Genomic DNA, 72089 nt, shown 5'->3' on the forward strand with positions numbered 1-72089 from the left:
CTCCAGTTGCCACGCAGTACGCCTTGACTAGCAGAAGTCGCAGGCATTCTCCAGAGCCGCAGCTCGTACCTTTGTCCCGCGACGTGAGCCTGTTGGAGAACGGCCGGTATATTTAGACGCGCACCACACCCGACTCCTACCATCCGTCTGCGTCTACCGGCGCATTAGCTGCCACAGTTCGTTTCCATTTGCCGGTCTCCACGACTCGGAAATGACCCCAAGACACATCACCTCTCACCGTTTCGCTTCGTAGATGTGTGATCAGCTGGGTGGTGCCTGGAAAACTGCCACATGTCATCGTGCGTTTGTCTCTAGTATGTAAAATACGTCTGCGAGAAACGGAGCCACGTGTTGCTTCACCATGTGGAGCTGTCGTGTGTAGTAATCACTCTAGGCTGATTTTCTTTGCATTTTATGATTCTCAGCGCACTTTACCTATGTTGTAAACAAACTGGTGTAAATAAATAAATGAATCAGCCGTCTCCAAGCTGAAAGTAACTGCCATACCTCTCCACTAGGCAACCTGAGATCTTGTATGTACCAGAATACTCTTAATGGTATGGGCAGCAGCAGTTTTCTCCTTAATACGAGGGTCATTCAATAGGTAATGCATCACATTTTTTGTCGGCCAATTTAGACTGAAGAAAATGCGGTATTTCTTGTGGGACATCGTGGAATATTCCCGCTCCAGCCACCATAGTTTCATGAAGACTCAAGGAATTCTGCTACCTTGTATGCACAACAACGCTTGACAGACGAAACAAGAAGTACATGTAAAACAGATAAGCAAAGGCAAAGATGGCATTCCTGAAGAGAAGATGTCTACTAGTATCAAAGACAGGTGTTAAATTGAGGAAGAACTCCCTGAGAACGTACGTTTGGAGCTCGGCATTGTGTGGTAGTGAATCATGGAGTCTATGGGAGCCTGAAAAGAAAAGAATCGAAACGCTTTGCGGATTTGGTGTTGTAGTGGGATGTTGGATGGACTGATAAGGAATGATGACTTCCTCCGCACTGGGAATGAAGGAACAGGCTGACAGCACGTGTATTAAGACGTCGGGGTATAATTTCAGTAGCACTAGATGGAGTTAGAGACTGAAAAACTATCGGGGGAAAAAAACTGGAATAAATCGAATATGTAATTGAGGATGTAGGATGAGAGTCCTGTACTGCAGTGAAGAGGTTGGCGCAAGACAGGAATTCATCACAGGCCGCTCCAAACTAGTGAAAGGACTAATGAGAACAAAAGAGAAAAAAAATGGTCTAGTACTCTTCTACTTCAAATTTCGCTCTCTTTTCCACATGTATGGCAAGCGAGTACATATTATAAATCATACCATAAGTTCTGTCAACCACACTTAGTTGGTAGTTTTCATTTTTCAAAGTAGGAAACGACGTCAGTTTTAAAGTTACTGATATGCTGAGCGGGAAGAAGTTATCTACACATGACGCATAGTCGTGAGGGTACCTGCAGATTCTGTGCCCGGTGCAGCCTACGCCGCTCTTTTAAGTGAGAACAATATTATCAGGCTTATTCTCGTATAGGGGAGAGGTGATCGATAATATCGGAAATAATTAATAGCAATGAAAAAGTTTTAATTAAAATTATCGATATACAGGGTGATTCAAAAAGAATACCACAACTTTAGGAATTTAAAACTCTGCAACGACAAAAGGCAGAGCTAAGCACTATCTGTCGGCGAATTAAGGGAGCTATAAAGTTTCATCTAGTTGTACATTTGTTCGCTTGAGGCGCTGTTGACTAGGCGTCAGCGTCAGTTGATGCTAAGATGGCGACCGCTCAACAGAAAGCTTTTGTGTTATTGAGTACGGCAGAAGTGAATCGACGACAGTTGTTCAGCGTGCATTTCGAACGAAGTATGGTGTTAAACCTCCTGATAGGTGGTGTATTAAACGTTGGTATAAACAGTTTACAGAGAATGGGTGTTTGTGCAAAGGGAAAAGTTCTGGACGGCCGAGAACGAGTGATGAAAATGTAGCACGCATCCAGCAAGCATTTGTTCGCAGCCCAGGAAAATCGACTCGCAGAGCTAGCAGAGAGCTGCAAATTCCACAATCAACCACATTGGCACTTATCTGTCCGTAACTACCTGAACGTCAACTACCCGAGGCGATGAATCGGCCGCCAGGCAGCCCGTGACAGAGCACTTCATCACTGGCCTCCAAGAAGCCCTGATCTTACCCCTGCGATTTTTTCTTATGGGGGTATGTTAAGGATATGGTGTTTCGGCCACCTCTCCCAGCCACCACTGATGATTTGAGACGAGAAATAACAGCAGCTATCCAAACTGTTACGCCTGATATGCTACAGAGAGTGTGGAACGAGTTGGAGTATCGGGTTGATATTGCTCAAGTGTCTGGAGGGGGCCATATTGAACACTCTGAACTTGTTTTTGAGTGAAAAAAAACTTTTTAAATACTCTTTGTAATGATGTATAACAGAAAGTTATATTATGTTTCTTTCATTAAATACACATTTTTAAAGTTGTGGTATTCTTTTTGAATCACCCTGTATAATCTCTCATCAGAATAACGCCCGCACCAAAGTAGCGCCTCAGGGAAATCAAAGAGAGTTCAACGCGGCTACTTTTCTTTCTAAATTCTACTATACAAACCATGCGCGGTTTTCTGCGCTCTGAATAAGTATACGCAGCTGCGGCGTGCGATATAGCTGGCATTTTCGAGTATACGCTACGGAAGGGAGCAGGGCGCATCCGTTAAACTGCAAGAAAAGTGACTATAGTTAATTTATACGGGACAGTCTTACGTTGAAACTCATACTGAGGTCTAGGTAGATCTTTGCCGTAAGGTCACGGACTAAAAATATCTGAGGAACTGGGTGCACGAGGGAAAGTAGCACTCAGTGTTAGACTCTATTACATGGCGAATAATCGATAATAGGATCTCGCAAACAAAATCGATTAAAGAATGAAATTTATAGTCCGGAATTTTACAATACTAAAAATGACACTTTACGAAAATACGTTGAAAAGTATATCAGTAAAACTCGATACTGTGACAATCCTATTAGTCATACAGAGATTACTAGAATTCTCAAAAGGAAAATTACCTATTTGTTTACGCGAGAAATTAATAAAATACCGGATTACTATGTTGATCAATTTTTGTCAGTTATTGATTCACTGGACGTAATTCAGGAGGACGCTAAGAGCATGGGCAATCAATTTCACTGTACTAATTGTAACAACTCTCAGCAAAATAAGCGTTGTAGTGGCAACAACAGTAATAGTAAAACGAAAGGCAATGGAAAGGGTCATTATGTTAACCGAAATCAGAATAGTAAGTGTAATAATCAAGATAATCGTAAGTAGTCTGGAGGTATAAATTATAAACAGAATATTTCTAGTAACAATTACGGAAGTAACGGACAAAATCGACGTAATAACGCTGAATATAGCAACGGAAATCAACAGAATCATAATCGACACAATAAATCAGCGGAATCAGAATGGACGCAATTCAAACGGTTTTAATAGAAAACGAAACTACGAAGTGCAATCGAGTCAGCAAGCACAAGAGCAAATCAGGCGTGTTACGAGGGATAATGGACCGAACATGCAGTGGGAAGCTCCCACTAATTTTATTACAGGTAACGGACAATTTATGCAGTCGCCCTTAATGTCTATGCCTGAGAATATCTCTACTAACAGGAACAATGAACGGAATGGTCAGAATTCTGGGCTTCGAGTGGTGGTACTCGATGAAACGGGTAGCCACGAAACAGATGCGACAAACTAAAACCAGCTGTCCTGACCCTTCCCAGTGTAGCTGTTGAGGAGGCGAGAGGCAATAAAATCTTAAAGGTGCGTGTGCTGAGGTATAATGACGGTATGGATATTAAAGAAGAAATCTTACATAATGCAGGAAAATAAGATAATAATCCTATAGTAGTGGTGGAAACCGTGGTTAAAGTTAAAATGTTAGCTTCCTGTTCGACCTTGGCGCAACTTTTAATGCAATGAATATGGGACTTTATAAATATTTGAATAGCAAACAGAAGTTGCCAGTATAACCACTGGCCAACTGTACTTTGTATGGAGCATTAGGAATCCATTCTCTACCCACAAAGACCCAAGTACAGGCAGAAGTAGTAACTGACGCTTTATCTCGATTACCTCAAGGCAGTACGCCCCCGGTAGCTGAGTGGTTGCCGGCAGAGCAGATACAACGAACGGAAACGAACAAAATGAGATTTTTTTTAAAAAAAAGGTAGTCATCGCGACAGAATTCCAATCCTAAGGGCCCGGGTTCGATTCCCGGCTGGGTCGGGGATTTTTTTCGCTCAGGGACTGGGTGTTGTGTTGTCCTTATCATCATCATTTCATCCCCATCGACGCGCAAGTCGCCGTAGTGGCGCCAGATCGAAAGACTTGCAGCCGGCGAATGGCGTACCCGACGGGAGGCCCTAGTCACACGACATTTAAATTTTTTTACCTCAAGGCAGTGGTGATGAGGGTCAGCTAATCCAACGGAAACAGAATTTCAAAATAATGGTTACACAAAACGTACCTTTTAAGAAAGAGGTAGAATATTTATCTAAAAGTATGTCCAAGTTACAGAAACGGGAGTCATACCGGAATAAGATTATCTGTAATCTACGGAAAAAATGGCTCCTAGCACTATGGGAGTTAACATCTGAGATCATTAAGTCCCCAAGACTTAGAACTACTTTAACGTAACTAACCTAAGGACATAACACACATCCATGCCCGAGGCAGGATTCGAATCTGCGACGGCAGCAGCGTGATTCTCGACTGAAGTGCCTAGAACCGCTCGGCTACAGCGGCCGGCTGTAATCTACGGAATAACATTAGTAATTCACGTATGCTAATGTATATGTTACATCTAAATCTACTATTTCGTAAGATTATGGATGGGGAAGAAAGACTGTGAGTGTGTATGCCAATGGTAATGTTTCCACAGCTTTTATGGTACACCCATTACTCGTGGCGACACTTCAGTGATAGTAAGTGTTCGAAGAAACTGAAACAATACTGTTCTGTTCTCAAAATGACAAGGAAAGTCTTTGAAATCTTACGTAAATGTAGGTTAAACCTATAAACTATTGTAATAAACTATGGTTATAGCCCATAATACCATCAAAACCACTTAAACTTGTGTCATGTGACGTCATAGGGCCAATATCAACGGCGAAAGGAAAATTTAATTAATAGCATTTTACGGTGTTTTTCCGAAGTTTCTACGAATGCATCCTCTTTTTTTTTTTTTCTCGGCTACTCTTCATTGTATTAGATTTCTTCAGTTTCCAAATTTCCTTCATCCTTTGAGAGTGTTGTTCCCTTTCTTCTTGAGTCCACTTTCGTCTAGTTATTTTCTTTCTCTCCTGAAATTCTGCCTTTTGAACTGCCTTTCTGAAATGTGTTCTGTTTTCTATTGTGTCTATTGTAACTCCAGCATTTTCAATGTCCTTTTCAGTCTCTATGAACCATGCTGGCTTGGATTTGTAGCTACTGAGTAATGTGAATATCCGCTTGGTTAGTCTGTTGCTATCCATTCTGAATATATGTCCAAAAAACTGTAGTCTCCTCTTCCTCATTACATCAGTTAGTTTCTCCGTTTTCAGATATAGCTCTCTGTTTGGTCTTAACCTGTATTCAGCATTATCGTTTCTTTTAACTCCCAGTATTTTCCTTAAAATTCTTCTTTCGACCTTCTCTAGTTTCTCAAGATCTCCATTTCTTGTTAGTTTAAGTGTTTCTGCGGCATAGAGAGCTTCAGGTCTGGCCATTGTCTGGTAGTGTCTTAATTATTGTTCCAGGACAAGGATTTTTTATTATAAACGTTTTTGGTCATATGAAACACTCTTTCCATTTTGTGCACTCTAGTTTCTATAGCTATCTTTTCTTTGGTATTGTATGTAATCCACTCTCCTAGGTATTTAAAGGAATCTGTTTTGTGTATTGTGTTGTTGTCAACTGCAATATTTTGAAGAGCATCACAGATGTTTGTCATAAACTTTGTTTTTTCGTAGGATATTTGTAGCCCTACTTTGGCTGCTTGTTTTTGTAGTTCTCTTATTTGTTCTTGAGCATTGTCTAGTGAATCTGTAATCAATGCCATGTCATCTGCGAAGGCTAAACAGTCGACAGTGATCTTGTTTGGATTTCTCCCTAGTTGAATCCCTTTAGTATTGATGGCCTTCCTCCATTCTCGAACTACCTTCTCCAAGACACAATTGAAAAGCAGAGGTGACAGACCATCTCCCTGTCGAACACCTGACTTTATTTCAAACGATTTTGAGAGCTCTCCCCTAAATTTTACTTTAGATTTTGTATTTGTCAGAGTACCTTTAATTATTGCAGTTGTTTTAGCATCGAGTCCCAATTCTTTTAAGATATCAAGCAGTGTATTTCTGTCAATTGAATCATAGGCTTTTTTAAAATCCACTAAAGCAATTACATATTTTAAGTTCCTGATTTTCCTCATTTCTATTATGTTCTTTAAATTTAGTATTTGTTCTGCACATGACCTTCCCCAGCATCCTTTACGATCTATTAACGCCAAACCTATGTTATGTAAAATGACTACATTCCGAATGTAGGCAAACCCACTGCTATATTGACTGACAATGCTTCGTATTATGCTAGTAAAGCCTGGCATGAATGTATGGATAATTTAAATATAAGGCACATCTTTGTATCTCATTACCACGTCGAGGCATCGCCTGTGGAGCATGTATTCCCGTACTTCAATAGGTTTCTTAGAACATAAATAGAGAAAAACCAGTATAGATGGATAGAACACGTAGATATGTTTGAAAAGATCCATAACGAACTGCTGCAATTCATCCACCCAGTGTGGTCCTGCTGAAATAATGTTCCACAAGGAAACATCCTGAGAGTGGATCAAGAACATACCCAGAAGTAACTTTCAGCTAGCCTTCCAGAAAATTGCGATGTCAGGGAAGCAAAAGTATGATGGGAAACTAATTAAAGTTAATACATAATTTGAATGATAAAGTACTGTTACGGAAACACGCAAAGTCATCTGCGGTGAGGCAGATGAATAAAAAATGGCTACATCTACACTCCTGGAAATTGAAATAAGAACACCGTGAATTCATTGTCCCAGGAAGGGGAAACTTTATTGACACATTCCTGGGGTCAGATACATCACATGATCACACTGACAGAACCACAGCCACATAGACACAGGCAACAGAGCATGCACAATGTCGGCACTAGTACAGTGTATATCCACCTTTCGCAGCAATGCAGGCTGCTATTCTCCCATGGAGACGATCGTAGAGATGCTGGATGTAGTCCTGTGGAACGGCTTGCCATGCCATTTCCATCTGGCGCCTCAGTTGGACCAGCGTTCGTGCTGGACGTGCAGACCGCGTGAGACGACGCTTCATCCAGTCCCAAACATGCTCAATGGGGGACAGATCCGGAGATCTTGCTGGCCAGGGTAGTTGACTTACACCTCCTAGAGCACGTTGGGTGGCACGGGATACATGCGGACGTGCATTGTCCTGTTGGAACAGCAAGTTCCCTTGCCGGTCTAGGAATGGTAGAACGATGGGTTCGATGACGGTCTGGATGTACCGTGCACTATTCAGTGTCCCCTCGACGATCACCAGTGGTGTACGGCCAGTGTAGGAGATCGCTCCCCACACCATGATGCCGGGTGTTGACCCTGTGTGCCTCGGTCGTATGCAGTCCTGATTGTGGCGCTCACCTGCACGGCGCCAAACACGCATACGACCATCATTGGCACCAAGGCAGAAGCGACTCTCATCGCTGAAGACGACACGTCTCCATTCGTCCCTCCATTCACGCCTGTCGCGACACCACTGGAGGCGGGCTGCACGATGTTGGGGCGTGAGCGGAAGACGGCCTAACGGTGTGCGGGACCGTAGCCCAGCTTCATGGAGACGGTTGCGAATGGTCCTCGCCGATACCCCAGGAGCAACAGTGTCCCTAATTTGCTGGGAAGTGGCGGTGCGGTCCCCTACGGCACTGCGTAGGATCCTACGGTCTTGGCGTGCATCCGTGCGTCGCTGCGGTCCGGTCCCAGGTCGACGGGCACGTGCACCTTCCGCCGACCACTGGCGACAACATCGATCTACTGTGGAGACCTCACGCCCCACGTGTTGAGCAATTCTGCGGTACGTCCACCCGGCCTCCCGCATGCCCACTATACGCCATCGCTCAAAGTCCGTCAACTGCACATACGGTTCACGTCCACGCTGTCGCGGCATGCTACCAGTGTTAAAGACTGCGATGGAGCTCCGTATGCCACGGCAAACTGGCTGACACTGACGGCGGCGGTGCACAAATGCTGCGCAGCTAGCGCCATTCGACGGCCAACACCGCGGTTCCTGGTGTGTCCGCTGTGCCGTGCGTGTGATCATTGGTTGTACAGCCCTCTCGCAGTGTCCGGAGCAAGTATGGTGGGTCTGACACACCGGTGTCAATGTGTTCTTTTTTCCATTTTCAGGAGTGTATATACCGGACCGTATAAGGTACTCAAGATTCCACATCTGGGCAGTTATGTATTGGGAGATATCCATAATGGGGGGCTCGCCAAATGATTGTTCCCTGATTAAGACCGAATAAATAATGAGAATGACAAGATGACGAGGAAGAAGAGATTAGTTATTGTCCATAGGATAAGTTATATGTTTTTGTGCGATTTCATGTAAATGTAAGGAAACTATCTTAGTGCATGTTTTACGTATGGTTATTTGCATTTTCAGTGAATTTATGTTCTAGTATTAAGTTGATAAATGCCTCAAATGTAAAGTGAGCTTCATGAGGCAAGAGTACCGAAGCAGTAATCCAGTACGTAGCGCGAGAACAATTGTTCTAAAAGTTAACAGCCAATTATTTCCTATTTAATGAGGGTTGATCCTAATTCAAGGGGACAAACTGTGTGAGTTTTTGCAAAATATGATCACCGACTGTGACTGAACTGGTATCAAGAACTGGCGTGAGGACAGAATCTTGGTATTATACTTAGTCATTTGATGACGTGTGACTGCGTGTTTAGAGATAAACGTACCGTAACTGAATCGTAACGTGTGGGGAAGAAGCTTGCTCAGTCGTATCATGCGTGTTACGTGTTCGGAACTGAATAAAAGAATCCGGGCTCGCGACGTGCAGGAAGAGGTTAATTAAACGTCATGTCATTACGTGTTTGGAACTGAAAGGACAGAATGTGAGCTCGTGATGGGGGAGTATCTGATGTGTAGATATAACGAAAAGTCGGGCATATACAGGAGACAACAACATCAATATCATATGTCAGAGAAGTCGACGACCGCGGCTATAAGCCTAAAATAAGAGTGGATGACCAAAAACGATGTGCTCTTAAAAAGGGAGTAAGGTAGGGACGTAGTCTTTCTCCCCTACTGTTCAATCTACTCATAGAAGAAGCAAAGATGGAAATAAAATAAAGGTTCAGGAGTGGAATTAAAACTCAAGGTAAGGGATATGAATGATGCGATTCTCTGATGACATTACTACGCTGCGTGAAAGCGAAGAAGTATTACATGATCTGCTGAACAGAATGAATAATCTAATGAGTGCAGAATATGGATTGAGAGTAAATCGAATAATGACAAACGTAATGAGAAGTAGCATAAACGAGAACAGTGAGAAACTTAACATCAGGATTGATGATCAGGAAGTAGATGAAGTTTAAGAATTCAGCTACCTAGGTAGTAAAATAACCAATGACGGACGGAGCAAGGAGGACATCAAAAGCACACTAGCAATGTCAAAAAGGTCATTCCTGGACAAGAGAAGTCTACTGGTATCAAACATAGGCCTTAATTTGAGGAAGAAATTTCTGAGATCGTACGTCTGGAGTACAGAATTGTTTGGTAGTGAAACATGGACTGTGGTAAAACCGGAACAGAGGAGAATCTAAGCATGTGAGATGTGGTGCCACAGACAAATGTTGAAAATTAGGTGGGGTGATAAGGTAAGGAATGAGTAGAGGAAAATCGAAGCATGTGAGATGTGGCGCTACAGACAAATGTTGAAAATTAGGTGGGGTGATAAGGTAAGGAATGAGTAGGCTCTGCACAGAATCGGAGAGGATAGGAATATGTGGAAAACACTGATGAGGAGAAGGGACAGGATGATACGACATCTGTTACGACATGAGGCGATGACTTCCATGGTACTAGAGGGAGCTGTAGAGAGCAAAATTTGTAGAGGAAGACAGATATTAGAATACACTACTGGCCATTAAAATTCCTACAACAAGAAGAAAAGCAGATGATAAACGGGTATTCATTGGACAAATATATTATACTACAACTAACATGTGATTACATTTTCACGTAATTTGGGTGCATACATATTGAGAAATCAGTACCCGGAACAACCACCTCTGGCCGTAATAACGGCCTTGATACGCCTGGGCATTGTGTCAAACAGAGCTTGGATGGCGTGTACAGGTACAGTTGCCCATGCAGCTTCAACACGATACCACAGTTCATCAAGAGTAATGACTGGCATATTGTGACGAGCCAGATGCTCGGCCGCCATTGACTGGACGTTTTCAGTTGTTGAGAGATCTGGAGAATGTGCTGGCCAGGACAGCAGTCGAACATTTTCTGTATCCAGAAAGGCCCGCACAGGACCTGCAACATGCGGTCGTGCATTATCCTGCTGAAATGTAGGGTTTCGCAGGGATCGAATGAAGCGTAGAGCCACGGGTCGTAACACATCTGAAATGTAACGTCCACTGTTCAAAGTGCCGTCAATGCGAACAAGAGGTGACCGAGACGTGTAACCAATGGCACCCCATACCATCACGCCGGGTGACACGGAAGTATGGCGATGACGAATACACGCTTCCAATGTGCGCTCAACGCGATGTCGCCAAACACAGATGCGACCATCATGATGCTGTAAACAGAACCTGGATTCATCCGAAAAAATGACATTTTGCGATTCGTGCTCCCAGGTTCGTCTTTGAGTACACCATCGCAGGAGCTTCTGTCTATGATGCAGCGCCAAGGGTAACCGCAGCCATGGTCTTCGAGATGATAGTCCATGCTGCTGCAAACGTCATCGAACTGTTCGTGTAGCTGGCTGTTGTCTTGCAAACGTCCCCATCTGCTGACTCAGGGATCGAGACGTGCCTGCACGATCCGTTACAGCCATCCGGATAAGATGCCTGTCATCTCGACTGCTAGTTATACGAGGCCGTTGGGATCCAGCAGGGCGTTCCGTATTACCCTCCTGAACCCACCGATTCCATATTCTGCTAACAGTCATTGGATCTCGACCAACGCGAGCAGCAATGTCTCAATACGATAAACCGCAAACGCGATAGGCTACAATCTGACCTTCATCAAAGTCGGAAACGTGATAGTACGCATTTCTCCTCCTTACACGAGGCATCACAACAACGTTCCACCAGGCAACGCCTGCCAGCTGCTGTTCGTGTATGAGAAATCGGTTGGAAACTTTCCTCATGTCACCACGTTGTAGGTGTCGCCAACGGCGCCAACCTTGTGTGAATTCTCTGAAAAGCTAATCATTTGCATATCACAGCATCTTCTTGCTGTCGGTTAAATTTCGCGACTGTAGCACGTCATCTTCGTGGTGTAGCAATTTTAATGGCCAGTAGTCTGTTAAGTCACGGGGAATGACTTCCATGGTCGTAGAGGGAACTGTAGAGCGCAAAAACTGTAGAGGAAGCCAGAGGTTAGAATACATGCAGCAAATAATTGAGGACGTACGTTGCAAGTGCTACTCTGAGATGAAGAGGTTAGCATAGGAGAGGAATTTGTGGCGAGCAGCATCAAACGAATCAGAAGACGCGCCAGTTGTATTGAGTGACGCAAGTTGTGTCACCGTGAGGATGCAAATAAATGCTGTAATGGTCGTGAGCCATTGAAGAATTGACAGAAATCTACTCAACACACATGATTGACGGCAGCAGCCTTCACGGACTGTACGGTCTCAAGTAAACTAGTCTCCGGATGGCCACGTGGTACTACAGACAGGGAAAACCATCTGTTTGGCGTATGGCCCTGGCGCATCTTACTGCACATCTGTTGCAGCAATTTGATCAGCAGTTGGCACCACGGTGACGCCACGAACTGTTGCAAATCGGTTACTTCAAGGACAGCTCCGAATCAGACGCGCTGTCTCTTGCATTCCGCTGACCCCAAACCATAGCTGCTTGCAATTTCAGTGACGTCAAGAGAAAGCTCATTCGAGGGCAGTGGTTGTGTTTCCCGATGAAAGCTAGGTCTTCCTCGATGCCACTGATGGCCGTTTGTTAGTTAGGGGGAGGCCAGTTCAGGGCCTGCAGCAAACCTATCTGTGTGCTAGATACACTGGACCTTCACGTGGAGCTATGGTCGAGGGTGCGATTTCGTATGACAGCAGAACCATTCTTGTGGTTAAGCCACGCACCCTGACTGAAAATTTATGTATCAGTGTGGTTATTCGATCTGTTGTGCTGCCATTCAAGAATAGCATTCCGGGGAGGGGGGTGTTTTTCAACAGGATAACGTTCGTCCACATACTCTAAACAGTGTCAACAAGTTGCCTTGGCCTGCTCTATCACCAGATCTGTCTCCAGTCGAGCACACATGGGGCATCGTCATACGACACCTCCAGCGTCATCCACGAAGTTCGTTAACCGTCCCTGTAGTGACCGACTGAGTGCAACAGATATGGCACTCCATCCCACAAAGTGATATGCTGCTCCTCTACAACCCAATGCATGCACGTTCGCATTTTTGGATTCAACGTTGTGGCGGTCAAATGGTTCAAATGGGTCTGAGCACTATGGGACTCAACTGCTGAGGTCATTAGTCCCCTAGAACTTAGAACTAGTTAAACCTAACTAACCTAAAGACATCGCAAACATCCATGCCCGAGGCAGGATTCGAACCTGCGACCGTAGCGGTCTTGCGGTTCCAGACTGCAGCGCCTTTAACCGCACGGCCACTTCGGCCGGCTGTGTGGCGGTCACACCACTTACTAATGCACCAACATTTCACATTTGCAATGTCTTGTCTCGCGCTTACTTCAACTTGTGCTCTTTGAATACTAATAAATACATTTTTTTCGTTGTGCTCTTCAGTCCTGAGACTGGTTTGACGCAGCTGTCCATGCTACTCTATCCTGTGCAAGCTTCATCATCTCCCAGTACCACTGAAACCTACATCCTTCTGAATCTGCTTAGTATATTCATCTCTTGGTCTCCCCCTACGATTTTTACCCTCCACGTTGCCCTCCAATACTAAATTAGTGATCCCTTGATGCCTCAGAGCATGTCCTACCAAACGATCCCTTCTTCTATTCAAGTTGTGCCACAAACTCCTCCTCTCCCCAATTCTATTCAATACCTCCTCATTAGTTATGTGATCTACCCATATAATCTTCAGCATTCCTCTGTAGCACCACATTTGGAAAGCTTCTGTTCTCTTCTTGTCCAAACTATTTATCGTCCACGTTTCACTTCCTAACATGGCTACACTCCAGAAACGACTTCCTGACATTTAAATCTATACTCGATGTTAACAATTTTTTCTTCTTCAGAAACGCTTTCCTTGCCATTGCCAGTCTACATTTTATATCCTCTCTACTTCGACCATCGTCAGTCATTTTGCTCCCCAAATCGCAAAACTCCTTTACTACTTTAAGTGTCTCATTTCCTAATCTAATTCCCTCAGCATCACCCGATTTAATTATCCAGACAAAAGTATTCCCAGTATTTCATTAACTTACACTAATTTCCTTTTGGTGTTGAAATTTTTTTCTCGTCAGCGTATATTTAACTGAACGCAACATTCTAGTGATACCTAATTTCACGATGAAGTCAATAAGTTGCTTTTGTGTCCTCCTCTTTAGAAAGGGTGCATGTTTTGAGGATGTAAGACCTTATTTGTATAGCCCAGAACCCATTCACAAATGAATCCGAAATACAGTTATCACTCCACACATCTACGGGATGAGTATAAAGTCTTGAAATTCACGTAAGCACTAACATTATGACAGCTGTAAAATGCATGCAGAGAATTGGAAAATATATCTGCTAAAGACAGCTTGTTTGAATAACGATAGTGCTGAAGGCTAAATACATTTAATAGCTTCTGTTGACATAACCTACCGTTTTAAGAAAGATCGGAGGAGTACGTGGGAACAACACAGAGATACGTTATAAATTTCATGAATGATTGTCGGATGAGAAATAAATCGCGGAGAATTTAGAATTACCTCGCGCCGTTATCCAATAACCCAGAAAAAAATTGCAGTATGAACATTATATTCGTTCCCCAATGGACCACATGGAGTACAATTCCGCAAACATTAGAATACAACTCCACAAACATTAGAATCAGGACAAAAGGAAACACCATACTATCTAAAATTCCCACAGTAATTTTAATGGTGCGAGGGTAACATATGCGATGCCCTACAATCAGACGAACAATCATTATTAATTGATGCGTAGGCACGTAGAGTTAGATTTCAAAAACTCAGGTAAATGACCATGAGCAAATTACGACCCCCACCAAGTAACTTTGCGAATCGATAGTTCACGTACCTACTTGTCATAGTTAATTTTCTATATTTGTAACTTCCGTGATTTCATGATTTATTTATATGCTTGCTCTTTCTCATGCCGTCTCCGTCTTGTAATAAACTAAAGATTTCACTTAAAGTCATGTCTTTGACATAAGTAGATGTAACACCAGAGCTTCATAGATCTACTGACATAAATTTTTCTATTTTGTCTGTTCTACCTTCCATCCTTAAGATATTGTAAATATTATTTGATTGCGTTAACAGCACTAAAGCGTTCGCTCTGTCCTTTGTAAAAACTTTGATGTCATGGTTTGATTCTATGCAATGTAGCGTCTCCATCATTTCAATTCTTTGTCTCGTTTGAAGGGAGACAAAACTTATTGTATATAATTTTAATTTTGTTTAAATAATTTTTTGTTGAAATGTCAGTGTATGCAAATGTTCTGTTTTTTTTTTTTTAAATGTTTGTTTGTTGTTATGTAAACTGCTGACCTTGACTTAGGGTTCTTAGTTATTTTGTATGTAAAAGGTGTTGTGATTCCCCTCGGGAACGGAACTGTGTAGCGGGCGCAAATTGTGGTTGGCTTAGGTAGAAAAGATGGAACCAAGAGTCAGTCGGGGACGAGCTACTAAACTATCAACTGCTCAAGTAAAAGTTGTTATTGTGCTGGTTCCGAGAGAGGCTTTTCCTGACGCTTTCCAATGCCTTGGATGGATGGATAAAGAGCTGGAACTATTCTGGAATTGGCATCTATCATCGCCACCAAGAAATGACAGAGTCCAGCAATTCTACTTGCAAATCCACCTACCAACATGCAATTGCCACCACATTACGCAATCACTGTAATGGAACACTACAGTAGTGTACAGTGAAGGATCAGCTCATACAATATTATAGTGTACTCAAATTTAAGGTAATTTATAAATGAATTTATGTACCTACCTTGATTTTTTCCTTATCATAACACCTCTCAGGTTCCTCTCCGTTTTAACTAAAGTGATTACAGAGTGTCCTTTATTGAAAGCATATTAAAATTAATATTGCAATAAAGTGTGCTAAATTTAATATTGTTTGTTGAAAGGATTTTACAAATATCTCAATTTTGTGTTTCAGTGCAGTAAAAGTCCAGAACTACAACTGTTGAGAGTTATATGTTCATACTTGCTAAGTGTTTGTTTCACTGATGTAATGAAAGTGTGTTTAGTTTTCTCTACTACAGTGGTCAAGATTAAGCCCCCCCCCCCCTCCATTGAAAGTAGTTCAAATGCACAAAAATACTTAATTCAAGTCAAATTCTGTGCAATATTGGGTTCCTCTTGTGTATTAAAAGTGGATATTAATGTTGTAACAGGATCCACAGTTTGTCTATTGTGCTTATGCTACATAACGATTAATAGAAAGACAACTATCTATGAAAACAGTAACTTCTTTATTCAAAAGACAGTGAGAAGTAATCTCATAGCGAATTCCATTTAATTTTCATTCTAAGTAGAAAGGTGTTTAGTAGCGAAGTGCTTAATCTATGCACAGTAACTAAATTTGCTGTGGACCATATCCGTATTTCATGTCAGATAGGAATTTGTTTGAAAAGTAATACTAAACCTATGTCTAATTTACGATTCTACAGTGAATATTAATAGTAATGTTATTGAGACCTTTTACTTTGACTAAGTCCTCAAGGTAATAGTGTGTTTTGTTACCTGTTATATTTATGTAAATAGTTTGTCCTGATCTGTTAGCTCCAGCCTTAACGTGAACGTACTGTATTCAGGTGCCAGAGTTCATTGCACTCGCGTGTGGCAAAGTATAGGTTGTGTTTGCCCGTTAAAGTTACTCATACCTATTTTCTTGAACAAGAATGTCAATCATTCTCTTGCCTAATTAGGCTGGCGATCGTTTTCTTTATCCTTTGAACAGTGTGAATAGATTAAATATTGTCTATTACTGTTTAAATATTTGCGTACTTCTGACTTTCACTTCCGATAAGCCACCTCCGTTAGGTATCTCACGGTCAACACAACTAAAACCCTTTCAGAGGGTAACACAGCTCTACTTCTTCATACTATAATTACTTGAATAAAAATAATTTCATTACACGAACTGCCTCCAGCTTTGAGGTTATGGTATAGCAGTAGTTGACAGTAGTGTTATATGAGGCTTTTCCGTGACAGGACTATTTGTTCTGTTGGGGCATAGAACAGAATAAACCAAATTTGGTATTTGATTGCACAAGCTACGTAAATCCAGTTGCAGTGTTATATAGACAGTGTCTCCCTGATAATATTTGATATTTTTCAATGATAAGGTCCCTACTCCCCACCTTAAGATTCACTACTATAGCCGCGATGTTTCACAATTTTAATCATTTTGTAACAGCACTGGGTCGTAAGCATGCGTCCGCATCACAATTACTTTTGATATAGTTAACCTGCTTACACACACTCGGACTTTCATAGTCGTTATTGAACTAGACTCAGAATACAGGTTTTCGCCTCTGTCAAGCAGTAGCCCTGTTGTATGGTCAAATGAGCACTGAGGAAAAGTTAAGCGAGGCTAAAAGTACAGACTAAGTCAGATATCTAAAACTTTTTTGAGCAGTTTATGTTACACTTAGAGAAAATAACTTGTAGACAGTTAGTGTCATAAAAGAGGAACGCCCTAATCTCTGGACTCACCATGTGTAAATATCTGCTACTTGCACCTGAAATGGCGGAAATATCCCACTCATGTTCAGCCGAAAGCAGACAGTGTTTATTACAGCCACGCCACAATCAGTGTAATCCGTACCTCCCTGAAACTCCTGGGGAGGAGTATAGGATGATGAACTGGAGGACAAGCGCGCTCACAGAAAGTCATTTCGGAGTGCGGCCATTGACGTAGTATATCAAAGCTCCGGCATCCATCATTTAACATTAACGTGGAACTGCTCCCCTGAGGGCTCGTTGCTATTACTCTTGTTTATGGGGCGGGGGTGGTGTGACAGAACGTCTACCCTCTGGCTGCTCGTTCTCGAAGAACTACCAGAAGCGAAATCATTCCTTCCTGCACAACACATTGGAACAGTGTTACGCTCCGTGAGAGAAAACAGTCCTAAATATTTATCTACATCTATCTCATCTTTTTACCAACCACGTCGTTGGATTTCGTGTGTCCGCAACTTTATCTTTTATTTCTACATGTATACCCTGTGGAGTGTGTACCGTATAGTAAAGTTTCTTTCATTCCGATCCTAGATGGAGAATACGAAGTCTGACGGCTTTTGCGTTGCGGGGTTTCTGACGAAAGCGGGTCGGCTGTTTATGTTTTCTTATTGGCAACGTTACGTAGCGCTCTGTATGAAAATCACTGGCTGTGCTGTGTGCACTCTGTGGCTGGTTTGCATTGTTGTCTGCTATTGTAGTGTTGGGCAGCGGCAGCTGGATGTGAACAGCGCGTAGCGTTGCGCAGTTGGAGGTGAGCCGCCAGCAGTGGTGGATGTGGGGAGAGAAATGGCGGAATTTTGAAATTTGTAAGACTGGATGTCATGAACTGCTATATATCTTATGACTTTTGATGACTATTAAGGTAAATACATTGTTTGTTCTCTATAAAAAATCTTTCATTTGCTAACTATGCCTATCAGTAGTTAGTGCCTTCCGTAGTTTGAATCTTTTATTTAGCTGGCAGTAGTGGTGCTCGCTGTATTGCAGTAGTTCGAGTAACGAAGATTTTTGTGAGGTAAGTGATTTGTGAAAGGTATAGGTTAATGTTAGTCAGGGCCATTCTTTTGTAGGGATTATTGAAAGTCAGATTGCGTTGCGCTAAAAATATTGTGTGTCAGTTTAAGGACAGTCATGTATAATTGTTCTAAGGGGACGTTTCAAGAAGAAAAAAAAAATGCGAAATATATTTTTATTCTCAAATCTTGTGCTGTTTGGAGCTATTTTTCTGTCTAAACGTGTCAGCTGACTACTATCCAGCAACGATCCTCTCATTCTACGGTAACACCACATACGGTTAGCAATGACACATAAAAATACTCGAATAAATTGTGTACCCATGCAATTTCATGTGTCTTGCCTGGAAACTGCAGCTTCTCCATCTCAGCAACTCTGTTATGTAAGTTCTTTGCATCGACCTTGCTCCTCCTTCAAACCCAGTAGCTTCACTCATAACAGGGAGAGATGTCGCTACCATGGATAACTCGGCTCTTTCATAAAATTCGAAAACCTTTCGACGTAAAACATCTTGATCATAGACGCCGATTACTGTTATCCGCTTTGGTGCGTCACATTTGCTCCCTAGAGATCGAAATTCCTCGCTTCCAGTTGCCTGCTAATGCAGCTTGGACACCTACACTGTTCGCCTGAGAGCTCGTACACCAGTATCGTCACAGGCCGCGTCAGTGCGTCCCATACTTTGGCAAACTCGCATACCGCATCGCCTGAATCTGCCTCAAGGTTGAAGAACGAGCAAACTTTATGAATGAGGTCTCTTGCCTGATTGTAAAGCACTTCGCGCCTTATATGGGTTTCAGCCATTCTGAGAAAACTGAAGAAACACAGAGAATACCACAAAACTCAATCAATCGTAGTTTCGAGCACCTAAATCGCCATTTTTTTCTGAGTCATCAGTCTTCTGACTGGTTTGCTGCGGCCCGCCACGAATTCCTTTCTTGTGCCAACCTCTTCATCTCGGAGGGGCACTCCAGTCTCTGCTTTCCTGTACAGTTTTTACTCTCTACAGCTCCCTCTAGTACCACGAAAGCTACACCCTAATGTCTTAACAGATGTCCTACCAAGATGTCCCTTCTTCTTGTCAGTGTTTTCACTTATTCCTTTCTGTGATATCGATAGTTCCGAGCCGGCCGAAGTGGTCGTGCGGTTCTAGGCGCTGCAGTCTGGAACCGCGAGACCGCTACGGTCGCAGGTTCGAATCCTGCCTCGGGCATGGATGTGTGTGATGTCCTTAGGTTAGTTAGGTTTAACTAGTTCTAAGTTCTAGGGGACTAATGACCTTAGAAGTTGAGTCCCATAGTGCTCAGAGCCATTTGAACCATTTGATAGTTCCGATGGCACACGTTAGGTGCACGCTCGTCGGTTGTCACTACGAGAGCGGACGAACTACCCCAACCACAGCGCCCTCTAGCCGACGCTGTGGAACTCAACGAGCGCTGCTCTACTTTCTGCCCGGTTGATCAAGAGCAGACGACCTAGCAACTTAGCTTCTACTTGCAGGGGGCTAGCCATCATAGACTTTGTAACTTCTAGTGACTGTTAGCTTTGATACATGAACGGCTTCACACCTACGTGGTCATCTGTACCAAAAGTTAAGTAATGTGTCTGTATATGTTTATACACCTGTAAAGGTGCTTTAACTTTACTTGCAATACCGAACTGCTTCACTTCACTTGCTCCTACTCGCTTCCCTCATTCGGTCTATACTGCAGATCGCCGGAGCAGACCCACGCGCCGCCTTCCAGTCGTGATACAAAACTTTCCTCCCTGATTCAAATGTTCAAATGTGTGTGAATTCCTAAGTTTCCAAACTGCTGACCTCATCGGTCCCTAGACTTACACACTACTTAAACTAACGTAACGCTAAGGACAACACTCACACCCATGCCCGAGGGTGGACTCGAACCTCCGGCGGGAGGGGCAGCACCCTCCCTGACTCTGCGCAAAATCTCCTCATTCCTTACTATCGGTCCACCCAATTTTCAACATTCGTCTCTAGCACCAGTTCTCAAATGCTTCGATTCTCTTCTGTTCCGGTTTCCACACAGTCCATGTTTCACTTCCATACAATGTTGTGCTCCAAACGTAAACTCTTGGACTTTCTCAGAAAAAGCAATAAAAACCTCAAACTTGACGGAAATTCAGACAGTATGGAACGCGGAAACCGACTAATCGGTGACTGGCTAGCTGTGCAGCTGTCTACTGCGCATGCCCGGCTCGGAGGCCATGAAAGCTTTCGCGGATTGTTGTTTTGAACGCCTCGCCCTTTATCAAACTATTCATGCACATAAGCCTTGCATTACAACCAGACGTGCATTCCATGCCAGAAAATATTTAAACGTGGCGCCATACAACGTAGCGTCAACATATGTGAATGAAAGTTTGCGTTTTGACATTTAAAATGGCTCTGAGCACTATGCGACTCAACTGCTGAGGTCATCAGTCGCCTAGAACTTAGAACTAATTAAACCTAACTAACCTAAGAACAGCACACAACACCCAGCCATCACGAGGCAGAGAAAATCCCTGACCCCGCCGGGAATCGAACCCGGGAACCCGGGCGTGGGAAGCGAGAACGCTACCGCACGACCACGAGATGCGGGCTTTGACATTTAGTGGTGTACATGTGTTGACCCTACATTGTATATTATCACTTTTAAAAATGTTTTGTAGCCTTAATGCACGTCTTCTACATCTAAATCTACATCCATACCCCGCAATGCACCCCACGGTGTGTCGCGGAAGGCACACTAAAGTACCTCTATCGGTTCTCCCTTCTATTCCAGTCTCGTATTGTTCGTGGAAAGAAAGATTGACAGTACGCCTCTGTGTGGGCTCTAATCTCTCTGATTTTATCCTCATGGTCTCTTCGCGAGATATGCGTAGGAGGGAGCAAAATACTGCTTGACTCCTCGGTGAAGGTAAGTTCTCGAACCTTCAATAAAAGCCTGTACCGATCTACTGAGCGTCTCTCTTGCAGAGTCTTCCACTGGAGTTTATCTATCATCTCCGTAACGCTTTCGCGATTACTAAATGATCGTGTAGCGTAGGGCGCTGCTCTCCGTTGGATCTTCTCAATCTCTTCTATCAACTCTATCTGGTACGGATCCCACACCGGTGATCAGTATTCAAGCAGTGGACGATCAAGTGAACCGTAACCTACTTCCTTTGTTTTCAGACTGCATTTCCTTAGAATTCTTCCAATGAATCTCAGTCAGGCATCTGCTTTACCAACTATTAATCTTATACGGTCATTCCATTTTAAATCACTTCTAATGCCTACTTCCAGATAATTTATGGAATTAACTGCTTCCAGTTGCTGACCTGCTATATTGTAGCTAAATGACAAAAGGATCGTTCTTTCTATGTATTCGCAGCACATTACACTTGTCTACATTGAGATTCAATTGCCATTCCCTGCACCATGCGTCAATTCGTTGCAGATCCTCCTGCATTTCAGTACAATTTTCCATTGTTACAACCGCTCGATATACTACAGCAACATCCGCAAAAAGCCTCAGCGAACTTCCGATGTTATCCACAAGGTAAGTTATACATATTGCTAATAGCAATGGTCCTACGACACTCCCCTGCGGCACACCTGAAATCACTCTTTCTTCGGAAGACTTCTCTCCATTGAGAATGACATGCTGCATTCTTGATGTAACGCAAGACTTATGTACATGAATGAATTAATAATGGACGATCCGTCCCAAACTAGTCATCAGTGAATAAATAGAACTTCACACGCAACTGAAGATGGTTTCTTTAACAGTTGTAATCCGAGAACAGTTGCAGACCTGTTGAACCACAGCATGCTGGAGATACAGAATTCCTCTTTCCGGCGAATCATGAGGTTCGTGTATCTTCCTCCTGAAAATTAATTTCCTCTTCAAACTAGTTCTGTGTTTATTATACTGTATGATCAATGTACTGATCGAATAATATTGGCGGTAGGCTACAGCCTTGTCTCACTTCCCTGTCAATCAATGCTTCCCTTTCGTGTTCTTCGGCGCTGACAGCTGCCGTCTTATTCCTGTATCAGCTGCAAATAAACTTTCGCTCCCTGTGTTTTCTGCCTCTTACGTCTGTAATTTCAAAGAGTGAACTCCAGTCAGTATTGTCAAAAGCTCTAAACCTGCAAAAACTATAAACGAAGGATTGTCCTTCTTTTGAAAAAGACAAGTATTGTCTGACAAGAAAGTACATTACTCCGGAAAGCAGACTGATCCTCCCCGAAGTCGTTTCTAGGTTTTCCATTCTTCTGTGAGTAATTTGTATCACAATTTTCTAAGCATGACTCAGTAACACTTAGAAATGAACATCCGTCTGACAGGAGGATATTAAGTTTGTTCCGCTGGAGGTGTTAAAAACCATCCTACTGCTCTAACCGTCAACAATAGTCTCCTTTGGTATTTAGCTGTAGTGAAATGAAGGCCACGTGCCCAGCCGTGTCGATTTACCCAGCAAAACGTACTTCCATTCCAGACCCACACCGCCTCACAGGCAGATGTTCCAGGTAAGAGCAGGTGCTCTCCAGCCTCACAGCCTGATGTCCCTGAACTCGCACTAATGTGCCTCATAGGCGGATAATCAGACTAATTTTTAAGTTTTCTTCTTGACATATTTAGTTACGTACTGAGCTACATCTAAATTTATGTTTTAGTGAGCTTGCTTAGAGGGACTTGGAGTCAATAACTTTGTTCATAAAATCACAGCTATCAGATTACTTACTTTTAAGCGCGGATTCAATTCGGTTTAGTGTGGTTCTCTTTCTTTACAAAGTGTGATTTTACTAGTTACAAATATTTTCTATTCAGAGGTACGTACTTTACACAGTACCGATTTCGAATCGATTTATTATGGCTCATTCATTGTACCATCGTTTCTTGGTTGTTTGTTAGCTACTCTTTTCACAATTCGTTTCATTAATTACTTCCAACAAGGACATCCTAGCAATACTAAGACTTCTTTTTTTCCTAATGCAGTGGCTGGAAGAATATCTACAAATACACTATGTGATAAAAACTATCCGTACTCCCCAAAAAGTGTACATCTTTAATATTAGGTGCATTGTGCTGCCACCTACTGCCAGGTATTCCACATCAACGACCTCAGTAGCCACTAGACATTGAGAGAGACCAGAAAGCGGTACTCCGCGGAACTCACGAAGTGGTCAGGTGATAGGGTCTCACTTGTCTCATACGTCTGTACGCGAGTTTTCCACACACCTAAACATCCTTAGGTTCACTGTTTCCGATGTGATAGTGAAGTGGAAACGTAAAGGCACGCGTACAGCACAAAAGCGTACAGGCCGACCTCGTCTGCTGACTGACAGAGACCGCCGAAAATTGAAGATGATCGTAATGTGTAATAGGCAGACATCTATCCAGACCAACACACAGGAATTCCAAACTGCATCAGGATCTACTGCAGGTAATATGACAGGCAGGAGGTGAGAAAACTTGGATTTCACTGTCGAGCGGCCGCTCATAAGCCACACATCACACCGGTAAATGCCAAACGACGTCTCGTTTGGTATAAGGAGCGTAAACATTGGACGATCGAACTGTGCAAAAACGTTTTGTGGAGTGACGAATCACGGTACACAATGTGACGATCCGATGGGAGGGTGTAGGTATGGCGAATACCCGGTTAAAGTCATCTGCCAGGGTGCGTAGTGACAACAGTAAAATTCGGAGGCGATGGTGTTATGATGTGGTCATGTTCTTCATGGAAGAGCTTGCACCCCTTGTTGTCTTGCGCTGCACTATCACAGCACAGGCCTACATTGATGTTTTAAGCTCCTTCTTGCTTCCCACTGTTGAAGAGCAATACTGGTATGGCGATTGCAACTTTTAACACGATCGAGCACCCGTTCATAATTCACGACCTGTGGCGGAGTGGTTAGACGACAATAATATCTGTGCGTGTAGTGGACCGGCCTGCACAGAGCCCTGAACAGAATCCTATAGAACACCTTTGGGATGTTTAAAATCGCCGACTTCGTGCCATGTCTCACCGACCGACATCGATACCTCTATTCAGTGCAGCACTCCGTGAAGAATGGGCTGCCATTCCCCAAGAAATCTTTTATCACCTGACTGAACGTATACCTACGAGAGTGGAAGCTTTCATCAAGGCTAAGGGTGGGCGAACACCATATTGAATTCCAGCAGTACCGATGGAAGGTGCCACGAATTTGTAAGTTATTTTCAGCCAGGTGTCCGGATACTTTTGATCACATAGTGTATACGTAACAGACGCAATGAATTTTTCGGATGACGGAGCTGATGTTTCCTGAAGACTCTGACACTGAAGCGGACTCCGGTAATTTACTCGTACATGTTTCTGACGAAAACGATCTGTCTATGGAAAAACACAAGTTCAGAAATTGTCGTATGGACACACTGAAACTACTCCTACAAAAGCCGATAGGCACCACTCAACTGAAAAAGTGAGCAGTCTCATTTCTTATGATAAAGAGGCAGATAAACTCGGGATGTGACCCTCCAGATCCACCATGATTCCAAATTCATCTTTTAGTTTATCTGATGACTACAGAACTGACTCTGTTCAATTTTTCTTTGTAGATAAAGTATGGTACAAGACTGATAAAACTTTTAGACTGATGGATTTCTTTCTAAACTTGAATAAAACATTAAAATCTTCGAATTTCAACACTTCATTCATTACAAATTTTCACAGTCTTCAACAACGGCCTAATGTGTAGTGTCATATAGGGTGCCTAAAGGATACTGCTTTCTCGGATAGCTAAACAACAATTCAATCAAATTACATGAATGGTTTTTATTACAATAAGGTAGACTGACAATGCTTTGGGTCGCAGGCAAATGGCGACATGCATATAATCAATGTCCTTCGCTATGTTCAATGTCCATGCATGTAGTGCACACTAGTTCATACGGATCACAAGTAACAGCTCTTCTAGTGCCTCTCGTCTAGTGTGTGGTTTTTAGTCCGGGTCTGCTAGTGCCGGTCTGTTAGTGCGCGTTCAAACGTGATTCAAATGGTTCTAAGCACTATGGGACTTAATATCTGAGGTCATGAGTCCCCTAGAACTTAGAACTACTTAAACCTAACTAACCTAAGGACATCACACACATCCATGCCCGAGGCAGGATTCGAACCTGCGACCGTAGCAGCTGTGCGGTTCCGGACTGTAGCGCCACTTCGGACGGCTGTTAGTGCGCGTCCCCTACTATCCGGCCGAGGCTGGGAGGAACGGAACTTGTATTCTCTTCGAATGGAGGCCGCTACTGTCGTGGTTCAGACCTAGATAGCGTACTATTGGGTGAACTCGTCCCACAGACATCTCTGCTCTTGCGTTCTTCATCTTCGTTCTGGCGCTTGTCGTTATGCCGAAACATAATACATGTCAGAAAACAGCAATTTTTTCCACACAGTTAGATGTTCCAACTCCCTATCCGCCTCCCAGGAGGATGGTCCAAGGAATGCACTCTGAAACGATGTTCCTACCTAGTGATAATCTAATGGTTGGGTAATTCTCACTCCTGTCAGCACCTGCTTTCTTTGTCATTGAGGTTACTGCATTATTCTTTAAGTCGGAAGGATTTCGCCATTCTTAGGTACACATTCGGTTTAAGTACATAAGCTACTTGTCAGGAGAACATTATCCTCAAGTATAACTCGTTGCTGTAATTCTCTGGAGGACAACTAAATAAACAATGTTTGTAGCTCGGCGGAAAGACTAACATTTCGAACGTGTACTGAGCCGTGCTACGACTCACGTTGGTGCTTTGTAGGTTTCCACCCTCTGTTGGAGGCCAGACCATATCGTTTAGTTGGCAAGGTTGCGGTTGTTTGTCTTCTTCTCGTGTTGACTGGCGCCACTCCTTTTCGCAAGCGTTGCCTGTCCGCTAGTGGCAGCAGCGGCGGTTATCGATATGCAGTAACTGTTGCCCTACCTTTGGGGCGACATCGTGCTTCTTCCAGGTCGTGTGAGTCGGCAGTTCGGTTGGGGACTGAGGAGGAGCTAGGTCTGCGCAGTGCCAGACCACGGCGGGACTGCTGGGGGCACGTATGGACTGCCGGATGGAAGGGCTGTGGTCACGAGGGTGGACGAGCTCGTCGTAAACCGGATCCTGCAAGCTTTAAGATGAGTGCACTTGAATTCAAGTGGAGAAACCTCCACCATTGTGATAGCTCGCGATTCTCCAGTGACTTGGGTTCATGTTGCTGCTCGTAGTGTCGCTGAGGCGAAGAGCAGCGAGTGGAGTGCTAGGGGAAGGTGGGTCGGATTAGCTTTCCTTTACTTCTTAGTACTCTTTACTGCGTTCAGCTTGTTACAATTTGTTAAGTTCAGCCGGCCGGTGTGACCGTGCGGTTCTAGGCGCTTCAGTCTGGAACCGCGTGACCGCTACGGTCACAGGTTCGAATCCTGCGTCGGGCGTGGATGTGTGTGATGTCCTTAGGTTAGTTAGGTTTAACTAGTTCTAAGTTCTAGTGGACTGATGACCACAAATGTTAAGTCCCATAGTGCTAAGAGCCATTTGAACCATTTTTTGTTAAGTTCAAGCAGCCGCAGTTTTCCTGCCTGGTGGCCGCTAACGCCCCAGCTACCTGTCCTGGGGGTTGGTGTTCGCCTTGTCGCTGCTGTCCGGTAAGGTGGGTACTTTTGACAGCTTTCTTGATTGTAGGCCGGTTGGTGATTTTTTTCTACTCTGGTGGTAGTGATTCCTTTCTTGTTCCGGCGCTCTAAACACTGTATTCTGGGGACGTTGTGCAGACCGCCGGTTCCAGCTTTGGCGCATTGTCCCATCATTGTATTTGGTTTGCTGGATATCATGTGGAATGGAAATGAAGTCCCATGCTTCTTTTACAGAGCGTAGGGGAACGATGCGGGAGACCCGCACCGCCTTACAGGCAAGGTCCTAATGGAGGTGGTTTGCCGTTGCCTTCCTCCGACCGTAATGGGGATGAATGATGATGATGAAGACGGCACCACAACACCCAGTCATCTCGAGACAGGAAAAATCCCTGACCTCGCCGGGAATCGAACCCGGGACCCCGTGCTCGGGAAGCGAGAACGCTACCGCGAGACCACGAGGGACGGACGGATATCATGTAGCTTCAGCAAAATTATCATTAGTCATTCGTCAGACTGCCACCAGTCTGAGTTACCATCTTGTGAAGTGAATGCAACCCTTGGCTGCCTATCTCATCGCTCGCGAAAGTGTTTGTTCTCAGAGGTCGATTCCTGGAGCACCGTCTGTGACTCGTCCTTGTGCTTTAGTACTGGTTCAAAATGGCTCTGAGCACTATGGGACTTAACATCTGTGGTCATCAGTCCACTAGAACTTAGAACTACTTAAACCTAACTACCTAAGGACATCGCACACATCCATGCCCGAGGCAGGATTCGAACCTGCGACCGTAGCAGTCACGCGGTTCCGGACTGAGCGCCTTAACTTTAGTACTGTATTATTTATTATAATACCTTTAATACCTACATTAAGGGTTATGATGCCTTCTGCTGCGTTTGTGGCTACTGTAATATTTTAATATTTATCAGTTGTAAATTGCAGCGAGTTCTTAAACATTCTTAATTTATTGCCATACTTGCCATATAAGGCCTTCAGCCCTTATCACAATGGCTTATTTTTAAAACATTATCTATTGTATCTGTAATTTAAGCGTAAGGGTTGTCTTACAAGGTTTAGCATCAGTTTATTTTACCCGTTTGGTGATCAGTTGCTTGTTTTCTTTATTTTAATTAACATTTGTTATTGTATTTGCTGCGTTATGATGGCAGGTTTCTAAATTTTTTAAATATAATTTCCGTTCCTGGTGTGTAAGGCCTACAGCCGTAATTGTAACTATTTGCCTTTAAATTTTAATTTGGTATCGATATGTTAGCAGTAAGCCTTAAAACCTTATTTACTGCCATGTCTGGCGTCTGATGCCTTCTGCTGTGTTTATGGCTACTTGCGTGTAATATTTTAATAATTGTAAGTTTTAAATCGCTGCGAAATCTTAAAAATTCTTAATTTATTGCCATTCTTGGTGTATAAGGCATTCAGCCGTGATCACAGTGGCTTATTTTTAAAACATTACCTGTTGTATCTGTATCTTGTGGTGATTGCTACATTGTAACGCCCTGAAAACACTATTATCTTACACAGTTGTTCATTCCTTCATTAATTACGTGTGTTTTTTAATTTCTTGTGGAGTCTGGAATTACTGTTTTGTAATAAATGTGTATACATTTAGAAGGCAACCAATAGTAACTGACTACGGCCACGTCCACAATCGTAACCGAATCCTGTCTCCCCCTGACTACCAGGTCTCATGTACCTATGTAAATAAATTCTGATTTAACTTAGTCTATTATTTTGTAGCCGGCCGGTGTGGCCACGCGGTTAAAGGCGCTTCAGTCTGGAACCGCGCGACCGCTACGGTCGCAGGTTCGAATCCTGCCTCGGGCATGGATGTGTGTGATGTCCTTAGGTTTAAGTAGTTCTAAGTCTAGGGGACTGATGACCTAAGATGTTAAGTCCCACAGTGCTCAGAGCCATTTATTATTTTGTAAGTTTCAGCTAAAAGCATTTTATCGAAACATCACGTACGTCGCGTGATTCAAAGACACTAGCGGAAGTTCTGTAACTCATATCGAACAAGGACACCGAGATGCGTCGTCAGCGCCCCTAGGGAAGAAACCATCAGAGCATCACAAGGCAGCCACAGAAAACTCAAAAAGACCTGACTTTGATTCAGCTACGATCCTCCCAGAATTTAGAACACTGTTTTTGCTTTCGGCCACCTCGCTCAGTATTCCGCGCTGCAAACGCTTAGCACAACAGAGCAGGTGAGCGGAGGTTGGGGCTCAGCATGCAGCACACCTTCCGCCAAGCAGCCAACAGCCTGCCGACAGCGAAGTGGGGGCGGAGAGGAGGTGGGGGGGCGGGGGTGGCGCCGCTGCGGGGGCGCGACCCGGTTCGCCCTGCGCTTATCGTGCCACCGCTGGCGCTAAAAGCGTTTCGTGGCTCGTGGAACGGGGGCGGCGCCTCTGCGCAACGCATCGCTGCCGACCTCATTGGCGACGGCGTCGGCGATTGCTGCCACACGACACGTCTCGCCAAGCCTTCCGTTATTCCGGCGTCGTACGTGATGTGACTTGCGTACGATGCGTAAAGGAGATACACTTTGGTAAATGACAGGAATTATCGTCGTCACCTCTACCTACTGGCACGAAAAATGCCTCCTCCAGACACTTCCAACGTAATGATACATACCGATGTTGCTGCACTACGGGCCATTAAAATTGCTACACCAAGAAGAAATGCAGATGATAAACGGGTATTCATTGGACAGATATATTATACTAGAACTGTCATGTGATTACATTTTCACGCAATTTGGATGCATAGATCCTGAGAAATCAGTACCCAGAACAACCACCTCAGGCCGTAATAAAGGCCTTGATACGCCTGGGCGTTGAGTCAAACAGAGATTGGATGGCGTGTATAGGTACAGCTGCCCATGCAGCTTCAGCACGATACCACAGTTCATCAAGAGTAGTGACTGGCGTATTGTGACGAGCCAGTTGCTCGGCCACCATTGACCAGACGTTTCCAATTGGTGAGAGATCTGGAGAATGCGCTGGCCAGGGCAGCAGTCGAACATTTTCTTTATCCAGAAAGGCCCGTACAGGACCTGCAATAGGCGGTCGTGCATTATCCTGCTGAAATGTAGGGTTTCGCAGGGATCGAATGAAGGGTAAAGCCACGGGTCGTAACACATCTGAAATATAACGTCCACTGTTCAAAGAGCCGTCAATGCGAACAAGAGATGACCGAGACGTGTAACCAATGGCACCCCATACCATCACGCCGGGTGATACGCCAGTATGGCGATGACGAATACACGCTTCCAATGTGTGTTCACCGCGATGTCACCAAACACGGATGTGACCATCATGTTGCTGTAAACAGAACCTGAATTCATCCTAGAAAATGACGTTTGGCCATTCGTGCACCCAGGTTCGTCATTGAGTACACCATCACAGGCGCTCCTGTCTCTGATGCAGCGACAAGGGTAACCGCAGCCATGGTCTCCGAGCTGATAGTCCATGCTGCTGCAACCGTCGTCGAACTGTTCCTGCAAATGGTTGTTGTCTTGCAAACGTCCCCATCTGTTGACTCAGGGATCGAGATATGGCTGCACGATCAGTTACAGCCATGCGGATAAGATGCCTGTCATCTAGACTGCTAGTGATACGAGGCCGTTGGGATCCAGCAGGGCGTTCCGTATTACCCTCCTGAACCCACTGATTCCATATTCTGCTAACAGTCATTGGATCTCGACCAACGCGATTAGCAATGTCGCTATACAATAAACCACAATCGCTATAGGCTACAATCCGACCTTTATCAATGTCGGAAACGTGATGGTACGCATTTCTCCTCCTTACTCGAGGCATCACAACGAGTGCTGTTTTTGTATGAGAAATCGGTTGGAAACTTTCCTCATGTCAGCACGTTGTAGGTGTCGCCACAGGGGTCAACCTCGTGTGAATGCTCTGAAAAGCTAATCATTTGCATATCACAGCATCTTCTTCCTGTCGGCTAAATTTCGCGTCTGTAGCACGTCATCTTTGTGGTGTAGCAGTTTTAATGGCCAGTAGTGTATAACACCATTGTGACTGTGGACAGCCCGTCTTTTCCCAGGGAGCCCGGGTGCTGGTGAAAGAGTAGTGGACGAGGCAACGCAAAATTCGAGAGGTCACTGAAATCGTTAGTCAGCCTGACAACATCAATAGAGCGGACAGATACAAGTTCCCGGTGTCCTGGCTACCAGCTATCGCTGTCCAAAAGGGGAGCAAGCGGTCACAGGGCAAAAACTTCACTGGGCACGGGTACAACAGCCTAAAAAGTCAGCGCATTTCCGTGCACACCAGGAAAAAAACACGCCCACCAGAATCCAAGACTTTCAGCTATAATTCACAACCCAGCTAGCCTATGAAGAGCTTCTTTCCTACCCTGCCCCAGTCCAACATGGCTAGCCTATTGTATTCTAGGGCCAAAAAAGTTCCAAAAGTCGCCTCGCTAGCTGCCCAGGTTCGATTGCCGCCCGTGGAGGAAATTTCCTCCTCTCTGGGACTGGGTGTTTTGTTGTCCTTACTTTCGTATCTTCATAAGTGACATCACTCTTGAGATGACTGAATGGGTACGTCCCGAAACCCAGTACATTGGAAAAGGAGCATTTGAAACCTATCACATCGATACAGATCGTCTACAATTAATATAGACAACTTTCTTCCATCAAACCTTTTCTTACTCTGAGGAGGACTGATGTAGTACGGTCGGAACGTTGCTTTTCAGTTTATCAATGGTTGAAATGGCTCTGAGCACTACGGGAATTAACAGCTGACGTCATCAGTCCCCTCAGAAGTTGAGTCCCATAGTGCTCAGAGCCATTTGAACCATTTTTTGTCATCAATCCCCTAGAACTCAGAACTACTTAAGCCTAACTAACCGAAGGACATCACACAAAAAAATGGCTCTGAGCACTATCGGACGTAACATCTGAGGTCATCAGTCCCCTAGAGCGTAGAACTACTTAAACCCAACTAACCTAAGGACATCACACACATCCATGCCCGAGGCAGGATTCGAACCTGCGACCGTAGCGGTCGCGCGGTTCCAGACTTAAGCGCCTAGAGCCGCTCGGCCACAGCGGCCGGCGACATCACACACATCCATGCCCGAGGGAGGATTCGAACCTGCGACCGTAGCAGTCGCGTGGATCTCCTGTTTAGTAGGTAGTCGTGTTAAGAACTGCCACAGTGGTTCACAGTGTTTCGGGCGTTCATACCGAGACATTCCCGCATGCATGTACTATACGACGTAGTGACTTTTGCATTTTACATAACCATTCACAGTTAACGAAATTTTGTTGCTTCCTGTTCATTACTAAATTGTTTCCTTGTTTTACAATTTAATTCGAAAGTATTTAACCGTTGTGACACATCCATCTGAAGCTGTGCTAACGTAATATTTAAGATTTTCGTGGTATTTTCGCCTGATAAAAAATCAAGTATTCTTAGATAAATTTACCAGTAATACAAATCAATAACTGCAGGCGCACTAATTTCGCTCAGATAGTGGGCTCGCGACGGTTAACTTTCTTTATTCATTAACTAAATTCATGACATTTTTTCCATATTGTACTAACTACTGAGATTCAATTTTTTCTTTCATTTTCGTTTCACCTAAATTTATTTTCTTATCGTCAGTATTAAAAGCAGTGAGCATTTGCGATTCGGTTCTAGCAGCACTTACATTTTGCGGACTTCGTTTATTCTTCGTAGCAGATGCCTTTCCCGCGCAGCAGGAAACTTAAGGTACACGGTTCATTTAAGTCCTAACTAAGCGGAAGTAAAAAGGGTTGTTATAGACTCATCTGCAATCGCCTCCAAGATGGCCAAATTGAGATTATGCAAATCATGATTTTGTTCACCCAATTTAGTACTACAGCTAGTGCTTAAAGACGATCAGCTCAAGTGAACAAAACTGTTGTAAACTGTTTCTGGTCTGTGATGCCGTAGTTCTTTACTAACCCCGAACAGCCCTGCGACGGAAGTAAACAGTATAATTGATGCGTGCAATCCAGCCACCCCGTAATAGCGTCTACTTCGGTTGCCATATTTATATGTCTGATGATGGATGCAAAATAGCCTAAATGTTATTGTAATTCGATCTCCACGGCTTTCTTAAACAATGAATCCGAAAATCTACATGCACATCTACATGGATACTCTGCAAATCACATTTAAGGGCCTGGCACAGGGTTCACCGAACCACCTTCACAATTCTCTATTATTCCAGTCTCGTATAGCGCGCGGAAAGAATGAACATCTATATCTTTCCGTACGAGCTCTGATTTCCCTTATTTTATCGCGGTGATCGTTCCTCCCTATGTAGGTCGGTGTCAAGAAAATATTTTCGCATTCGGAGGAGAAAGTTGGTGACTGGAATTTCGTCAGAATATTCCGTCGCAACGAAAAACGCCTTTCTTTTAATGATTTCCAGCCCAAATCCTGTATAATTTCTGTGACACTCTCTCCCATATTTCGCGATGGTACAATACGTGCTGCCTTTCTTTGAACTTTTTCGATGTACTCTGTCAGTCTTATCTGGTAAGGATCCCACTCCGCGCAGCAGTATTCTAAAAGAGGAAAGACAAGCGTAATGTAGGCTGTCTCCTTAGCAGGTATAGGCCGGCCGAAGTGGCCGTGCGGTTAAAGGCGCTGCAGTCTGGAACCGCAAGACCGCTACGGTCGCAGGTTCGAATCCTGCCTCGGGCATGGATGTTTGTGATGTCCTTAGGTTAGTTAGGTTTAACTAGTTCTAAGTTCTAGGGGACTAATGACCTCAGCAGTTGAGTCCCATAGTGCTCCGAGCCATTTGAACCTTAGCAGGTATGTTATATTTTCTAAGTGTCCTGCCAATAAAACGCAGTCTTTGGTTAGCCTTCCCCACAACATTTGCTATGTGTTCCTCCAATTTAAGTTGTTTGTAATTGTAACACCTAGGTATTTAGTTGAATTCACGGCTTTTGGATTAGACTGATTTATCGTGTAACTGAAGTTTAACGAGTTCCTTTTAGCACTCATGTGGATGACCTCACACTTTTCGTTATTTAGGGTCAACTGTCACTTTTCGCACCATTCAGATATTTTTTCTAAATCGTTTTGCACTTTGTTTTGATCTTCTGATGACTTTATTAGTCCATAAACGATAGCGTCATCTGCAAGCAACCGAAGACGGCTCCTCAGATTGACTCATAAATCGTTTATATAGATAAGGAACAGCAAAGATCCTATAACACTACCTTGGGGTATGCTAGAAATCACTTCTGTTTTACTCAATGACTTTCCGTCAGTTACTACGAACTGTGGCCCCTGCGATAGGAAATGACAAATCCAGTCACATTACTGAGACGATATTCCATAAGCACGCAATTTCACTATGAGCCGCTTGTGTGGTACAGTGTCAAAAGCCTTCCGGAAATCCAGAAATACGGAAACGATCTGAAATCCCTTGTCAACAGCACTCTACATTTCATGTGAATAAGGAGCTAGTTGTGTTTCACAGGAACGATGTTTTCTAAACACATGTTGACTGTGTGTCAATAAACCGTTTTTTTCTAGGTAATTCATAATATTCGAACACATATATGTTCTAAAGTCCTGCTGCATATCGACGTTGATATGATGTTCGAACACAATATATGTTCTAAAATCCTGCTGCATATCGATGTCGATATGAAATGATGAGGAAGCTATGAAGTTTGGAAGTTTGTTGTAAGATTCTATGGGACCAAACTGCTGAGGTCATCGATCCCTAAGCTTACACACTACTTAATCTAACTTACGCTAAGTACAACACACACATACATACCCGAGGGAGGACTCGAACCTACAACGGGAGAAGCCGCGCGAACCGTGACAAGGTGCCGGAGACTGCGCGGCTACCCCGCGCGGCGAAGCTATAAATTTTACGTCGCTGAATACCATATAGTTGCTGGTATCAATACGATATTACGCCACTAACGAAATGTTTGGCTGTAGCCAGCGGGTGGTTAATATTCGTGCATCCCTCACGAACAGTCTTACTTAACCAATATATGAACTGCCACAGCTCTCACAAAGAATCTGGTACACACTTACCTTTCGAAGAAACAAGTCATCGCTTACAGAATCGAGCAGCAGTCGTCGTAATGCATTGATCATACGGAAGCAACGCGCAAACTTCTGATGACACAACTGTCGAATTCCCGTGTAACGCACTATCTTCCAGATCGGGCGTTCTGACAGACCCCACACGGCTAGTTCATTCCGCTCTAACATGGAAGAAACCGATTTCTAGAAGGAGCCTATGTACAGATGCGAGAGAAGTTTGATGTAGTTGCCGTCGCTGTTTGAACAGCTCATTCTAGCGACGTTGCGTTACTCGTCCATTACATTTCTACACGAGCTGTCGGATCTGGTGGTGTGACGGTAAAGAGCGCGTGCTTGGATTTCGATAATTTAAAGGACTGAATCTCGGCCGGACCAATGGAATTTTTTTAAGTCGAATCTTCACTTCACACCGATGTTAGGAGTCGCGAGGAACGACAAGTGGTTCGGAGTCCACATTAAACTGTGAACTGTAGATTCCCTTTTCCCGGTCGGACAAACGGAGTAGATTAACGAGACGCAAGTCGCTGATGTGGGTCCAAATGAAGTACATCCGGCCATTGAGCCACACGGAAACATCATTATCGTACGAGAGGTCTATGCCGGGAAAGAATACACCAGTAAACCTATCAATACTGCTGTGCACCGCTGTTAACGTAAAACTAACGCTGCCGGAGTAACATACCCGAGACAGGATCGAGCACGACTGAATATAAATTCAAGGGCGAATTTTAAAGTAGGCGACATTGTTGTCAACAGTTACTACCGTGAGTGCATGGAGTACATTTCATTCCAAACAAGACGTACAACACATACCGCCGTCATTTGCACTACAGGACACCAGAGTATCAGAAGTACTTCCACTTGTGCCTATTTTACCACGCGGAAACGGAACAACAGCAGCGCTCCAAGTGCCGTGGCAGTGAACTTTGAATACGGGAAGTATGGCGCGGAATCAGTACTGTTGCTTTTCGAAATACTAGTACTAGAAAATAATACTTTTCTTTCATGCTTCGTGGGTGGATCTGGGAGTCTCGTGGTAAAGTTTACTTATTTGCAAAAACAATATTGCAATTAGTTGCGTGACATGGAATTCTGTGGAGTCACGCTGTTTGTTACTGATTACGAATCCACGTGTCAACAGCACTGTAAGTGTATAGTTCATATTCTAGGTTATTTTGTTACCATCTGTACTCTCGCATTTAATGGAGGCCACCGAAATTTTCTTTGACTTCCGCTAAAATGTACTGTTATTGGTACCTGTTAAAAACGTGTAATAACATCTGCGCAACAGCTGTCGCAATTTTAGTATTTGCAGGGAATAATGTTCTTGTCAGCAAGACTGAAAAGCATAGAGACTACTCATCTACATCTACATCCATACTCTGTCAAATTCACCACACTCACTGTGTGAGAAACAACATCATTCAAAGCGTAATTACACGCCTGTACTCATTCCGTGGCGAGATATACTAAAGCGCCAAAAAAGCTGGTACAGGTATGTGTATTCATACAGAGATACGTAAACGGGCAGAATACGACGCTGCAGTCGGCAATGCCTATATAAAACATCAAGTGTCTGGTATCGTTGTTACATGCGTTACTGATGTTACCATGCCAGGTTATCAAGATTCAACTGAGTTTGAACGTGGTGTTATACACGGGACACAGTATCTCCGAGGCAGTGATAAAGTGGTGATATTCCAGTAGGACCATGATATTCAGCAATCCGGTAAAACATCAAATCTCCGACATCACTGCGGACGGAAAAAGATCCTGCAAAAACGGAACTAACGGCGTCTGAAGAGAGTCGTTCAACATGACAGAAGTGCAGCACTTCCGCAAATTGCTGCAGATTTCACTGCTGGGTCATCAGTAAATGTCAGCGTGCGAACCATTCAACGAAACATCATCGATATGGGCTTTCGGAGCAAAAGGCCCACTCGTGAACCCTTGGTGACTGCACGAAACAATGCTTTACACCTTGCCTGGGCCCGTCAACACTGACATTGGACTGTTGATGACTGGGAACACGTTGCCTGGTCGAACGAGTGTCGTTTCAAGTTGTATCGAGCGGATGGACGTGTACGGGTATGGAGATGAATCTATGGACTCTGCGTGTCAGCAGGGAACTGCTCAAGCTGGCGGAGACTCTGTAATGGGCGTGTGAGTTGGAGTGATATGGGACTCCTGACATGCCTGCATACGATTCCCACAGGTGACACGTGTGTAAGCATACTGTCTGATCACCTGCATTCATTGATGTCCATTGCGCATTCCGACGGACTTGGGCAATCCCAGCAGGACAATGCGACACCCCACACGCCCAGAATTGCTACAGAGTGGCTTCAGGAACACTGTTCTCAGTTTGAACACTTCCACTGGCCTCTACATTCCCCATACACGAACATTGTTGAGAATATCTAGGATGCCTTGCAACGCGCTGTTCAGAAGAGATTTGCACCCACTCGTACTCTCACGGATTTACGGACAGGTCCGCAGAATTCATCCTGTCAATTCCCTCCAGAAATTAGTCGAGTCCATGGCGCGTCGTGTTGTGCCACTTCTACATGCTCGCGGAGGCCCTACACGATATTAGGCATGTGTACCCGTTTCTTTGACTCTTCAGTGTATAATAAACCTATGTACCAACACTGTCGAAGCCTGATAACATGGAGTTCTCCATGAAATGCGAGAACGTACGGAAAACGGATGCAAACAAAAATAACATAGAATACGAGCAATAGGCTTACAACGTATTTAAATCGAGCAGTTCACACTCAGATTCTTATGAACTAACACCGTGCAACGAAATCAACCCCTGTCTTTTATGAAACGGACTGAAATTTGGAATAATTAGTCTACCGAATATTACGTAAGCGGGAAGAACGCAGTCAGGATACGAGTAATATATTTACAAAGCAGTTCAAAGAGCGCAGTACACACGAGTAGTCATAATCAGAAGCGCACTACGATGAAACCAACTTTTCTTAACTAAGAAGCGAAAACAGACGTGAAGACAAACGTCAGCCAATAAGAAAGCGAGATGATGGACTGATTAGAGAGACTATATAGAGGGAGAGAGTGGCCAATGGTGATAGCATCGCCTGCCGGTCCGTGTGACCGAGCGGTTCTAGGCGCTACGGTTTGGAACCGCGCGACCGCTGCGGTCGTAGGTTCTAATCCTGCCTCGGGCATGGATGTGTGTGATGTCCTTAGGTTAGTTAGGTTTAAGTAGTTCTAAGTTCTAGGGGACTGATGACCTCAGATGTTAAGTCCCATAGTGCTCAGAGCCATTTGGACTATTTTCGATAACATCGCTGACGCCATGTTTTTACCAAACTGAGGCTGACTTGGTACGACTAAAATGGATACTGTGTGTGATTCTGTACTATTGCTTCACTCCAAGGCTTCGAACGCCAATTCCATTGTACAGTTCTGTACAGGTTGTAATACGGTAGGTATTGAAGGACCTTTGTATGTTCTGTGTCGGTTCTATTTGCATAAATTACTTTACAGTCACTCTGTTGGTCAGATCTAGCAACTCACTGGTGTCGCTGTTAGAAGGCTCGTTTGGTTTCTTTGTGTATCGAAGAATCAGTTTCTTTCTATATAATTATATTGCCTACAAAAGAAAATTAAAAAAAAAATTACAGAATAATCTTTTTTACTGATACATCCCCTCCACGAAAGAAAAAGTAAATGAACACAATCTTATGACTTTTGTGACCTTGTAGGATGAGGGTAACGTTTTAACTATGTAATCCGAAGGTCGTGAGTTCGACTCCTCCTCAATCCAGGTTTTTTTAAACGTTATTTTCTAGACTTTTAATGGTTCTAGAGTGGCAATTCATGCTACACGATGTGTTTTAACATGTATACGGAACCCTAAGTCACCGTACTTCCGACTGGCGACTCGCAATTGGCTCTGTAGTCTTTAATATTCACATTCCTGTAACTTATAACTATCGTGTGGATATTCAGCTACCTATTTTGAATTACTTTCTGCTGTTTCAGTAGAGTACCTAAGTATTGATATTTTTCCGATTTCCTGTGGTATAGAGTTCCTAAAAGTGTGTACAGAATAACGTGTTTTGCTAGCATAAGAAAATGTTATAAGATCGACACACACTTAAAATGTATTATCTGGGGGCGGAAAGAGAGAAGAGTTTACCAATTTCAACGATGAATATCCTCGAGGAAAAATCTGAAATAGCATCATGTACTCTGAGATACATTAAATTAAACTTCTTTTTATTATTAATCAGTTGTCAATGTTTATATAGCATCATAAAATACAGCTGTTGAAATTGGGCATACATACACACTGCTTCACGATACTTCCATTTGCTCACAGATTTATTAGGGCTATATAAACATAGACGAATGGCATTTGTTTTAATTGTATACCGAGTATTAAGGTAGAAGATCTGCTTTGGTCTCCTGCGTCAAACGCATGCCTTATTTTACTCGTGACGTGGATAGCTTTCTGCCTGCGTCACTACCTAATTGCACGTCCCGCGCAATCTGGTAAAAACATGGCGGCTACGGGACGACTGGCCCCTCTCTCCCTATGTAGGCTCTCTACGACTGATTAGAGAGCGTGTATAGGGAGAGAGTGGCCAACCGGACGATACGGCGGCCATTTTTCTGCCAAACTGCGGGCGGGACTTTTGAATGGCCAGTAGTGGAGTAGTGGAGTACACACTCACCGAATCGAAAGCACAAGACAATGTGGCGAAATTATTCGTTACATGCCTTTCTTTACAGCTATAATATACTCATAATAGCCTACTACGTACAGCACAGGAAAATTTGATTCAGTGGCTGTAAAAATTATTCGTTACTTGCATTTATCTCCTTTGAAGTTCGTTTACTAGACATATTGCAATGGAAGTAATGCAAATAAAAAAATATAGTGTATAGCATTTGTTTTGTATCGGAAGTGCATAACGCTAAAGATTTAACGTACCTGTATTACGTCATATGAATGAAAGTCGTAAGCAGTTGTTTACTTGTGACATGCAAAAAGTGTACCTCTCGCAGATAACAAACGAAAAAGATTACAAAAATCAGGTAATGTTAAATGTAGGCTAACGTAATGAAGACCTACTTCACATATATAAGAGTACTTGGTTGGTTTCCACAAGGCTCCTGTTTGATTTATGTCAGCCCTGTTGACTCCGACTGCCCACTACTTTCGTCTTTCTTCATTGCGTCGAAATGCTAACATGCGAAATCCACCACCGCCTCTATTTGAACAACCAAATGCAGCACAACCTGGCATCGTTTACGAACGTCTGCAGAACGAATTACATATGTCAAAAACAATACTGTACAATTACTAACGTGTTTACTTCAAACATATAGGCCTACCGACTTCATCACAAAACGCTCCATTGTTTCAAGCCCTATTTAAGATCGGAAACGCTAATTACGTACTAAAACCGATATACAACTAAATCGAAAATGCATGCACAACGCATAACAAGTCTCTCAATAATTCAAATACGTTTTAATCGTTTTCCAAAAGTCCTCTGAACTTCAATTCAACTCAAAAATACGGCGATCATAGGAAACGCGAGAGACGTTTGTCAGAAAAATGGCGCCAGAGCTGATCAACCAATCACGGGCAACTTCACCTATGGTCACTCTCTGTATACAGGCTCTCTAGGACTGATAAACATGCAGCGCTCCAAGTGGTGTGGCAGAGAACCAAGAGCGTTTTACCAGGAGTCCCTATAAGAGTTGCACACTATGATTTTCACTGTTGTGCATATAATTTCGGCGCAATGCGCTTACAAAGAACCGATGGTAAGGAATGAAAGCAAATAATAAGCCACCAGAGACGAAGAGTACCTTCTCCTGGAATACTCAGAAAATATCGCTGCACAACCTGGAGAATTTTCCGGTGGAGTTCGGTTTCATCCTGTATTAGGTTGAGAGTGGGGTGGAGGGGCGTGGAATGGGAAGAAAGAAACAAAGCTCGGCCGCCTTTCTCCCATCCGCTCCACCAGCGACGTATTATGTTGGGTTGGGTTGTTTGGGGGAAGAGACCAAACTGTGAGGTCATCGGTCTCATCTGATTAGCGAAGGACGGGAAGGACGTCGGCCGTGCCCTTTCAAAGGAACCATACCGGCATTTGCCTGGAGCGATTTAGGGAAATCACGGAAAACCTAAATCATTATGGCTGGACGCGGGATTGAACCGTCGTCCTCCCGAATGCGAGTCCAGTGTGCTAACCACTGCGCCAGCTCGCTCTGTCAACGTATTCTGTGTCCACACCTGAACGTTTCACAGCTCAGCAGCGTAGCAGTGGGGGGCCGTAAGTGGGGGCAGACCGGAGCAGAAGAAGCGACCCGGCGCGACAACAAAGGACGGCTGGCTCTGGCTGCGACTCCCACGCGACGCCCAAGGCCGCCTGCTGGGCTCAGCGACCCAGACACACACGCACACACACACGTAGGCGCACGACCAGACGCCGTGGTCACCACACTCCAGACACCGCCCGCCTCCTACAAGTATTGCATTCCTGTTCACGGTACAAGGCGGACATCGTAAGATCTACCTGTCGTCGGGGCTCAAACAGTCAGCCACACTGGTTCATTCGGGATGAAACGCCAACTTTCAATCGCTGTGCGGAATCTCTCTGGTGGGACGTTCGTTACCATAGAGAACATCACACTTTCATACATGGCAGATCTTATACACTGAATGGCCAAAGAAACTGGCGTAGGAATGTGTATTCAAATACAGAGATATGTAAACAGGCAGAATAGGGCGCTGCCATCGGTAACGCCTATAGAAGACAATAAGTGTCTGGAGCAGTTTTGGCTCGGTTACTGCTACTACAACGGCAGGTTATCAACAAAAATGGCTCAAATGGCTCTGAGCACTATGGGACTCAACTGCTGTGGTCATAAGTCCCCTAGAACTTAGAACTACTTAAACCTAACTAACCTAAGGACATCACACACATCCATGCCCGAGGCAGGATTCGAACCTGCGACCGTAGTGGTCGTCCGGTTCCAGACTGTAGCGCCTTTAACCGCTCGACCACTCCAGCCGGCAGGTTATCAACATTTAAGTGAGTTTGATCGTGGTGTTATACACGGCGCAAGAGCGATGGGACACAGCATATCCGAGGTAGCGTGGGCATTGCCCCGTGCGACCATTTCACGAGTGTACCGTGAATACCAGAAATTCGATAAAACATCAAATCTCCGGCATCGCTGTGGACTGAAAAAGATCCTGCAAGAGCGGGACCAACGACGACTGATGAGAATGGTTAAGTGTAACAGAGGATCAAACCTTCCACAAATTGCTGCAGATTCAAATGCTGGGCCATCAACAAGTGTCAGCGTGCGAACCATTCAACGATACATCATCGATATGGGCTTTCGGAGCCGAAGGCCTACTCGTGTACCCTTGATGACTGCACGACATAAAGCTTTACGCCTCGCGTGGCCCCGTCAACACCGACATTGGACTGTTCAAAAATGGTTCAAAGGGCTCTGAGCACTATGGGACTTAACTTCTAAGGTCATCAGTCCCCTAGAACTTAGAACTACTTAAACCTAACCAACCTAAGGACATCACACACATACATGCCCAAGGCAGGATTCGAACCTGCGACCGTAGCGGTCACACGGTTCCAGACTGTAGCGCCTTTAACCGCTTGGCCACCCCGGCCGGCCATTGGACTGTTGATGACTGGAAACATGTTGCCTCGTCGAAAGAGTCTTGCAAATCATGCCGATGGATGGACGTGTACAGGTATGGAGACTGTCTCGTGAATTCATTCACCCTGCATGTCAGCAGGGGACTGTTCAAGCCAGCGGAGGCTCTTCAACGGTGTGAGGCGTGTGCAGTTTGAGTGGCATGAGACCGCTGATATGGGTAGACACGGCTCTTACTGGTGACACGTACGTAAGCATTCTGTCTGACCACCTGCATCCATTCATGTCGATTGTGCACTCCAAAGGACTTGGGCAATTCCAGCAGGAAAATGCGGCACCCCACGCGTCCACAATTTCTACGGGTGGCTACAAGAACAAACTTCTGAATTTAAACACTTCCGCTATCCGCGATACTGCCCACACATGAACATTGTTGAGCATATATGGGATGCCTTGCAACGTGCTGACCTCCGACCCCTCGTGCTGTTACGGATTTATGGAGAGCCTGCAGTATTCATGGTGTCAATTCCCTCCAGCAGTACTTCCGACATTAGTCGAGTCCAAGCCACGTCGTGTTGCGGCTGTTCTGAGTGCTCGAGGGTGCCCTACACGCTAGTAGGCTGTGTATTTCGGACTGTAAGAAAAGCACAAAGGTGTTAAACATAACACACATACTACGCAGGCCACCACACGATGTATATTGGGGGATGCCATGCACCACCACCAGGAAATCACACTCTTGTCCCTCCTAAAGATGGAGCGAGGGAGAAACGACTGCTTATATTCCAGCTTACGAGCCCTAATTTCTCTTATCTTGTATTCGCGGTCCTTACACGAGACGTGATTCGGCGGCAGTAGAAGTGTGTCGCAGTCTGTCAAAAATGCCGGCTCTCAAAATTTCTCAACAGTCTTCTTCATTCTTTTTCGTGGCCATCCTCCCTTATCAGCACGAGGTCGCCCTGTTAATAGCTGGGTTTCACAGTGTGCAAGTTTGGAATGATGAAAAGAACATATAAAACAAAGTAGAACAAGGCTGAACAACTTCAAACAATTGGTTCGTGGACCTGTGCTCGTCTCGTAGAAGCTCGAAAATGTAGTCAGCAGGTGACGACGATAAACCTGCCAGACGATTCCCTAATCAAACAGGTATTATACATAAAGGTACCTGATTTATTTACATCAATTACAATGCTGTTTTTATAGATCATACGATGCTGATTTGTGAGTGTCTGTGCTAGGATACCAAATCAGTCAGCTTGCGACCTAACTCTCGCCGAACGCGGAACAGAGATGGTTCTTGCGCAGCGAAAGGATGTGCACTAAGTGACACAAACGTACACGACACAATATGTTGTCATTTTATCTAGAAAACAACTACCAACGGTTTTCGTTTTTTTGCAAGAGACCACTGGCACATTTGGACCAAGGGTGCAAATAGAAGCTGATGCGTACGCACACGAACACAATAACGTTAGGATAACATCTTCAAAGTCCGGCATTCTCACAACTGTATTACGGGAGAAATTTCTAATTGACGTCTGGAAACCATACGTGAAAGAAGAACAATTTCTTTTTCTCCTCGATTCGTGGGGAGGGCAAACGAATCCAGTTTTGTATGATGAAATTTTTGAAGATAGGGAGGGTCTGTCAACATGCAGAACGTATTCCCTTGGTGTACCCCTGCAACGATTATTTTTACAGGCAAGTGAAAAACTGTATAAAGCGATCAAAAAAATTGCTCGTACATCAACGAACACAATACAGAGTTAGTTACAAGAGAAGACGGCATAAAAATTCAACCAGTTGTACACCATCAGTTGTCTGCACCAATATTCGGTGATATGATCAGATATGCGTGGTAGACAACGAAACCAAGTTTGCTTTGCAGTAGAAACATTGAAAAAAATATACTCATGCAAAACTCGGCGGTCATTACGCGTGCAAATACAAACACAATGCTGATCTGATTGACAATGGTCGTGTATCCTTTTTCATTTGCAATATGCTTACAGAAATATCTTGTTTTCCTATTTTTCTGGATAAATATTATGCAAGTAATAAATAAATCACTAAATACTGATAATTTGGCTAGTCATAACAAATCTGTTGTTGTTGTTAAGTAGGAATGAGAAAAAATCACCAGCAATTATATTAAGTCCGGAGACCTTACGCTTATGAAAATAAGCTCTTAATCACTTTGCCATGGATTCGCTGCCTGTTAGTGACCACACGGTGGTATATACACATATGCCTACAACTTTCACACTCGATTTTCTCTGAAACGGTTGAGAGTTGCGCCTTCGTCTTTACGTACGTTGAAGTCATAGCCATGCTCTACACACATTGTCAACATGAATCAAACCGCTGAGGGCAAGTACGTACGGCCCCCTTGTCCGTGATAGCTCCTTCCTTGGAACGCCCCTCCGTCACAGATGCCATTTTGAAGGTTACTTACACGATCACCACCTATCGAACTTCACGAAGCTATAGGAGCTGAAGCAGGAACATTCCACGATGTCCCGAACAAATTGTGCATCTTTTCAACAGAAATTGGCCGAGAAAAGAAATGTGCTTATTGAATGCCTCTCGTGTACAGAGAACATGAGCAGTCCTATACCCTTCTCTGGGTTCAAATGGTTCAAATGGCTCTGAGCACTATGGGACTTAACATCTGTGGTCATCAGTCCCCTAGAACTTAGAACTACTTAAACCTAACTAACCTAAGGACATCACACACATCCATGCCCGAGGCAGGATTCGAACCTGCGGCCGTAGCAGTCGCGCGGTTCCGGACTGAGCGCCTAGAACCGCTAGACCACCGCGGGCGGTCCCTTCCCTGGGGCCGTCTACGACGGAATACTGTGTTCCACGTATCTCGGAACTTATTACATACGTTGAGACCTTCTTTAACAGTCTGAAGAGAGTAGTGCGTCAAACGCTCTCCGGAAATAGAGAACTACGAAATGATCACCACAAAAGGATGAAACTCCCATTCCATTCGCAACTCCAGTCATCAACATCAGTATGAGGCGTGAACTCTACGGGCACGACTACACTATTGAATTCGTTGTCACGTGGAAGCAAACAGACTCCGAATGTCATGTGAACGAATTTGTCACTTCGCCTGGAACACATGCTGTGTCAGTTGGTGCAGATATCTGGCTGGAAAGTGACATGAAAGTATAAGACTTCCTATCGCATGCCAGACATGCTATATAGATGACATATCAGCTTACCCTACAGGTCAGTCGTGGATCTCCACATTCCTCATACAGGGTGTTTCAAAAATGACCGGTATATTTGAAACGGCAATAAAAACTAAACGAGCAGCGATAGAAATACACCGTTTGCTACAATATGCTTGGGACAACAGTACATTTTCAGGCAGACAAACTTTCGAAATTACAGTAGTTACAATTTTCAACAACAGATGGCGCTGCGGTCTGGGAAACACTATAGTACGATTATTTCCACATATCCACCATGCGTAGCAATAATATGGCGTAGTCTCTGAATGAAATTACCCGAAACCTTTGACAACGTGTCTGGCGGAATGGCTTCACATGCAGATGAGATGTACTGCTTCAGCTGTTCAATTGTTTCTGGATTCTGGCGGTACACCTGGTCTTCCAAGCGTCCCCACAGAAAGAAGTCACAGGGGTTCATGTCTGGCGAATAGGGAGGCCAATCCACGCCGCCTCCTGTATGTTTCGGATAGCCCAAAGCAATCACACGATCATCGAAATATTCATTCAGGAAATTAAAGACGTCGGCCGTGCGATGTGGCCGGGCACCATCTTGCATAAACCACGAGGTGTTCGCAGTGTCGTCTAAGGCAGTTTGTACCGCCACAAATTCACGAAGAATGTCCAGATAGCGTGATGCAGTAATCGTTTCGGATCTGAAAAATGGGCCAATGATTCCTTTGGAAGAAATGGCGGCCCAGACCAGTACTTTTTGAGGATGCAGGGACGATGGGACTGCAACATGGGGCTTTTCGGTTCCCCATATGCGCCAGTTCTGTTTATTGACGAAGCCGTCCAGGTAGAAATAAGCTTCGTCAGTAAACCAAATGCTGCCCACATGCATATCGCCGTCATCAATCCTGTGCACTATATCGTTAGCGAATGTCTCTCGTGCAGCAATGGTAGCGGCGCTGAGGGGTTGCCGCGTTTGAATTTTGTAGGGATAGAGGTGTAAACTCTGGCGCATGAGACGATACGTGGACGTTGGCGTCATTTGGACTGCAGCTGCAACACGGCGAATGGAAACCCGAGGCCGCTGTCGGATCACCTGCTGCACTAGCTGTGCGTTGCCCTCTGTGGTTGCCGTGCGCGGTCGCCCTACCTTTCCAGCACGTTCATCAGTCACGTTCCCAGTCCGTTGAAATTTTTCAAACAGATCCTTTATTGTATCGCTTTTCGGTCCTTTGGTTACATTAAACCTCCGTTGAAAACTTCGTCTTGTTGCAACAACACTGTGTTCTAGGCGGTGGAATTCCAACACCAGAAAAATCCTCTGTTCTAAGGAATAAACCATGTAGTCTACAGCACACTTGCACGTTGTGAACAGCACACGCTTACAGCAGAAAGACGACGTACAGAATGGCGCACCCACAGACTGCGTTGTCTTCTATATCTTTCACATCACTTGCAGCGCCATCTGTTGTTGAAAATTGTAACTACTGTAATTTCGAAAGTTTGTCCGCCTGAAAATGTACTGTTGTCCCAAGGATATTGCAACAAACGGTGTATTTCTATCGCTGCTCGTTTAGTTTTTATTGCCGTTTCAAATATACCGGTCATTTTTGAAACACCCTGTAGCTTTTATGGTTTGAAGTTTTCGGTTATCCCATACGAATATACCATCTCAAACTTCACTCATTTTGATAAAGGACAACATTATTACCTTTAAGACTACAGCAATCCGTTATTTAGGAATTCGTAGAAACTAAAACCATCTTTAATAGAAAAATTTCTTTATTTCATTCAATTACCGATTTAGATTATTACGATCATCATCAGATTGATATATCTGTCTTATCTTCGTCGTAAGATACAAAACGTCATAATACCGTGATGAACACTCATGGTCTGTGTTGTAGGGACGCCGTTATCTTCAAGGGTGTAATTAAATGTGCCGGTGAAAAATTTCTGGAAAAAACCTCAGGGAAGGGTGGTGCCACTGACAATGAAGCCTGGCGGTGGAACAATGAAGTTCAGAAGGCTGCAAAAACGTGACGAAATGCTTGCATGATGTGGCAGGAAAGTGGTGTTGCTGAGTACGAACAACTGCACAAGTTGTCAATCAAGAAGGCAAAAAGAGCAGTAGAAAAAGAAGGTGGTTGCATGGAAATATGTCTATGAGAAACTGGGAACAAAACAGGAGGCCCTTTGCTGTTCCTTATCTATATAAACGATTTGGGAGACAATCTGAGCAGCCGTCTTAGGATGTTTGCAGATGACACTGTCGTTTATCGACTAATAAAGTCATCAGAAGATCAAAACAAATTGCAAAACGATTTAGGAAAGATATCTGAACGGTGTGAAAATTGGAAGTTGACCCTAATTAACGAAAAGTGTGAGGTCATCCACATGAGTGCTAAAACGAATTATTTAGACTTCGCTTACACGATAAATCAGTCTAACCTACACGCTGTACATTCAACTATATACCTAGGTATTACAATTACGAACAACTTAAATTGGAAGGAACACATAGAAAATGTGGCAGGACACTTAGAAAATGTAATAGATCTACTAAGTAGACTGCCTGCACTACGCTTGTCCGTCCTCTTTTAGAATGCTGCTGCGCGGTTTGGGATCCTTACCAGATAGGACTGACGGAGTACATCGAAAAAGTTCAAAGAAAGGGAGCACGTTTTGTATTATCGCGAAATATGGGAGAGAGTGTCACTGAAACGATACAGGACATGGGATGGACTTCATTAAATGAAAGGCGTTTTTCGTTGCGACGGAATCTTCTCACAAAATTCCAATCACCAAGTTTGTCCACCGAATGCGAAAGTATTTCGTTGACACCGACCTACGTAGGGAGAAACGATCACCACAACAAAATAGGGAAATCAGAACTAGTACGGAAAGATATAGGCGTTCGTTCTTTCCGCGCGATATACGAGATTGAAATAATAGAGAATTGTGAAGGTGGTTCGATGAACCCTCTGCCATGCAATTAAATGTGATTTGCAGAGTATCCATGTAGATGTATATGTAGATGAACAAACATTTTTAGCGTGGCTAAGGCCCCATGAACCATGGACCTTGCCATTGTTGGGGAGGCTTGCGTGCCTCAACGATACAGATAGCCGTACCGTAGGTGCAACCACAACGGAGGGGTATCTGTTGAGAGGCCAGACAAACGTGTGGTTCCTGAAGAGGGGCAGCAGCCTTTTCAGTAGTTGCAGGGGCAACAGTCTGGATGATTGATTGATCTGGCCTTGTAACATTAACCAAAACGGCCTTGCTCTTGTGGTACTGCGAACGGCTGAAAGCAAGGGGAAACTATAGCCGTAATTTTTCCCGAGGGCATGCAGCTTTACTGTATGGTTAAATGATGAAGCCGTCCTCTTGGGTAAAATATTTCGGAGGTAAAATAGTCCCTCATTCGGGTCTCAGGGCGGGGACTACTTAGGAGGAAGTCGTTATCAGGACAAAGAAAACTGGCATTCTACGGATCGGAGCGTGGAATGTCAGATCCCTTAATCGGGCAGGAAGGTTAGAAGATTTAAAAAGGGAAATGGATAGGTTAAAGTTAGATATATTGGGAATTAGTGAAGTTCGGTGGCAGGAGGAACAAGACTTCTGGTCAGGTGAATACAGGGTTATAAATACAAAATCAAACAGGGGTAATGCAGGAGTAGGTTTAATAACGAGTAAAAAAATAGGAGTGCGGGTAAGCTACTACAAACAGCATAGTGAACGCATTATTGTGGCCAAGATAGACACGAAGCCCACACCTACTACAGTAGTACAGTAGCTCTGCAGATGATGAAGAAATTGATGAAATGTATGATGAGATAAAAGAAATTATTCAGGTAGTGAAAGGAAACGAAAATTTAATAGTCATGGGCGACTGGATTTCGAGAGTAGGAAAAGGGAGAGAAGGAAACATAGTAGGTGAATATGGATTGGGGGAAAGAAATGAAAGAGGAAAACGTCTGGTAGAATTTTGCACAGAGCATAACTTAATCATAGCTAACACATGGTTCAAGAATCATAAACGGGGGTTGTACACATGGAAGAACACTGGAGACACTAAAAGGTATCAGATAGATTATATAATGGTAAGACAGAGATTTAGGAACCAGGTATTAAATTGTAAGACATTTCCAGGGGAAGATGTGGACTCTGACCACAATCAATTGGTTATGAACTGTAAATTAAAACTGAATAAACTGCAAAAAGGTGGGAATTTAAGGAGATGGGACCTGGGCAAACTAATTAAACCAGAAGTTGTACAGAGTTTCAGGGAGAGCATAAGGGAACAATTGTCACAAATGGGGGAAAGAAATACAGTAGAAGAAGAATGGGCAGCTCTGAGGGATGAAGTAGTGAAGGCAGCAGAGGATCAAGTAGGTAAAAAGACGAGGGCTAGTAGAAATCCTTGGATAACAGAAGAAATATTGAATTTAATTGATGAAAAGGGAAAATATAAAATGCAGTAAATGAAGCACATAAAAAGGAATACAAACGTCCCAAAAATGAGATCGACAGGAAGTGCAAAATGGCTAAGCAGGGATGGCTAGAGGACAAATGTAAGGATGTAGAGGCTTATCTCGCTAGGGGTAAGATAGATACTGCCTACAGGAAAATTAAAGAGACCTTTGGAGAAAAGAGAACCACTTGTATGAATATCAAGAGTTCAGATGGAAACCCAGTTCTAAGCAAAGAAGGGAAAGCAGAAAGGTAGGAGGAGTATATAGAGGGTCTACACAAGGGTGATGTACTTGTGGACAATATTCTGGAAATGGAAGAGGATGTAGATGAAGATGAAATGGGAGATATAATACTGGGTGAAGAGTTTGACAGAGCAGTGAAAGACCTGAGTCGAAATAAGGCCCCGGGAGTAGACAACATTCCATTAGAACTACTGACGGCCGTGGGAGAGCCAGTCCTGACAAAACTCTATCATCTGGTGAGCAAGAAGTACGAGACAGGCGAAATACCCTCAGACCTCAAGAAGAATATAATAATTCCAATCCCAAAGAAAGCAGGTGTTGACAGATGTGAGAATTACCGAACTATCAGTTTAATAAGTTACAGCTGCAAAATACTAACACGAATTATTTACAGATAAATGGAAAAACTGGTAGAAGCTGACCTCGGAGAAGATCAGTTTGGATTCTGTAGAAATGTTGGAACACATGAGGCAATAATGACCTTATTACTTATCTTACAAGAAAGATTAAGGAAAGGCAAACCTACGTTTCTAGCATTTGTAGACTTCGAGAAACCTTTTGACAATGTTGACTGGAATACTCTCTTTCAAATTCTAAAGGTGGCAGGGGTAAAATACAGGGAGCGAAAGGCTATTTACAATTTGTACAGAAACCAGATGGCAGTTATAAGAGTCGAGGGACATGAAAGGGAAGCAGTGGTCGGGAAGGGAGTGAGACAGGGTTGTAGCCGCTCCCCGATGTTATTCAATCTGTGTATTGAGCAAGCAGTAAAGGAAACTAAAGTAAAATTTGGAGTAGGTATTAAAATCCATGGAGAAGAAATAAAAACTTTGAGGTTCGCCGATGACATTGTAATTCTGTCAGATACAGCAAAGGGAAGAGCAGTTGAATGGAATGGACATTGTCTTGAAAGGAGGATATAAGATGAACATCAACAAAAGCAAAACGAGGATAATGGAATGTAGTCGAATTAAATCGGGTGATGCTGAAGGAATTAGATTAGGAAATGAGACACTTAAAGTAGTAAATGAGTTTTGCTATTTGGGGAGCAAAATAACTGATGATGGTCGAAGTAGAGAGGATATAAAATGTAGACTGGCAATGGCACGAAAAGCGTTTCTAATGAAGAGGAATTTGTTAACATCGAGTATAGATTTAAATGTAAGGAAGTCGTTTCTGAAAGTATTTGTATGGAGTGTAGCCATGTATGGAAGTGAAACATGGACAATAAATAGTTTGGACAAGAAGAGAATAGAAGCTTTCGAAATGTGGTGCTACAAAAGAATGTTGAAGATTAGGTGGGTAGATCACGTAACTAATGAGGAGGTTTTGAATAGGATTGGGGAGAAGAGAAGTTTGTGGCACAACTTGACTAGAAGAGGGGATCGGTTGGTAGGACATGTCTTGAGGCATCAAGGGATCACAAATTTAGCATTGGAGGTCAGTGTGGAGGGTAAAAATCGTAGAGGGAGACCAAGAGATGAATATACTAAGCAGATTCAGAAGGATGTAGGTTGCAGTAGGTACTGGGAGGTGAAGAAGCTTGCACAAGATAGATTAGCATGGAGAGCTGCATAAAAACAGTCTCAGGAGTGAAGACCACAACAACAACAAGGCCGGATACAAGCAAGCAAGGATTTAACACAGATTATTCGAGTAAAGAATGAAGTGGGATCTCTACTCCAAGATGAGGGTAAGATTAAGGAACGATGGGAAAAGTACTTAGGGAAATTTCTGTATAAGAAAGCATCTCAGAACAGCGTGACACCAGCCAGAACGTGACATGGGATATGCCATGGAAGAAGTAGTGTCAGTACTGAGGAAAAGCGAAACTGGGTAGACAGCTGGGACATGTGAAATCCCCATAGAATCTTGTAATTGTCTGTGTATGATAGGAGTAGATATACTGTGGGATTTGATGAGAGAGGTCTGTAAAGAAGAGAGGATTCCAAATGAATGGAGAGACAGTACAACTGTGCCTGTATACAAGAAGAGAGGTGATACTGAAAGGGTACAGTACCGCCCGACATTGAAAGTAGGTACAACATTCTTCGTTATTCTTGTCAGAACAACATATTTTTTTTCTAATAATAACTCAATTTCAATTAATACAGCGAAGCCGGATACCAGTGTGGGAAAGAATGACAATTTATTTATTTAATTGATCACATGTGCACTCCCACAAAATAAATCTCTACATCCAGTTTGGTGAGATCTGTGAAATGAATGAATGTATGGTCGTCTGCTAACCGCAGATAGTGAATGTGAATATATGATCATCTTTGAGACGATCTTTTTGTCACCTTTGTTGGAACCAAAGAGATGAAATTTACAGGCGCTTTGAGCGCCTGAAATGTGTCTGACCAATGGGTAGCATGGTCTTCCCCCACCTCGACGGAGGTGCGAACTGACCTGAAGAACGGCCATGTTTCAGCACTCTGCCGCTGGATCTAGTGTTGGTAAGACCTGTCTTAGGTGTGCTCCGTAAAGACAAAAGAGTGGAGACATGGTATGCATGTGTAATACTTAAGAGTGGTTTGGAATAATAATTTCTCTATTTCAGGAACTTTTGTGGGAAAAATTAAATGTCAGGCAGGTAATATTAAGGGAATCGTAGTAATCTTTGGAAGTGACCAACGGTCACAATGAAACCACGTGCAGCAATAAGTTGAAATACTTCCGAGTGCTTAAGTTAAGCTGAATTACCAGCGTGTGTACTATAAGTTGGAAATATTTAAGAAATGGCGTGTGCAGAACTTGAATTTAGAGACGAGTACTTCCACGTGGTGAGTACTGTGCGAGCCTCAATCTGTGTGTGAGACAAAGGATAACGAGAAGTACTCGTCCATGGTATCAGTTGAGGATTCGCGTGTGTGACGAATATATTCTTAATATTACTTTGCGTATTATGTTTCCGTGTGACGCTTGATTCAAACTATAATACTCTGAGAGTGAAGCAAGGTGAGTCAGCGGTCTATCCAGCAACGCCACTTGGCTTACATTGCACAGGAAGACGTGCGTATATCCTCCAGAGTCCATAGTAGGAAAGAAAAGTTACGAAGTGGGGCAGTGTCGTGTGAAACTGGGATGAATACCAATTGAAGTGGGAAAGCTGAAAGTGATGTGATTATAACGGTTGTGACTTTTCTTTGTATTGTATGTTGCCAGTGTGATTTATTTCATGAAATGTAAGTATGTGTGGTTGGCATGGGAGAGTAACAAGATTGTTCCAGAGGTAGTGGGTTATGCATGTTCCTTTTTTGTACCACCCGGTCTGGAGGAAATTTTCGTGATGATGGGTGTGAGAGTCGAAGTGTGAGATATAGCAAAAGATCCACCATCCTATCCAGAAAGTGCACTGTAGCGTTAAATAATTACGAGACCATAAGATAATCACCAATGTAAAGCCATGCCCACTGGGCGGAATTTCTCATGTGTTATTGTTGTAGGTTATAGAATTTGTGTGTTTAGGTTATAGAATTTATCGGAATAAATAAGATAGTCAAAAGAAAAAGATTGGTGCCCTTTTCCTTCGAATAGTATGTTGCCATAATACCAAGAATTTATAATGTGTGCGCCATTCATATTCAGTGCGATGGCCACGTGTTGATCAAAGCCGTTGAATAAGAACGAAAATGTGGTATTGCCAGTGCGTAGTGAACAATCAGAGTTGTGCAAATTTTTAATAGTCAGATGTGCGTTATCCGTTTCCGTTGGTTAATATTCAAACAGGAGAATAATTTGTAACTTAATTGTGAGTATTAGAGCTCATGTTACTTGATAAACAAAAAATTAATCTACTCGCTTGGCAGACCGCTCACTGCAGGCCGACCCGTTGATTTCCCCTTACAGAGGCATCCAGAAGCTTTAAACTGCGCATACCATCGCCGAATGGAGTTAGCAGTTGGTGGATCTTTGTTGAACTTCGTCCTGAAGTGTCGTTGCACTGTTATGACTGACTGATGTGAGTGCATTTCAAGCACGACATACGCTTTCTCGGCTCCTGTCGCCATTTTGTCTCACTGCGCTCTCGAGCGCTCTGGCGGCAGAAACCTGAAGTGCGGCTTCAGCCGAACAAAACTTTATGAGTTTTTCTACGTATCTGTAGTGTGTCGTGACCATATGTCAATGAATGGAGCTACAGTGAATTTATGAAATCGCTTCAATCATTTGTAATAGCCCTGTATTAGCTTACTCTCACTTAGAAATTTCGGATAGTGGTGAGTGTTAACACAACACACGAGAGCTGCGAAACTGTAGAGGTGCAGATGCGCTGACAGCTCTTTCAGTTCCACGTGCCTGCGGCTGAGATAGTCCCACGCGCCTGTGTGTCGAATTACGCAAGCGGAAGTCTAAATAGAGGCAGCGGCAAATATTTCGCTCGCAGCAATGTCGACGTATGAGTAGTGCCAAAATTTTCTTCTCTTCTTCAGCGTTTATGCCGTCTACTACAGCTGAACTTTCTTATAACGACATCGGTTACAACGACAACTCGGCTATAACGCCGCGATTTTTGTGGTACGGTCACTTCCCCGTAAGCAGTATATTCACGTCCTTGCTTAATACGACAAGAGCATACGGGTGTACGTCGTACATAACGTCATTTTTAGCCACAGTTAGACGCAAGATTTTCTAAGGATCAATGTACTGTAGAAGGAAATTTTTGTTGAAATATGGCAACCTGGCAGTTTCATCTCGCTGCCCGTCTGTCAGTAATAGCTGTGGTACCGACTTCTTACCGCATTGTTACCGGAGCGCATTCAGAATACAATAGTGATGACAACCACAGAACTGGTCAATAGTACAAGCGATGACAGTTTCCATAAAAATTTGTTACGAAGTGCGCGCATTTTACAACTTCATGGCCAATAAAACAAATGATTTAACGGTGGAAGAAAAAGTTATTCTTGAAATCGAGAATGTCCTCAGTTTGGCCTCGTAAATTCTGCTGCCCAAACGATTTGGAGGAAGAGAGATAAAGTTGTTTCTGCGTTTGAACAAAATGAATCTAAAAGGAACTGGTTACGAAAGGCTGAATAGAGATACGTGGATGAAGCGCTCCTTAAGTAGTTTAAGCAACAGAAGAGCATTATGTACCCATTAGTGGCTTTCTCCTTATGACGAAAACAGAGAAACTCGCCAAGAAATTAGCAGATGAGTAATTTGCGAGCAGCAGTGACTGGACTGACAGACTCAAGCAAGTCACGGCATTACTTTTTGGAAAAGTTAGCAGTTAAGCCAACAGTGTGACTACTGAAACAATCCAACAATGGCTCACTGTCATATGGCCTACAGTCTGTGAAGGATATGGAGACTGTGACATCATTAAAGCAGACGAGACTCATTTTTAAAATGACACCTGACAAATCCCTGAAATTCAAGAACGAAAAATTTGTTACATGTGTATGTGTGTTTTTTGGTTGGTGGCAAGTTATCTAAGGAAAGAGTAACACTTCTGGTTTCTGCTAACACAAATGGGACTGAGAAGAGGAAAATGTTTGTGATACGCAAATCAAAAAATCTAACATGTTTTAAGCATGTAAAAAATCTGCCAGTGCACTACAGTGCTAATAAAATGTTCTGGATGACCTCCGAACTCTCTGAAGCTGAAATAAGGCGTTGGGATCGCGAGCATAGAAATCAGAAAGGATACTGGTTCTTATTCACAACTTTTCGGCACATCCCGCACTCTTTCGTCTGGAGAATATTAAGCTTCTTTTTATTCTTGAAAATTAGACAAGCTTATTGCATTCGATGGACCAAGAAGTAATTAGGAGTCTTAAACGCCGCTATCGTAAGCTCATATTACTGAAATGAAATGTCGTGTAGCTAGGGCCTCCAGTCGGATAAACCGGTCGGCTGGTGCAAGTCTTTTTTGATGACACCACTTCGGCGACTTGCGCGTCGATGTGGATGAGACGCTGATGAGAAAGACAACACAACACCCAGTCCCTGAGCGCAGAAAATCTCCTATCCAGCCAGGAATCGAACCCGAGCCCGTTAACAACGCATTCCGTCTCCTGACCACTCAGGTATCGAGGCGGAAACTGATACAATGTATCGAGAAAAAGCAGGGCTATTCTTATAGAAGCGGTCAGACGCTTTACCAAGGCTTGGAGTCAGGTCACAGACCGAGTCATCAAGAATTGTTTCGGTCATGCGGGAATCACAAATTGCGGCGAAACGAGCGCTGTGTCATTGCAAGAGGTACAGAGGCACCCGAGTGAGCCGCGGCTTACCCCACTTCACTGCAGGCAACGCCACGTCATCATAAGACGCTTGTGCTTAGCATACAAAGGACTGCACCATTAATCTAAGAGTGATATTAAAAATTAAAATTACTTTTACAAACTTCGTCAGGGTGTGCTTCTGCATATTAACGGTAACAACGTAAGGCCTCAGAATGATCAACTGATTGTTAGGCAAAATAAGTAATTAAAAAAAAGAGTGGTGCCGAATAGTAAGACTTAAACAGCTGAAAACGGTTCAGAATATGCAAATGGATGTCACAATTAATAGTTACAAGTCTCAGCTTCATCAGAACAATATTTTGGCCTAAATCGGCGTTTTTACGAAAAATTGATGGCCCTAAATATTAGACTCAGAAAGACGAAAATTCGTATGTAGCCTCAGTAGCCTCAGTTACATGTAAAAACTGTGCATATTTGGCATCAATAAGCTGCCTCTGTCAGTTTTCTAGTTATTTACTAAAAACCAAATTCGGAACGAAAATGTCTTTATTCATGATAGATTAAATATCATTTGTATTTGTAATAGGAGGTTCTACTTGCAGCACACGATATGTAAACAAGCATACTACGGGGCTGGAGGTCGGCAACGCCTGTATAAGACAGGTGTCTGGCGCATTTGTTAGATCGGTTGCTGCTGCTACAATGGCAGGTTTTCAAGATTTAAGTGAGGCTGAACGTGGTGCTGTAGTCGGCGCACGAGTGATGGGACACAGCATCTCCGAGGTAGCGATGATGTGGGGATTTTCCCGTACGACCATTTCATGAGTGTACCGTGAATATCACGAAACCGGTAAAACATCAAATGTCCGACATCATTGGGCCCGGGAAAGTATTATCCAAGAACGGGACCAAGGGCGACTGAAGAGAATCGTAAAACGTGACTGAAGTGCAACCTTTCCTCAAATTGCTGCAGATGTCGATGCTGGGCCATCAACAAGTGTCAGAGTGCGAACCATTCAACGAAACGTCGTCGATATGGGCTTTCGGACCCGAAGGCCCACTCGTGTACCCCTGATGATTGTCCAACACAAAGCCTTACGCCTCGCCAGGGTCCATCAGCACCGAAATTTGACTGTTGATGGCTGGAAACATTTTACGTTGTCGAACGAGTCTTGCAAATCATATGGAGTGGATGGACGTGTGCCGGTATGGAGACAATCTCATGAATTCACTTACCTGCACGTCAGCTGGGGCTGTTCAAGCCAGTGGAAGCTCTGTAATAGTGTGGTGTGTGTGCAGTTGTAGTGATATGGGACCCATGATACGACTAGATACGACTCTGACAAGTGACGCGTATGTAAGCATCCTGTCTGATCACCTGCATCCATTGATGTCCGTTGTGCATTCCGACGGACTTGGGCAATTCCAGCAGGAGAATGCGACACCCCACACGACCAGAATTGCTACAGAGTGACTCTAGAGACACTCTTCTTAGTTTAAGCACTTCCATTGTCCACTGAACTCCCCAGACATGAACATGGTTGAGCATATCTCGGATGCCTTGCAACGTGCTGTTCAGAAGAGATCTCCACCCCCTTGTACTCTTACGGATTTATGTACAGCCCTACAGGATCCATGGTGTCAGTTCCCTCCAGCTCTACTTCAGACATTAGTCGAGTCATTCCACGTCGTGTTGCGGCACATGCATTAGGTTTTCTGCGTTCATACGTTTATGGATCAATATGCGTCCTTACTACAATGGCTCATAATCGAATTATCTTACGGTGATATCCATGTTATTCAAAATTTGTATGGTAAAAAACAATCTGTACCAACAACACAGCCATCTTTACCAAAAAGTATACCAAATGTGTCATCTGAAACAGTTCTTTTATTAGATCAAATTAAGAAATTCGATCATTTATTACTTGTGAAGGGAATTTTATCAGTTTTTTTTATCAGAGGTATGTGTGGATAGGTAATTATATGAGGTGGCAATTAATTACTCATTGGTTGACATTTTTGCCATAAGATAAACAAAAAACAGAGCAAAGCAGTGTTATTTTTTGACAATATGATACACATGATAAATTTACATTCATTATAGTTAATTTCAGAATATCCAAAGCACCTATCTAGTACATGATAAGGTTAAGATGTCAAATTAAAAGGTACAGTAAACTTATATTTAGGTAAAACATATATATTCTATAATGATTTGTAGTATTATAGTACAATACGTTTTATTTTTAACATTAATGGATTTACTGGATTGCCTACAGTAATAAATTGTCCATTCATATGTATTAATGTGATGTACTTTTCAAGGCTAGCACATCCTATTAATACAATGAACTCTCAGAAAATTAAATAGAGGTGGTACATCTTATTACTCTTTATTTGTTATTGACTGAAACGATTCGTCGGCATTAATTCCTGAGGTAATAAATGTTATGAATGATATATAGAAAAAATCAGAAAATATTGCTAATACATAAATTTTATAGTTCAGAATTAAATTATTTTCTACTTAATGGAAGACATCAAATCCAAAATGTGTAAATAATGCAAAACCGTTAAGGCAATTAATAATTTACACCACAGAAATTGTAACACCCCACCTGTTGCTTGTCTGGATTTTACGTGTGTTCGCTGTTCGCCACTGTCAATCAACTTACAGAGAAATCGGGTGTGGAAGCGTAAGCAAGAATGGATAACACTGAAGAGCCAAAGAAACTGGTACACTTGCCTTTTATCATGTAGGGCCCCTGCAAGCATGCAGAAATGCCGCAGTATAACATGGCATGGACTCAATCAATGTCTGAAGTCTGGAACCGCGCGACTGCTACGGTCGCAGGTTCGAATCCTGCCTCAGGCATGGATGTTTGTGATGTCCTTAGGTTAGTTAGGTTTAAGTAGTTCTAGGGGACTGATGACCACAGATGTTAAGTCCCATAGTGCTCAGAGCCATTTGCACCATTTTTTTGAACCAACTTAAAATATATACAATATTCCATAAGTAAACAAGAAAGTTTAGCAAACATGAAAGATGAATGTAAAGGATAGACAATGGCAGAATATTATAGTTTGAGAGCAAAATGTACACTTATAAAGTTGGCAACAAGGAGGAGAAAAAATCAAAAGGAGCCAAGAAAAATGTTGTGAAAAAAATAAAATAAGATTAGAAGGTCATGAAGGCTGTTTGTTTAATAACACTGAACAATACAGAACTAGTACAAACTGTTTGTTGAAGTAAATTAAAAAAAACATTGGGTCCTCATGCAGCTAAAAGTTATGTCTGGAAGATAAAGTAGATATATTGCCATATGGATATTATCAGCTCTTACTACCATCTTCTACATCATTGAGAGCAAAATCTGGAATCCCTTTTTATTCTTTATCTTTAAAAGGTGAATAATATAACTGAGGTTTTGTTACATATCGTTTCTGCTAGCTCTTCAACAGTATAAGCTCTTAGAGGTTTTTCTTTGTTGTTTCCTGAGTTATCCATTTATGTAGAAAAAAATTAAAAAATAAGAATTAAAAATTAAAAAACTAAATTTAAATGACATTAAACGTTTTTTTCTGTATACATGGAGCCCCTATTGAAGAAACTCAATGATGCAAGCAACTCTAATTTGCATGAAAGATTAGTGAGGTAAATTTTTTGTATAATATTAATAGACAGAAATAGGTTAAAGCTAAATTTGGAAAAGAAGTTGTATGGAGCTTCATAACAAGTTTAAAATTCTGTTACCAGATAGATATTTGAAATGAATAAGTAATAGTGATTAACGAAAATAATAATAATGAATTTAATGATTTGGAATTTTTATATTAATTGACTTTATTTAATATTAATACTCTTATTTGCCACTGCACTGAACATTTTTCTCTCTCCTAGTGCACTCAGCATGTCCACTTCCTATTGATACATGAAAATACACTTGATAGAATTATATATATATATATATATATATATATATATATATATATATATAATTTTATTTATATAACACCTAAAATTGGTCATTTTCCAGCTCATCTACTCTTTAATTTCTCTTTGAGGTGAGTGAGTTGCAAGACAGTAGGTCAGTAGGATAAATTTGTAAGTATAGGAATATCTTTTCTATAGAATAAATGATGCAGACTTCAAAATCCTGAAGCGACGTTTTGATTTAGGTCTTTTTTCTTAAAACAAAGTGAGTCAGCATCTGCAAATTTATTATCCTCACCTATCACCCCTTTCAAGATGTTATCCATTTTATCCAACTCATCTTTCACTTTCTCTGCCTACTCTGTAAGAATCAGCAATGTCATCAGAAAAAGTCAAACCTTTTATGTCTTTTCCTGGAACATTAATTACTTCTCCAAGTTTTCATAGCTTTCCTTTGCTGGCTGTGCAAACTACAAATTAAGTAATGTGGGTAAAGGTGTAATCCTGTATAAAATATTTCCTAACAGTTGCCTGCCTTTCGTCTCCTTTGGCTCTTAGAACTGTAAAATGGTTCATGCATGAGTTTCAGATAACTTTTCGCTGTCTGTATTTTATTTCTTATAACAATTTCAAAGAACGAACTTTAGTCACTAATGTAGTTGACAAATTTAATAGATATTATGAAAATGTCTGTATGTATGTGTGCTTGTTCCACATCTCCTCCTAAACCAATGGCCAGATTTCAACTGAAATTGGTATACAAACCCCTTGCTATCAGGCAACAATGAGTGTGGGAGTAAGAACCATCTATCTGCCACAGTTCTGGAGATAAGGCACCATTAACAATGAAATGCGTGAGAAACTGCTTCATCATGCATGACGCTTAAATTTGTTACTACTATGCTACAAATTCTATTAGTATCCACATATGCCACGAAATGCACCTACAAAATTGTATTATGGTATCAGACATAATTCTGGAGATACGACGTCGTGAACATCGAGATGCGTGAAAAATTGCCACATTGTACGTGACGTTTATATTTACTACTTCTTGATTACTCTCTCTATACGGAGAAAATTTTGGAGACAGTATCTACAGATACCACTGAATGTACATACAAAATTATGTCATTGTATGACTCATACATCAATAGATGAGATGCGTGAAAAAATGCTGCGTCATGCATGACATTTAAATGTATTACTTCGTTGCTCATAACTCTATTCTCAACATAATTTACAGGCAGTATCCACATGCACCGATGACGTCACCTACACAAATATATCATTGTATGGCATTTAGATCAAGAGGTGTGACTTTATAAACCCTGAGACGCGTGAAAAAATGCCCGCGTCATTCATGAAGTTTTCATATGTTTATTCTTTACTGGTAAGATACACCTACAGTTGAGTGAACTTAAGGAAATCCCTAACACCATACAGCGCATTTGACAGGTTACAACTGCGAAGTGCAAATGGCTGTATGTCAAAACAATAGCCACCTGCAGAGCTGTGAAGAGGAGTGGCCGTAGAGACATTTACAAAATCGCTTTGTAGACACCCCAAGCAGCTGCACCCTGTGAAAAGAAACTTCCATAATTTCAAAGGTGTTTTCACGAATGTAATGAAATGAAATTTTTTCGATATAGCTCTACAAACACAGCTAATTTTTTTGTTCTAACGTTTTATAGAAAATTGGCGAAATGAATATCCGGGCAATGCCGGGTTTGTCTGCTAGCATATAAATAAATGAAGTTAATACACAGTACCAAAGTTCTCAAACTGTTCACAACACATTCGGAAATTTTCCTCGGACATGATGGTGTTTCTTCGTCGCTTCCCCTGCTCCCAAAAGATCACTTAACGTTGACCCCACTGCGTACATCTGGGCGCAGTCAATCGACCTTGTACCCATTCCGGCAAATAACGATGAGTAGCCACCTCATCTGAGATGTAACGAGAACAAGAGAAGCAAAGTTTTACACACCCAACAACACGTCACGTCGTAGGACTGTCCCCGGGATTGGCCTTCTTGTCCGCTAGGAATGTCACAATGTGCCCAAGGATGTGCGCGTAAGACGGAGAAGTATGTGGGAGCGGCGCCAGCACGGAAAGCTCCGCCGGCCGCCGTCCCAGATGTGGTCACAGCGGTGGCGCGTGTCTGGCATCAAGACGCTAGTCAGAAGACAGGGGCAGGGCAGCAGAGAGTGACACTGCGCGCAAGGAACTCAGCCCCGCATCTTGAGCAGTTCCACAGGCTCGAACTGTTCTGGCAGTGAAGTTGTTGACGCTCTATACAGGGAGTATCAGTAGAAGAACGATAGACAATAGTCTCACATACAGGGTGTTACAAAAAGGTACGGCCAAACTTTCAGGAAACATGCCTCACACACAAATAAAGAAAAGATGTTATGTGGACATGTGTCCGGAAACGCTTAATTTCCATGTTAGAGCTCATTTTAGTTTCGGCAGGATGTACTGTACTTCATCCCTTCACCGCCAGTTGGCCCAATTGAAGGAAGGTAATATTCACTTCGGTGCTTGTGTTGACATGCGACTCATTGCTCTACAGTACTAGCATCGAGCACATCAGTACGTAACATCAACAGGTTAGTGTTCATCACGAACGTGGTTATGCAGTCAGTGCAATGTTTACAAATACGGAGTTGGCAGATGCCCATTTGATGTATGGATTAGCACGGGGCAATAGCCGTGGCGCGGTACGTTTGTATCGAGACAGATTTCCAGAACGAAGGTGTCCCGACAGGAAGACGTTCGAAGCAATTGATCAGCGTCTTAGGGAGCACGGAGCATTCCAGCCTATGACTCGCGACTGGGGAAGACCTAGAACGACGAGGACACATGCAATGGACGAGGCAAGTCTTCGTGCAGTTGACGATAACCCTAATGTCAGCGTCAGAGAAGTTGCTGCTGTACAAGGTAACGTTGACCACGTCACTGTATGGAGAGTGCTACGAGAGAACCAGTTGTTTCCGTACCATGTACAGCGTGTGCAGGCACTATCAGCAGCTGATTGGCCTCCACGGGTACACTTCTGCGAATGGTTCATCCAAAAGTGTGTCAATCCTCATTTCGGTGCAGATGTTCTCTTTACGGATGAGGCTTCATTCCAACGTGATCAAATTGTAAATTTTCACAATCAACGTGTGTGGGCTGACGAGAATCCGCACGCAATTGTGCAATCACGTCATCAACACAGATTTTCTGTGAACGTTTGGGCAGGCATTGTTGGTGATGTCTTGATTGGGCCCCATGTTCTTCCACCTACGCTCAATGGAGCACGTTATCACGATTTCATACGGGATACTCTACCTGTGCTGCTAGAACATGTGCCTTTACAAGTACGACACAACATGTGGTTCATGCACGATGGAGCTCCTGCACATTTCAGTCGAAGTGTTCGTACGCTTCTCAGCAACAGATTCGGTGACCAATGGATTGGTAGAGGCGGACCAATTCCATGGCCTCTACCCTCTCCTGACCTCAACCCTCTTGACTTTCATTTATGGGGGCATTTGAAAGCTCTTGTCTACGCAACCCCGGTACCAAATGTGGAGACTCTTCGTGCTCGTATTGTGTACGGCTGTGATACAATAAGCCATTCTCCAGGGCTGCATCAGCGCATCAGGGATTCCATGCGACGGAGGGTGGATGCATGTATCCTCGCTAACGGAGGACATTTTGAACATTTCCTGTAACAAAGTGTTTGAAGTCACGCTGGTACGTTCTGTTGCTGTGTGTTTCCATTCCATGATTAATGTGATTTGAAGAGAAGTAATAAAATGAGCTCTAACATCGAAGGTAACCGTTTCCGGACACATGTCCACATAACATATTTTCTTTCTTTGTGTGTGAGGAATGTTTCCTGAAAGTTTGGCCGTACCTTTTTGTAACACCCTGTATACATTAATTGATAAAAGTGTGAAGCACCCAGAAGAGGAGGAACAACGAACTGCAACTTCAGGAGGTATGAGGGAATGTGATGTTATTTCAGTGATCACTAACTCTAGACAAATTTACAACGATCTTGGCAATTTAAACCCATTTATCAGCTGGAGGTTGCACCCACTGGCCTGGAGCTATACACTGATGCGCGACATTAAGGGGACCACACCGTGGTTCAGGGTGAAAAAAAATCGAATTTCGGTTTTCATCATATTTCGATAGATTAAGGCTTTATTGAAGTACTCTGAAAAGGATTTTTCTGAAAAAAAAAATTTCTAGCATTTAAAGAGCATTTTCTCACCACGTCTGTTTATGTGCCACACCCACTTTTCCGTCACCCACTTTTCTGCATATATTTTAGATCATATTCCCTACATTGCACGTTAGGGACTTTTTTTTTACTCCCGAGTGTGTTGGCTGTCCTTGGAATGCAACGGTCGGTAATCTTTTGTTTCTGTTGTTTGGAAACAACGCACTTTCATACAAGCGGTTAGTTTTGTTCAAGTGTGATTGCGAGTAGTTGTTATAGAAAACTTGCAAGTATACTGTGGGCAGGCAATTAGGAGAAATAAAATCTGGAGGCAATGAAGAGAGATATTTGGGCCATATTCTTCCATAACTCCTCTACTGATGATAATCCATGTCATGGATTGTGTCCGTCAGGAGAAAATTCGTGGTGCAAATACAATAGGGTTCGGGTAACTGGAGAATGTTATTCTCAACAGCATTCTCTTCTCGCTGCTGTTATTACAGCAATTAAACCTGTTTTCAGAGACTTGGCTCATCCTGACCTTCTAAAGAAATTCCTGCCTGGGCAGACACAGAACCCAAATGAATGTTTGAACAGCATAGTTTGGAAACGCCTTTCTAAAACTGTATTTGGAGGTACGCACACAATGAATCTAGGATTCATGATGCTGTTATTACATTCAGTTGTGGTAATATTGGAAAGTGTTGGGTACTGAAAAAGCTGGGAATTAATCCTGGTGACAATATGTTCACTGGGCTGCAACATTGCCATAAAATGAGGATAGCCGATGCAGACAGGTCTGCATCTAATATGGGCAAGAAAGCAACACAAACATCCAGGTAGGTGAAAAAGAAGCTGGAAGACCTGCTAGAGGCCAAAGAAGGGCAGTCATATGCAGCAGGACAGGTTTAATAAACTCCGAGTCACAAATTTCAAAAGTTTTTTCTTTGAAGTCAATTTCCGGCAAACTAAAAATTTCAGTACATATGCCCCATTGTATCAGAAACTATCATAGATAAATGAATGAAATTTTCAGATACTCTGCGTTACATAAAAAGCCACCTCTGGTACTACATTCATTAATATTTCCCCATTAGGAAGTTCACAAAAAATATTTTCTGCAGAAAAAACGTGATATTTTTTGTTAATACATTTAAAAAAGTATTTCTTAAAAACTATAAAAAAGATAATGTAGATTTTAATACCGTTACTCTATTAGCATCATGTAACATACAGTAAAAATATTAAAGTCCTGCAACAAATAGTTTTTTTCAGATATAGGTCAAATACTTGCTTAAATTAACGTGGGTTAGATAGGCAGGGTGTGGTCCCCTTACACCGTTGTATCTTCTAATGGGGCAGACACGCCCACAACTTTTCTAATTTGTCTTTGATGTCCTGGATGCTGACACTGGGGTGAAGTTTACATCCAAGGTGGTCCCACAGGTTCTATCAGGGACAGACCTGGGAATCTTTGTGGCCACTGGAATATCTCTGCATCATGCAGACATTTCATAGAGATACGTGCCATTGTCATGAGCATTATCCTGTTGGAAAAAAGCGCCACGATACTGTCACGTGGGATGTAGCACATGATAATGCAGGATGTCTGTAACAACCGTTTTGGAGTTGGAGTTCCCCCAATCACTACCAACTGTGACCTGAAGTCGTACCTGATGGCACTCACCCATGACACTGGTGGTAGCACTCCTGTGTCTCTCCGTACATTGGAAGTGTGGGACCTCTCGGCAGGTCACTGTCAAATATTCCAACGATGGTCATCTGTGGTAGTACAGAACGACGATTCATAGCTGAACAGAATGCAACTTCATTCATCAGCAGGCCATGCTTTCCATTCACAGTACCACATCAAATAGTGATATTTGTGTTGTTGTGTTAACAGCAACCTACGCATGGGATGGCAATTTGCTGGCCTGGCTGCTTCTTGTCTCTGGCCAACGATGCTCGTTGACACACAATTTAGAATGGTGTCCATTACTTGTTGTAGGATACCAAGCGTTGATACAAAGAGGTCAAAGTGTGCTTAGTGCACAATATGGTGAACCTCTCATCTGGTGGTAGAGGCGGTCGACGAAAGCCTTAACGACGTTGTTCAACATCGGGCCACTGTCACGTCTAGATCTGGTCAAACGGCGACGGACAACGGTGCCCTTTCACACAAGTACGTGGAATCTCCGTGTCATTCACAGTGATCACGCAACATCTGATGTCGTTCACACCCCTACATGCACTACAAGGCCTGGTAACCACATTAAACACGAACAAAACTAATGCAACCTGGTGGCTGCTCTACATGTCACAGAGATCTGTAACTCTACTCACTTACATACCTGCTGAAGGTGCATTTGTGTACAAAGTTACATTGACATTTAATCATTTTTTCTGGGTGCTTCACATTTTTGGCGTTTACTGTATAAACACCACATCCATACTCTTAGGAGACGTCAGAGGAAATGATGAGTTATAGCGAAAGAGCACTGTGGTGTCAGGACTTCAATAAATTGAAAGAATCAGAAGTTGTTGGGGGGGGGGGGGGGGAGGGGTTCCAAATGTTAGGGAACTGTTGTCTGAAGCAGGGAAAAAAACACACTAGGAGACAAACTGGTACTTCTGAGAGAAGAAATAGTGAAAACATATACTCATGTAGACAAGGCCTGTTAAAAATCATTGGATGATACAGGGGATGCTGTATTTCATTGGCAAGAGAAAATATGAATTTCAGTAAATGAAGCAGGCGAATATGAAAACAGCCACCTAAAAAATGATTTTATCAAGTTAAGTGCAAACAGGAATGGTTGTAGAATGATGCAAGACTATGGGTTAGACTGACGCTGTCTGCAGGAAAATGAAAGAGAATTTTGGAGAAAATAAAAGCAAGTGTATGAAAACCAAGAGCTAAGAGGGCAAGCCAGTATTAAGCAAAGACGGGAAAGTTGAAAAGTGGAATGAACATATAAAAGATGTATACGAGGTAAATTAACTTGACAGTATTTTAGAAATGGAAGAGATAGTATATGAACATGAAATAGAAGATATCATAGACCCTGGTGGGAGATAAATGTGATAGAACACTGAAAGAACCAAGTCGAAACAGGGCTCCAATAGACGATTTTCCTTCACAATTTTTGAGATGTGTGGGTGAGCCAGCCTTGACGAAACTAACTTCCATCTGGTGCACAGACTACACGGTATAAAGGGTATTAATGTTGATACTTTTCACTGTGGTAGCTTAATAAGTACTCATATTAGTGTGTTGATTTTTTTTCTCTCTTAGGAGAGTGTTCCCATGAACAGGCAGAATACCTTACAACCTGATGTTTTCCACATGACCATAACCACACCACTAAGTAGACTATGTCAATGCAGAGTAAACATTTTGCGTTCATGCATCCACACTTCAACACCTGATTTCTTGCACAGGGGAAAATAAGTGTTGATGGCTTGCTCTTGCAACAATTGTTGGTACTAACCAACCTAAAGACATAGAGCTTATGGTAACCGCAATTTTTAGTCTGAAAGTGACGGAAATACTGATGCAATGTTGTTCAGTCTTCCATCCTTAGTCACCAACAGAAATATGTCAACTTATACCCATTACACCCTGCATATGCAACAGGTGAAACACCCTGAAACTTAAAGAAGCAAATTCCATTCGAAGATGCGTGGTGCTGAGATATGTGAATGTTATCGAAGTATCAGTGTATTAAGTCATGGTAGCAAAATACTGACACGAGTTGTGTAAATAAGATAGGAAAGATGCGGGAGCAGCTAGCAGACCTGTGGTGTATCAGTGGGCACCCGGTTTTGGGGCGACGATCCAGATTACCTGATCGGCAGGCTGAGACTGGAGATGGTGGACTGAGTTGAAGTCTGCTGTGTGGAGAGAAAGCACAGACTTCAACTTCAATAAGCCCCAGAGGCCGCTGCAGGTAGTGGCGTTGCGTTACAGTACAATTTTCCATTGTTACAACCTCTCGATACACCATAGCATCATCCGCAAAAAGCCTCAGTGAACTTCCGATGTCATCCACAAGGTCATTCATGTATATTGTGAATAGCAACGGTCCTATGACACTCCCCTGCGGCACACCTGAAATCACTCTTACTTCGGAAGACTTCTCTCCATTGAGAATGACATGCTGCGTCCTGTTATCTAGGAACTCCTCAATCCAATCACACAATTGGTCTGATAGTCCATATGCTCTTACTTTGTTCATTAAACGACTGTGGGGAGCTGTATCGAACGCCTTGCGGAAGTCAAGAAACACGGCATCTACCTGTGAACCCGTGTCTATGGCCCTCTGAGTCTCGTGGACGAATGTTATGTTATCATTTGCATGGCCAATTATCAGTTTTCAGTAGGTCAAAAGACTGGTCATGAAAGCCCATTTGTTATTTAATGAGTTATAATTTGTTGTGCTTTATTTAAGTAATAATTAGTGATGTCAATACTTACCATTTCTCATAGATACTGGTGTAGCTTTGTTAATTAGCATGGTTCTTCAGACTGGTAACTGGTTTTATAAACTGTTACACTTAGTTCATTTAAGGTACATGTTGTTGAGAGTCATATGTTACTGTTTACTGTCTCATTGGCCATTTGTTCGTTAGTAGCACATCTCTCTGCAAGGTTAGGTTACTGTGATGTAGTACGAACAGATGTAAGTAAAGAGTTTAGTGTGTGTGTGTGTGTGTGTGTGTGTGTGCGTGTGTGTGTGTGTGTGTCAAGGAAAGTTAGGTTAGCCTTAGCACTGCCTTCTGTATTAGCATTTTGCTTGACACAAGAATGCCTAATTAGCCGGGCGACATGTTTTAGTTTGTAATCCTTTTGTGCTGGAAGAACGTCTGTTCCCTGACCCACTTCTTTACTGGTAAATATACCTTGCTGGAGTGTTTCGAAAACGAATCCCAGCTCGATTGTTCTGTTTCCATTAGGTTACCTCTCGCTCACGACTTTCAAAAATTCCTCGGAGAGGTATAACGTTAGCACAGATTGCCGTTTTAAGGTGACCGGTGGTGGACAATCTAATGGCATGTTTGTGGTTTGCACGTGAGACTTGTGATACTGAATTTTATGTCAGTAAAGAAGCATGTGAAATCAGTACAAGCTGGGAACACGTCTATGCTGACTAAATGAGAGTTTAAATAGTTTTTCTTATAATAGTGGTTCTGTTCAGTAAGGAATGATTTCGAATTATTCTATGATCTTGTTGCTATCGAACCAGTGGTTCACTAAGCATATTAAAAATCTGTATATTGTTTATCATATGTGGAGCAGGATTAACGATTATGTTTAGACGAAATCATGCTTAGTTGGATAGTATTATTAGTAGTTGATGTCTTGGTGATTGGATGTAACTAGTAGTTACAGAGCAAGATTACTATTTCTGTATTCGATAGTTTTGTTTTAAAGAGGATGCTCTGTGTTATTATTCGAGCTCTATTGAGGGTTATTCGGGCTACAAAGAATTTGATTATTTTGCCAGAGTTGTAACTGCTTTGTATATTGATACTTTGCTTGTTTAACAAATTGATATTAAAGCTGAGGCCACATCTGGACAACCCCTAGCCTGGACCCACTCCACCCAAATACTGTATAAGAGATCTAGGAACCATATGTAACGATAGAGACAAAATCTGACAAACAACGATAAAAAAAATTTGCTGACTGCAAATTCTTTTCCTAACGTATCTTGGGTACAATATGATTAAAAAAAAAAAAACAAATTTATTGGCGTTTTAAATTTGATCTAAATTCAGCTTGTCAAAGGAAATAAGGTTACCAAATTCCGTTTTGAAATTTTCGACAGCTGCAGAATCCCATCAGAGCTTTGCATTAGTCATTAACGCTTGACGTATTCCAAGTCGATGTTTCCAGCTTTGTAACCAACCCTGGTTGGCTATGAAGTTAGAATTGCCATTATTAATTGTTCCAGTTCACCCCTTTTTCCTATAATATTGAGCTTCATATCGAAACGAAACTCTTGCTGTTGGTACTAAAGCACTTGGAAAGGGAGTCATCTAGCGAGTCGTTCTTTGATTCTATGAAGTCCCACGGCTGTCCAGATTTTGGTATCATATTATTTTGGAACAAAAGCCTTCAATTTTTTCTGGTTATATTCCCAACCAGGTTGCGCCAATGTTACAATAACAAAGTCGACAACAATTCTCTTTTATTCATCCTATGCAGTACATGTTACATTTTGTCCATGGACAAATTCCATTTTGCATTCACGGCAAAGGTGGAAGTAAATTATTGTACACCACGTTGTAAACTTGTTAACTGATACTGTGCCAGGATATATATAAGGTGGTTGTGCAGACGAGACATTACTGCAGAAAGCGTGATGTTGTCCTGCTGCTAACAGTCAGACATTTCACTTAGAGATTGCAGGCGGGCATCTACACTTCAGGCATATGTTCTGCCTACACACCTCGCTTCTCCTACACATGTTTCTGTTATGCAGCACATATTACACGGCCATAGGTCCACTGATAGCATTCATCTTGTCTTGAATGATGATTACTGTAAATGATTGATAAGCATCTTGGATCTTGGAAAAAAAAACATTGAGACATTTTTTTAGATATGTAAATGTACATTTTATGTATCATGAGAACTATCATTGTGCAAAGTGTACCACGCGTAATCATAATTGCTTTGGATAATAATCACACACAGCTGGACTATAATGAAATCTGTACTACTGAGAACATAGTCTCACGCTATGTACATCTTTCTCCACGAAGGTTCTCTCTCAGCCAAAAGCCATCCCCTTCATGTCGGTGTGTTCTAGAGTCTCTGTTCTCGAAGGCTAGCCAGTCAGATGACAGAAGATGCAACGCTTCCTTATGAAGGCATGCTCTAGATAGAAAATATATTTCTGATGCATTTCATGTGTTTCGTCCATGTACATTGTTGTTGTTGTGGTCTTCAGTCCTGAGACTGGTTTGATGCAGCTCTCCATGCTACTCTATCCTGTGCAAGCTTCTTCATCTCCCAGTACCTACTGCAACCTACATCCTTCTGAATCCGCTTAGTGTATTCATGTCTTGGTCTCCCTCTACGATTTTTACCCTCCATGTTGCCCTCCAATGCTAAATTTGTGA

The sequence above is a fragment of the Schistocerca americana genome, chromosome 1 (genome assembly GCF_021461395.2).
Source record: "Schistocerca americana isolate TAMUIC-IGC-003095 chromosome 1, iqSchAmer2.1, whole genome shotgun sequence".
Taxonomy (NCBI): Eukaryota; Metazoa; Arthropoda; class Insecta; order Orthoptera; family Acrididae; genus Schistocerca; species Schistocerca americana.